Source organism: Cibotium barometz, chromosome 9 (assembly GCF_041138505.1).
Source record: "Cibotium barometz isolate CiBa-2024 chromosome 9, ASM4113850v1, whole genome shotgun sequence".
Classification (NCBI taxonomy): Eukaryota; Viridiplantae; Streptophyta; class Polypodiopsida; order Cyatheales; family Cibotiaceae; genus Cibotium; species Cibotium barometz.
The window spans coordinates 22,752,281-22,824,369 of NC_141054.1; the positions used below are offsets into that span (position 1 = coordinate 22,752,281).

At 42.8% G+C, this 72,089-nt stretch overlaps 1 protein-coding gene and 1 pseudogene across 10 annotated transcripts in view; one reads left to right on the top strand and one right to left on the bottom strand.

Moving 5' to 3' along the window:
* The first annotated feature begins 1,873 nt into the window (after positions 1-1,873).
* On the top strand, positions 1,874-11,068 carry LOC147635338 (uncharacterized; annotated as a pseudogene).
* Positions 11,069-30,746: 19,678 nt separating this feature from the next.
* Positions 30,747-72,089, bottom strand: part of LOC147635339 (uncharacterized) — a 90,784-nt gene continuing 49,441 nt past the window's right edge. Inside the window, exons 5-10 of one of the 10 annotated variants that reach the window (XR_015266636.1) lie at positions 67,237-67,354; positions 37,848-37,983; positions 37,533-37,711; positions 37,157-37,440; positions 31,240-31,252; positions 30,747-31,110 (exon numbers count right to left, since the gene is read on the bottom strand). Coding sequence is in view for 4 of the 10 variants with exons in the window: in XM_086802576.1 (XP_086658702.1) it covers positions 31,028-31,110; positions 31,240-31,252; positions 37,533-37,711; positions 37,848-37,983; positions 67,237-67,354 (529 nt within the window). In the remaining 6 variants the exon portion in view is untranslated. Of the gene's footprint in view, positions 31,122-31,199; positions 31,260-37,156; positions 37,441-37,532; positions 37,712-37,847; positions 37,984-67,236; positions 67,355-72,089 lie in introns of all 10 variants that reach the window. The other 9 variants (XR_015266631.1, XR_015266633.1, XR_015266635.1 and 6 more) reach the window with 9 other exon arrangements.

A 72,089-nucleotide genomic window follows, 5' to 3' on the forward strand; every position in this document is an offset into this window, starting at 1 on the left:
CCAGTTTCACCTAGCGGCCCTCTCTGCCTCTACACTTTTGCAGCTCCTTGCCAGCTGCTCTGCACCAACCACCACTGCCCTTCATGCCCAACACCAAGACGACTTCCTCACTAGTCGCCACCCTTCAGTCTTCACACCAACCAAGAAACCCCCAGCCTCTACACAGCCACACCACACCAGCTCGTCCCACTGGCTCCCACACGGCCTAGAACTCTTCGCTTCACACGGGAGGCTCCACTAGAGCACCTTTGGCTGCGCCCAGCCTGTCATCATCCTCTTCACGGTGATTTTGCCCTGCTGCTACAGTCGATGCAGTTCCTCGTTCTTTGGCACTCTCAGCGCTACCCACCTCAAAGCTTTCCCTTCAGCTCTCTCTGTCATCTTCACCTACGCTGCTCTTCACATGGGAGGTCTCCAGCTTCTACACGACGGCCACCATTCTGCTGCTCTCTCTTCCCTTGGCTCTGTCCTGTGGCTACTCCAGAGAGCCCCCACCTTCTCTGCACGACGGCCACCTTAGCTTGCTCTGCGGTTGCTTTAGCTCACCAGCCCGTCGCCCTTACATCCCCACTGCATCGGCTTTGTCCTGCGGGCGGCTGGTTGCACTTCACAAGGGGGGACCCCTAGCTGCTACACGACAGCCACCATTCTGCTGCTCCTTCCTCTGCAACACCTGCAGTTGCGCCCAAGACCCCCGTCAAAACAAGGCGACCTCTTCACGTCAGCTGTCTTCGCTTCTTCACCAGCCCCACGTCTTGACGCCAGCCACTTGCTGCTCACTGTCACCCGTCCTCTGCAAACCACTGTACTCGCACCACCACACGCCAGCCCATCGACGTCTCCAGTCCCCGCCCCTCTCAATCACGTCGGCTGCTCCAGTCAGCTACACGAGCAGCAGCCATGCTCTGCGCCCCAGCGCCTCTTTTGCTCTGTCTTGCAGCCGCGCCAGAGAGCCTCTACCTTCTCTGCCGGCGCTCCTTTTCAAACCGCCTACTCTCCACGCTCCGCAGCTTCGCCATCTTTCCAGAAGATGCGCTGGCAGCAACATCAACTTCCACGTGGTCATTCTTATTAATGGCCACGTTTACTATTATTTTTTATTTTTTCTTGTAAGGCCTACAAAATGGCCACACTCTCCTTTTCACACCAATCTAAAGGCCACCTTGGCCCATTAATCCTTTTCACCTCTAACTGCTTCACTTGCTTTCCATACCTTCTTTCGAATGCAGCTTACGGGTGCCCACTTATCCTTTGGATGCGCACACACTTCAAACGATCGAGTAGCTAAAACCACCTCCATCGAACTACATTCCGGACAGGCCTGCCATCAGGCCAAAAACAAATCCGTCCACCCTGTACACCTGGCTACGCCCTCAAAAGCAAAACCTTCACACACGCCACACATCCATATATACACAAGCCCAGAATACCTCTCAGAAAAATGCCTCACACATGGCAAGAGCATAATTGAGCAAAGGTAGCTATGGGCAAGGAGATAAAAGCGAAGAGAGCAAAACCTTGGATGATCAGCACCTCAACTACACAAAACTAACAAAGAAGAAGAATAATCCGTAACGCCAGCAATTTTTTTCAGGTAGGTTTACTTGTAGTAAGTTTTCAACAATAAATCCATATATCAACTCGACACTCTAGCCTTAGTTATTCATTATTACTAATTTCTCTAACGGGTGACCTAGTTGATGCTCATCACCATGTAATCACTCAATCTCTAAAGTATGCCTTTTGGGACCAGCATGGTTGGGTGGAAGTCTTTGCTTGGCTATTGCAAAATACATAGGAATTTGGCTTTGGCCAAGCAATGTTTCGGTCACCTTGTAACTATTGATTGTGAACATGAAATGGTTATGTTTAAATGTCAAATGTCTATGTTGATGTTGGCAAGTGGGAGGATGCAGTAGACTGCAAGAGTTTAAAAGGTGTGTAGATGCATGGTGAGGATTCTCATGTACAACTTGTGGGAGCATAATTTACACACACGCACACATGATACTGATCTTTCCTTGCTTCCTTATGATGATTATGATGATGATATACATCTTGTGGGAACATAATGTACACACACACACACACACACACGATAATTGTCGTTGACTAAGCCAAACTGTAGTAATCCACATGTGGTACTTATGTCAAGTGTTGTGGCCTTCAAAAGGCATGATGTGTGTTATGGGTGCTGCTTCAATAGGAAATCTTTAATACAAAAGTAAAAGAACTACCTAACATGAGGGAATTGTCTATTAAGATGGTGATTTTAATACTATTGTTGATGATGATAATTATGAAATGGCCACAATTGTGTGTGTGTGTGTGTGTGTGTGTGTGTGTGTGTGTGTGTGTGTGTGAGAGAGAGAGAGAGAGAGAGAGAGAGAGAGAAGAAATGTCTATGTTGGTGCTATGTCTGGAATGGTAATTTTTGAAAACTTAAGTTTAATGTTCAAATTTTTAGCCTATCTAACACGGTTTTAACATGGCATATTGTCATGTTTCTCTTTGTTATTGTATCCCTTCTACCCATGGGAGAGGCAAGCGTGGAAGGGGCTCTTGCGGCGGTCGAGGATCTACCTTGGTTGAGAATATTGACCAAGTACATGTTGTCCGGAGATAGATATGCAAGAAGACTATGATACACAGGCAGATGAGGCTCAAAGTCAAGATATGAACATAGGAGTAGTTCATGAGGTGGATAATACTCTGGGCCCTCAGAAGGCTTGCTTACAGATTGTCCCTTTTATTTTTTAGCTAGGGATACCTTTTCGAGAGTTGATGCCGAGGATGAAAACAAGATTTACATGGATAGGGGAGAAGACATATTGCATCAAACTTTTAGCTGTTTTCAATGTCCTCCCATCCCGTTGTGTAGGCTCATCCCGTATGCTAAAGTTCGGGGATTGCATCATGATGTCTTAGGATTGAAGACAACTTTTAGAAAAGAGGGTTATGTTCAAGAGAAAGGAGCATTTATTGTTTCTGTGTGGACCTACCACATAGAGAGGAGACTTTCGTCGAGTATGAGGTATTGGCAGGATGGGACCCTATTTGGCAAGAGATAAACACGGAGTTTGAGCAGAGATAGAGGAAAGGCCAAAACTCCATGCATTTTCAAATAGGATGCTCTATGTGTGGGAGGGAAACCATAGGATAGTTGCATGGCAATCCACAATAAGAGAAAGGTTCTCTCAAAAAAAAGAGAAGCATTACAGATTTTTGTGTACCGTGATCAACCCAACAAGAGTACCCAAGATTGCCTTGCTACTATCGAGTCTACAACGAATGAACTTGTGAGTGCTTTTTTTTTAAATTATTAAGTCTACACATTGCGTATGTATATCTAGTTGAAAATTGAAAACCAATGCACTTGTTTTTTTTTCTTTCGTTTTCAAGTTTGAACACCCATGCACTAGTGGCCACTAGCCTAAGAGATGAGATTATAAATTGCGCCAACATTTGTGCCGCAAGCTATAGTGACTACATGGATGGTTTGCTAGAGAGGGATAGGACGTTGATTGCTCAAATTAGAAAGAAGTATACAAAAGGTTCAGAGCCATGGTATCCTCTTACAAGGAGGTATTTGGGCAAACTAGTTTATAATGTAAGTTTATGTGGTACGAACATCGATGAACAACAATGTTTTCTCTTGTTTCCATGACAAAAGTAATGGATTGTTGCCAATTTTTGACTTGGACTTTTTATGCCAGGTTCAAATGACTCAAGCTCTTAAGCAAGCAAGGCAAAGTATGTCAGAGGAGGAGTTGAAAAGGTTGGAGGAGAAGGAGCTCGGCAAGCTTGCTATCTGGGTTTAGTGATTGTATTGGGAAGGTATGTAAGTGTTAGCTCTTGCAAACTAGAAGCATGACCATGTGATATGAGAATGTGTCATATTTATGTAGACATGGTTTGTAGATACTCAACGTTATTGGTCCTAATCTTGGTGATGAATGACTATGTGATATGAGAATGTTTCATAATTATGTAGACATGGTTTGTATATACTCAACATTATTGATCCTAAGCTTGGTAATGAATGGCGGACGAAAGTTTGGGCTCTGAAATGGGGATACAATAGCTTTGCGACTTTGGAGAAGCTGGCCTTGTGTGATGCTTCAAATGAAACAAAGATGTTGTGGTTGTCTCTCTTAGAGGAGGCTAATAAGGTAACAAAGGTAGCTTATGGCCTTACTCGTTGGGGATCATGTATTTAGAAAGTAAGTATCTTAATCATTAAATTGTGTTTGAAAATCATTGCTTCACTTATACATTGCCAATTTCTCAATGAGTTTCTACAATTGATGTAGTTGGTTTACGAGAGAGGACTTGCTTGATAAAGTGTATTTTTGGAAGTTTTGATAGAGAACTGTTTTTGCTTGAAATCTGGTTATTACAGTGCAGCAGTGCATTTTGGAAGTGCAAACAGGGTTTGCACATGTATTGTTGATACTGGGTGTATGTACATGTAGTCTGGTCACATTTGGTGACACATAGGCTATGCTGAAGTATGCTGCAGCAGTTATAGGAGATACTGTTGTATTACAGATTGCATACAGAAGTTGTCTGTTTTTAGGTTATTTGATTATTACTGCAAGAAAACATGTATGATGAAATTAATCAAATTGTTAGTGAGAAGATGGATAAGAATAACTTCCATGCCTGGAAGTTCAGAATGACCAATTTCCTAATGGGGGTAAAGGATTTTGGGATTATGTAGAAGGAGACAATGAGGAGCCTCCAGAGTTATCTGAGGAGAATGCCACTTCTGCAGATATAAAGGCATTCAAGGATTAGAATCAGGGTGCAAGAAAATTCATGTACTGGCTTTCAATTAGTGTCACAGACACTATGATAGGACACATACAAGATGTAAACACTCCAGCAAGCAGGCTGCATGGCAGAATTTGGTTCAGATGTTCCAGACTAACACAAAGGCAAGGAAGTTGCAGTTAAAGCAAGAGTTGCATACTGTGGAAAATAAAAGCATGTCAATCAATGAATATTCCTTAAAGAACAAGGGCATTGTTGAATCCCTTGGGTCTATCAATGTATCAGTGGAAGATGATGATTTGGTGAGTGCTTGTCTGAATGGACTTGGCAAAGAGTACAAGCCATTCAAGACCTCCATTGCAGTTAGGGAGAATATTCCCAACTTTTAGGACTTGATATCTATGTTGATCATAGAAGAAAAGGCTTTAGATGAGGATTCTTCTTCACAAAGCAAGAACACATCAGAACACGCCTTCTACTCTAATTCAGGCAGAGGCAGAGGTAGAGAGGCCATGGTCAACGAGGCCAAGGTGGTGGCCGACAAGGAAATTAGAATTCTGGACAACAACAGTCTAATGATTCACAATAGCAATCATACACAGGTGGAAGAGGCTAGTCTAGAGAGGCAAGGGGAGCCAAAGAGGCCGAGGTGGTTGGCAAAGAAATCAAAATGCAAATAGCATAGAGTGCTATTATTGTGGCAAACTAGGACACATGGAAAAGGACTGCTACAAAAACCAGAATGACATTAAAAGTGGGAAGTTACAATAAGGCAACTATGCATCATCTAGCAAACATGCAGGTGATGATGACAGAAGTGAGCAGTTGTTTGTGATGCAGCACATACTTAGTTCCATAATAGGGGATGTGTCAAGATCTCAAGATATATGGTATGTGGATTCTGGCGCCTCTTACCACATGACCAGTCATGCTGAGTGGTTTAGAGATATGCAGAAAATGAAAAAACCAGGTTATGTAGAAACAAGTGATGATACTGCGCATCCCATTACCCATGTTGGTAAAGTGCCATTGTCTATGCAGGATGGCAAAATGAAGTACTTGGCTAATGTACTTCATGTTCTGAATATTACAAAGAGCCTGGTTTCTGTTGGATAGATGGTTGAGCAGGGTCTGCAAGTGAGATTTAATCCTTAAGGATGTTTTGTGGAAGACTTCAAAATAAGTGTCGCTTGGTTGCAAGGGTAACAGAAATGGCAGGATGTTTACTTTGGATTGAACATGCCTAAGATAAAGGTAGCCATGTTTGCGCACGGAATAGGTGTCATTGCAAATATTGACATATGGCACAAGTGCATTGGTCATGTGAATGTACAGGACTGAAGTCTATGTAGGCCCAAAATATTGTTGCAAGTTTGTTAAATTTTAAGGTTGACGGTATGTATAATGTATGTGAAGCATGCCAACTTGGTAAGCAGGCCAAACATGCTTTCCCACATGAAAATCATGTCAGTGCAAGGCCATTGGATGTCATACATTCAGATGTATGGGGACCGACCAAGATTGCAACAATTGCAGGTTGCAAGTACTATGTTACATTCCATGACCACACTACGAAAGTGTGGGTTTATTTCGTGAAGGAGAAAAGTGAGGTGTTTTCTCACTTTCAGAGATTTAAAGCCTTGGTCAAGAAGGAAAAAGGCATGCAAATAAAATGCCTAAGATCAAATGGTGGGGGAGAATATTTCTCCAATGAGTTCAGCGATTTCTTGAGAAAGCAGGGAATCAAGAGGCAATTTACGTGCAGGTACACTCTACAACAGAATAGTGTTGTAGAAAGCAAAAACAGGCACATTGCAGAAGTGGCACGTGCCTTGATGAGACTAAAAAGAATATGCCACATTACTTTTGGGCAGAAGCAATAGCAATTGTTGTATACAATATTGTCAAAATTATGGGGAGTATGCACAACGGAAGCAATAGTTGATAGCAAGATAGAGCAACATATATGAGAGAGAGCAAGAACACAAGATGTATAGAAAGCTTCTATATTACCTTCTATTTCAGCCACTCCAAAGTTGGCTTAACCTTCACTCTCAAGTGTTGTGTCACTTGTGTTACAAAAAGTGAGTCCTCATACCCTTTATATAGGGTTCACCAAGGGCTAGGGTTGGGCCAACCCTAGATCCCTTTTCCAACCACATGCCCACTTTATTTGGGGTGTGTTCACACCTACATGACCTCTTTCTCTCACCCTTTATCACTTGTACATCATATATTTCAACACCCCCTCTCAATGCCACCATGGGATAATGCCAAACATGGAGCAAGGTGAGCATTGGACATACAAGAACAAAATGACCCCCTCTCAACCATAGAATAGATGACAAGGAGGTAGCCTTTATAGATTAGGCTTTTTACAAAAGTGATGAGTTATAGAGAAATGTGGTTCACTCCCAATTCTAGTATACATGCTTCACTCCTCAACTAGAAGAGTTGCTTATCATGTGAGGAACTTCCAAAATTACCCTCAACCTTAATAGCGTCTTTGGTAGCATCTCTTCTATAGTGGTTTCGTGCACCACCCTTGTTGCTCCTTTGCTTTGATGAAACCATCTTCTTGCAAAAGACAGTCTTCAAGTGGGATTTGGCTGTACAATTCTTCATTACATTGGCTTCATTGGTTGTTGCATCTTCGTTCTTCTCCAATCCTTTCTTGTGGTAGACATGCTTCATGCATACATGTCTCCTTCCTCCAAACATGCTAGCTTCCTTAGTCCAACTGCCACATAGACTAACACATGGCTGTCACCCATGTTTTAATAGCTTATGCATGTGATTCTCAATATGCTTTTTGCTTCCACCTTCCACTTCATCATGATGCATAAATACATACACCAATGTGAACATTGATTTAGGAGAGGTCTTACTATTAGTTTATAAACACAAGGGCAGTGTCTAACTCCATTACAATATAGTAGATGGCTTTCATGCATATGAGTTCATAAAAAAATTAGGGTCGGATTTCATGCTTGATGCGTCGAATTTGCTTTGATACCATGTCGAAATTATGGGGAGTATGCAAAACAGAAGCAATAGTTGATAGCAAGATAGAGCAACATATATGAGAGAGAGAAAGAACACAAGATGTATAGATAGCTTCTATATTACCTTCTATTTCAGCCACTCCAAAGTTGGCTTAACCTTCAGCCTTAAGTGTTGTGTTACTTGTGTTACAAAAAGTGAGGCCTCCTGCCCTTTATATAGGGTTCACCAAGGGCTAGGGTTGGGCCAACCCTAGATCCCTTTTCCACACACGACCACTTTATTTGGGGTGTGTTCACACCTACATGACCTCTTTATCTCACCCTTTATCACTTGTACGTCATATATTTCAACAATTATGAATAGGACACTCACTACAACTATTCATGGTATGAACAGAAGTTTACAGGCATAAGACCGGATGTGTCTCACTTGAAAGTGTTTGGGTGTATTGCATATGTACATGTTCCTAATGAAGTGAGAACAAAGATGGATCCAAAGGAAGAGAAATGCATCTTCATTGGATATGCTATGGAGCAAAAAGGTTATAGATGCTATAACCCTACCACTCGTGAGATGCGAGTAAGCATAGATGTTGTCTTCAATGAGATGAGTAGCTGGTATGCACCCGTAATGAAGGCAACAAAAGATACAGATGTAAGAAGTGCTAATGTTGCACCACATGTAGAGCAACAATCACAGGTGCTAAGTGGACTTGGGGAGTCCTTGAGCAGTGGATCCAATGTTAGCCCATGGTCAGGCAAGTTAAGGAATGATGCAGGTACACATGTATCACGGAAAGGGAAGGAAAAGGTAGATCAAACTTTTGTGCCTGATCTGTCACAACAAGTCACTCATATGTCATCGATGGTGAGTCTTGTGGCTCAGAGCAGAGCCTTAATGAGGAGCTTGGAATTCCGTCTGTGGTTACTCCTGGCGTAAGGAGAACCATGGCTGTTTTGAGGATGCCTGGCAGTGATCCAGGTGTACGTATGTCTACGAAGGTTAGATACCCTGTTGTTGACATGTTGAGATATGATGGATATACAGTGCCCATCATTATTCTTACATGGTAAAAGCAATACAGGAGGTTGAGCCCACTTGCTTTGAGCAAGCAATTAGAAATAAGAAATGGGAAGATGCCATGGATGAAGAGATGGCAGCATTGGATGCAAATGCAACATGGAAGTTAGTGCCTTTGCCTAAGGAAAAGAAGGCAATTGGATGTAAGTGGGTGTATAAAGTCAAGCACAATGCTAATGGTTTAGTGAGCAGGTACAAGGTAAGATTGGTTAACAAGGGCTATGTGCAGACTTATGGCATAGACTATGAGGAGACATTCAGTCTGGTTGCAAGAATGGCAACTGTGAGAGATGTCACTATTATGGTTGTAGAGCGAAGGATTGGTCTTTACATCAAATGGATGCAAATAATGCTTTCTTGCATGGTGATTTGCAACAAGAAGAAGTGTACATGATGCAACTGCCAGGTTATGAGAGTGATGCACATCCGGATTTTGTGTGCAGGTTATGCAAAGCCTTGTATGGCTTGAAGCAGGCACCCAGAGCATGGTCAAACAAGATCGGGGAGTATCTTGTTATCATTGGACTTCAAATATCCAATGTAGATTTTTCAATATATGTGAAAAAGACAGATAGAGGGATCATGCTATTAGTCATCTATGTGGATGACTTTATTATCACTAGTGATAGTGATGCAGACATACATGATGTCAGGATGCTTTTGAAGTAGAAGTTTGAGATGAAGGATTTGGGTGAGTTGCGGTATTTCTTGGGCATAGAGGTGGTGAGATCACCTCATGACATTTTGCTATTATAGAGGTAGTATGGCCTGGACATGTTGTCCAAGTATGGTATGACAGGATGTAAGCCTATTTTAATTCCATTGGAGCAGAACACAAAGCTTTCCACAGATACATGTGAGCTTTTGGAGGACCCCACTACATACAAGCGCATAGTGGATAGTTTGATCTACATGACCATTACAAGGCCAGACTTGAGCTATGTTGTTGGACTTGTGAGTCAGTTTATGCAGGCCCCTAGGAAGCCACACTTGGATGTGGCTAGATGGATCCTTAGGTACATAAAGTCCATAGTTGACTATGGACTTTACTGTGAGGCTGGTACAGAGATACAATTGCATGGGTACACAGATGCTGATTGGGCTAGTAGTATTGCAGACAGGAGATCTACCAATGGTTTTATGTTCTCATTTGAGAAGTGTTGCTGTGAGTTGGAGAAATAAGAAGTAGCCAATAGTTGCCTTGTTAAGTACAGAGGCAGAGTACAGGGGTGCTGCTATGGTAGCTTTTGAGGTAGCTTGGTTTCATAAGCTACTTGGTGACATGGAAGAGCCCGTGAATAGGGCAGTTGTCATATATTGTGAGACAACATGAGTAGCATACAGTTGGCCAGTAACCTAGTATATCATGCTAGAATGAAGCACATTGAGGTGTATTATCACTTTGTGAGGGAGAAGGTTCTAGTAGAAGATGTAGATATGGTATATGTCACCACAGAGGTTCAGCTGGCTGATATCTCCATGAAGGCGTTGGGCAAAGAGAAGCTCCATAGGTTTAGGAGCTTACTTGGAGTGCAGTGTGTGGAGTTGAGCTCGAGGGGGAGTGTTGAGATATCGAGCTCAACTAGTGCTATGGCAGACATTGATGACCCGCTTGGGTGATAGCTTCCGCATCTACACCACTGGTATGGTTGGTGAGATTATGGGTGATATGCGGCCACTGGGATGACAGGCTATGTGATAGCCATTTTGGATTACTAGAGACTGGCATAGTTATAGCGCCATCTCATTTAGTCGGGTTCACATTATGGACCGGCCCTTGTATGTTGTTGTAGTTGAGTACTAACCCATCATATAGTGTGTACTCTTATCTTTATGTTATGTTGGTTGAGTAGAGAAGAAGAAGATGGAGAGGATGATGGAGCTCCTCCAGTATGAGAGAGCTCCATCATATAGTGTGTACTCTTATCTCATATAGTGTTTTGTAGAGGATGATGAAGCTCCTCCATTATGGGAGTCAAGTAAATAGGCTGAATGTGTAGAGGGTTTTGGTGCTGAAGACATCTCTGAGAAGCCCGCTGTCACCAACGTTGAAGTAGAGTCTGATGAAGCTTCAGCAGTACAAGAGTCTACAGAGGAGTCTAAGAAACATGCTGAATGTGCAGAGGCTGTTGTTGGTGTTGAAGACATCTCACAGAAGCCTGCTGGTACTATTGAAGTAGAGGATGATGAAAATTCTCTAGTATAGGAGTCTGTTCCAGTAGACCTTGATTCTGGAAATGATGAAGTTCCTCTAGGATAGTTGTTTGGTGGGAGGGGACTGAAGTGTCGTGGTTCCAAGGTGGCTGGCATTGGTGAGTGTGTGAATTGTATATGTTTTCGTGGTCTTGTTACTACATGGTATGTTACTAAAGAGTATGTTTCTTTACAGCACGTACCTCTGAAAAATTAAAAAAGTCAAAGAAGGCTGGTGAGACAGAGATGCATGAAAACCAGGAAGCTGAGAGCAAGAAAGAAGAAGACTAGGAAGATGAGAGTAGGAAAAAAGAAGCTGAGAGCAGGAAAGAAGAAGCTGAACAAGGAAACGAGGAGTATGAGAAGACGCCTGAAGAAGCACATGAAGGTGCTACAAAACCAAAGGCCTAAGCCCCATGCTTGCAAAAAAATATGAACCCTGTCCTGTTTATTTTATGTGTGTTGAAGTCACACACTGTATTGTAACACTCTTCCTAACCAAACTTGGGTTTTGATGAATAGACTTGGTGATTGTATTGTATCACAATTCACTTTTGCTATTTATAATTTTGTCTCTTCTACTTCTTATTTAATTTAAACATGTTTCATCCCTTTGTTGCTAGTATGATTCCAATGTGTCTTGCAGTTAAAGTGCCTTGGTGGGTGGAAGAAGATAATTTGAAGAAACAATCTTATACGAGCGTAATCAGTGAATTGCTAGCAACTACAGGTAGGCTTGTGGTCCTTGATGTGAATGGGGTTCTTCTTAAAAGCTTTCAATATACATATCGTCTCATGAAATTTCTTATAGTGACCGTTACAACATAGTTGAGGTCAATCAGTTTCATTATTGTGCTGTGCGGAGAGATGTAGAAGACTTCCTTCTTAAACTTAAAAGGATGTGTGACATTATCATTTGGAGCAGCTGCACAACGAAAAACCTGGCTGACATGCTTGACGCCTACTTTCCGGGTCATGTGTCAGTTTGGTTTTTTTATAGGTATTGTATTGAAGCTGAATAAGATGTTGGTATCATTACAAGTCATTGATATTGCCAAACTATCATCCTAATTACCATCTTATGTTTGCTTTCCCATGTGAAGACATATTTGGTCATGAGGAATGTGAGATGTGGTGGGAAACACTTGCTGAGATTCCTTATGCGCCCACAGAGGTCTATAAGAAGCCAATTTTTTTGAAGATTCTAAAGAATGTGTGGGCAAAGCACTCGGAGTTTGATTCCACGAACACAATCCTAGTTGACAATAAGTGCTATAAGTCCCTGAAGAATGACTATGAAAACTGTTTGGTCATTCATGGTTTTGATCCACAACTAACAAATCAAGATACTCCTTTGGCTAGAAGGATGGGTGAAAGACCCTTGTCCAAGGGCTTATTCTCGAGGACATCCGATATTTGACATAGAGGATGATATCTCGGGTTTGGTATCTAATTACTTTGTAGAACAAGAAGGATATGCATACCGAATGGACAAGCCGGATTATGATTGATACCCTACAAAATTACTATTGTTACTATTTGTTTACAAAATTACTATTGTAACCACTATTGGTATTGTTGAGATATGATGACAAGTTACTGTTTGTTTACAAAATCCTGTTACAATATGATGACTTTCTGCTTTTAAAATATAATATGATGTTTTATCATCGTGTTTAATTTCAGATGTTTAATTGGTGTTCTAACATAATGTCTAATTTTAGATGTTTTATCAGATGTGTAATTGGTGTTCTAACATAATGTCTAATTTTAGATGTGTGCCTTACAAGGTATTGTGCTACCTAACAATGTACTACCTTACAAGGTACTGTAGTACCAAACAAAGTACCTAATATAGTACCTAACCACGTACTGTAGTACTTAGCAAAGCACTATAGTACTTAGCAAAGTACTGCAGTACTGAACAAAGTACTATAGTACTGTGCTATCTAACAATGTACTACCTTATAAGGTACTGTAGTACCTAGCAAAGTACCTAACAAGATATTGTAGTACCTAGAAAATTCCTTTAGTACCTAACAAAGTACCTAATATAGTACCTAACAAGGTTCTGTGTAGTACTAGCAAAGTACTGTAGTACCTACCAAAGTACCTAACAAGATACTATAGTACCTAATAAGGTACTTTACTACTACCTAACAAGATAGTGTATCTACCAAAGTAATTAACAAAATATTGTACTACCTAACAAGGTACTGTATTGTACTGTACTTTACTACCTTACATCCACTATTAAACTTAGGACCTAATAGGGCACTGTTATACTTAGTACTTTATAGGGCACTGTTATAATGAGTACTTTAGAAGGTACTATATGTGATTTGTTACTTTAAACAAGGTACTTTACTACCTAACAAGATATTGTACCTACCAAAGTGTTGTAGTACCTACCAAAGTACCTAACAAGGTATTGTACTACCTAACAAGATATTGTACCTACCAAAGTACTGTAGTACCTACTAAAGTACCTAACAAGGTACTGTACTACCTAACAAGGTATTTTACTACCTAACAGGGTACTGTACTGTGCTGTACTTTAGTTTACTACCTTACATCCACTGTTATGCTTAGCACCTAACAAGGCACAACTATACTTAGTACTTTACAGGGCACTGTTATAATGAGTACTTTACAAGGTACTGTATGTGATCTGTTACTTTAAACAATACAATGGTACTCTGGTTTATGGCAAAAAACTCTAACACAAGACACCGTAGAATACCAAAAACTAACCGGTCAATCGCTTACATGCACACAGCATTATGTCTTTACCAAAACTTTATGACTTCACTACAAGGAGTAGTCTACCACAATCTATCGGGAGCAGTGTACAAAACAGGTAATCCATAACACCATTACTACGGCATCATAGTTGCATCATCTTCACTAGCCTCATCATATGGCATACTATTGTATATGTTTTCGTAGACCTGAGTGGATAGATTGAATAGGTTTTGGCATCCTAGTATAGCCTCCAACGAAAACTTTATGGCTCTTACAAGGTGTGAGTAGATCATAACAAGGGGTTGACCATCTAGAAGTGTGTAGGTATCAATCTTACCTTGAAATTGGGCATAGTAAAAGCCTTCAACTACAAAGGCACCTCTTACAATTTTGTTGTGCCATGCATCCTTCTGTGCCTTCACTATCTGGTACACCACTTTGGTGCATTTTAGTAGATAGAAATCCTCTCCCTGTTCTGTTGCTTTGATTGCAAAGTTGTCTCCAATGGACAATGCATCAGACAAAAGTTGGGGGTCACCTTCATACATTGGCATGTTGAAACAATAATTCATTGGTTGATTGAAGACCTGATCATCAACATCTTCATCATCATCATCATCGTTGCATATTGTGCCTAAATCTGGTAATGGCTCAATGCTGAGATATAGGCATGCATCTACATATTTTTTGTTTGTACATCTTCTCCATTGTCCATGCATACATGGGTCACAAAAGCATGAGAGTTGACGAACTCGAAGAGCACAACCATATTCCTTTGAATACCCATCAACATACATGGGTCACAAAAGCATGAGAGTTGACGAACTCGAAGAGCACAACCATATTCCTTTGAATACCCATCAACATAATGAAATGAGCATGAGCCTGTAATACACTCATAGTCCCATTGATGCTCCCATGGCACATCCTCCGGCCTCACCAACCAAAAAACCCTCTCTGTACTGCAACGGTGGTCATTTTCTTTGAGAGTAAATGTGTGCCTTAAATAATTGACTACATCAAATGCACACTTCATAGACCAAGCATCTGGTTTCAACTCCTCATGCATGAGAGTTCTCTTTATAACAGTGCTTGTGCCATCATGCTCTCCTTTTCCATGTCCCGATGCAAAAAAAGTTATGCGTCATTTGCAAACCTATGAGCTGATAATACCTAACAACAAAATAGAAGGGCCTTTGTGCTTTAAATTGAGAGGTTGCACCATTAGACCACACCCAGTGACGTTGCACAGAGAGTTCTCTTTATAATAGTGCTTGTGCCATCATGCTCTCCTTTTCCATGACCCGATGCAAAAAAGTTATGCGTCATTTGCAAACCTGTGAGCTGATAATACCTAGCAACAAAATAGAAGGGCCTTCATGCTTTAAACTGAGAGGCTGCACCATTAGACCACACCCAATGACGTTGCAGAGAGAAGCCTTTTTGTTTCAGCCAGCTGTCATGAAGCAGAAAACAGTGTTGGACAAAAAGTGTGCCATGCATCTTATTGTCAGATATGTAGAAATGGATGGTTTTTTCAGTTGAACCACTACATTTTCTCACATACGTTATGTGAACAAGTATTGTGACGACCTGAGTCGAGTACCAATGCAGGGACTGTATCTCATTTTGAATTTTAAATGAGAATTCTCTGCAAAGTCAATGACTGAAACCACAACGTCTGATGGAAAGTTAAGCAAGCATTCTTTAAACTATCTTGACTGGCACCTGAACATGAAGTTATGTTTTGTGAATCTTGTGTGCTGAGAAGAAAATAGGTTAACAAAGTCTTTACTTCTCATCTGCTGCACTACCAAGTCCTTTCTTTTCTTCTCAAAACCACTTTCATCAATTTGGCCTATGCCAACATCTGAAAATCTCTTCATAGTTACTTCCCTACTGTCCTTTGAGATCTCACCTGGGCACATCAACAATCTTCTCAACAATCTACTAACACCACATTCAGTACACTTCCCCAATAGATATTTTTTTGCATGAAACTGTGAATCAGGAGCCTTAGCACATAAAATAGATTCCCATATATCATTGTTGCTCTGATACATTGATTGGTTTGCAAGACACTTACATGTTTCTTGTCCTCTGCAGCAACAAACTAAACATTTGCAAGTACATGATATTCCATGATGCCCAAATTTGTTTTGGTGCATATGATTGTCTCCTTAAAAAACATTTTCTGGACATGATATACACAGCAACAAGTATACCGCTCCTTCAATTTTCGGATGTAGTAAGGCTTTATGCTCTTGAAGCATCTAAGCGATATGGTGACTGCTAGATGGGTCTTTTGGAATCTTCTATACAACTCCACCTATGATCTCATGAACATGTACATGGCAATGAGTACTTTAGCCAACACAGTACCTAAATAACCTTACACGGTACTTTTGGTACTTAGTTTCCTACACACCTTGGACTATAGAAGGGTGACCCAAAGGTACTTCAATAAAAAATAAATCTACGTAGGGAGTACCTAAACTACCTTACATGGTAGTAAACTTACTACAAAGTACCCTAGGCTAACTAACAATGTTCAGCCAACAAGAAATGTACTTATAGAGTACCTTACAGGGTAGATTTTGGTACTTAGTTTACTACAAAGTACCTTGGACTCTAGAAGGATGTACCCATGGGTACTTCAGTCAACAAGAAATCTACCTATGGGGTACCTAGACTATCTGACAAGGTAGTTTTGGGTACCAAATTTATTAAAAAGTACCTGGACTAAATAACAATGTACACAAGGGTACTTTTGCCAACAAGAAATGTACTTATGGAGTTGAGAAACTACCTTACAGGGTAGGTTTTGGTACTTAGTTATACTTCAGTTAAAAATAAATCTACATATAGAGTACCTAAACTTCCTTACAGGGTAGTTCTAGGGTAACCAACTTACTACAAAGTACCCTTGGCTAAATAACAATGTACCCAAGGGTACTTCAACCAACAAGAAATGTACTAAACTACCTTATAGGGCAGATTTTGGTACTTAGTTTACTACAAAGTACCTTGGACTCTAGAAGGGTGTACCCATGGGTACTTCAGTCAATGAGAAATCTATCTATGGAGTTCCTAGACTATCTTACAGGGTAGTCTTGGGTACCAAATTTACTAAAAAGTACCTGGACTAAATAACAATGTACCCGAGGGTACTTTTGCCAACAAGAAATGTACTTATGAAGTTGAAGAACTACCTTAAAGGGTAGGTTTTGGTACTTAGTTGTACTTAGTTATACTTAGTTGTACTTCAGTAAAAAATAAATCTACCTATGGAGTACCTAAACTACCTTACAGGGGAGTTCTGGGTAACAAACTTACTACAAAGTTACCCTGGGCTAACTCAAAATGTACGCAAGGGTACTTTAGCCAACAAGAAATGTCCTTATAAAGTACCTAAACTACCTTACAGGGAAGATTCAAGTACTTAGTTTACTACAAAGTACCTTGGACTCCAGAAGGGTGTACCCATGGGTAGAAATCTACCTGTGGAGTTACTAGACTATCTTACAGTGTAGTTTTGAGTACCAAATTTACTAAAAAGTACCTAGACTAAATAACAATGTACCCAAAGGTAATTTTGCCAACAAGAAATGTACTTATGGAGTTGAGGAACTACCTTATAGGGTAGGTTTTGGCACTTAGTTGTACTTAAGTCATAAAGAAATCTACCTATGGAGTACCTAAACTACCTTACAGGGTAGTTTCTGGGGGTAACAAACTTACTACAAAGTACCCTGGGAAAAAGTACCCTAGGCTAAATAACAATGTACCCAAGGGTACTTCAGCCAACCTGAAATGTACTTATAGAGTACCTAAACTACCTTACAGGGCAGATTTTGGTACTTAGTTTACTACAAAGTACCTTGGACTCTAGAAGGGTGTACCCATGGGTACTTCAATCAACAAGAAATCTACCTATGGAGTACCTAGAATATCTTACAAGGTAGTTTTGGGTACCAAATTTACTAGAAATTACCTGGACTAAATAACAATGTACCCAAGGGTACTTTTGCCAACAAGAAATGTACTTATGGAGATGAGGAACTACATTACAGGGTAGGTTTTGGTACTTAGTTGTACTTTAGTCAAAAATAAATCTACCTATGGAGTACTTAAACTACCTTATAGGGTAGTTCTGGGTAACAAACTTACTACAAAGTAAATAACAATGTACTTTAGTCAAAAATAAATCTACCTATGGAGTGCTTAAACTACCTTATAGGGTAGTTCTGGGTAACAAACTTACTACAAAGTAAATAACAATGTACCCAAGGGTACTTCAGCCCCAACAAGAAATGTAGTTTACTACAAAGTACCTTGGACTCCAAAAGGGTGTACCCATGGGTACTTCAGTCAACAAGAAATCTACCTATTAAGTACCTAGACTATCTTACAGGGTAGTTTTGGGTAGCAAATTTAATAAAACATACCTAGACTAAATGACAATGTACCCTTGGGTACATTTGCCAACAAGAAATGTACTTATGGAGTTGAGGAAATACCTTACAGGGTAGGTTTTTTTACTTAGTTTACTACAAAGTACCTTGGATGACAGAACACTGAACTGTAGGGTACCCTGGAGTACATAACACTGAACTGTAGGGTACTTCAGTCAAGTAGAAATGTGCTTCTGGAGTACCCAGACTACCTTTAAGGGTATTGTGGAGTACTTAAAAGGTACTGTAGTAAACATAGATTAGGAACTATGGAGTAATTACAAGTGTAGGTACAAGGTACTGTAGTACTGTGCCATGCACTACAAAGTAAGTACTATGTGTGTGACTACAAAATATTACAAACTACATCACATGTTATACACAAGTTAATACACCTCACCCCATATCTCCTAATATAGAAAACAAGTTAGATAATTGAAAAAGATGGATTGTACCTGAGACTCATCATCAAGAAGATGGACCGGATGTCAGACCACACTTTTTCTTCCTATTCTCTTCCGATAGACATCCTTTTTGTTGGGTGAAACTCAGAGTTTCAGAGCTCCAGAAGGCATACACAAGATCTCTAATTTCACAGGTTATGATGGTACTTCGAGAGAGTTGTCTTTCACATGTACTAAATGGCAGTACTTCGTCATCATCTTTAGTTTTCATACGAGAATGAGCTGAAATAACATTTCTCTTGTGTATACCCAGCACTTTTGCTACTTTAGAATGATTCATGTGATTTGTGCCATCGGAATTTTTCATGAGCATTGTCAAAGAAGCTCATTTCACAAACAGCTCGTTTCTTGAGTGGGGCACCTTAATTTGGCTCAGGGTATTACAAATGTTACTGAGAAGAGTGGTTTCTACATTATGACTTGATGTCTGTAGATGACAGAATGCTGGATGAAGGAGGAGTTGCTGAAATATTTACCTTTGATAAGCTAAGCTTAGACTTGTTGTCTTTGTGTTCCAGCACTTGGCCATAGCTGAACAAATCTTTTTTCTTCTTTTGTCTTCCTCCTCTGTAGATGGGTCTTCCAACAATATGTATTTTTCTCTTGCTCTCCTTCTTTGCTCTCTTTTCCGTGAAGCCTAGTACTCCCGCATAGAAGATGTGTTGCTGATTTGATTATTGCTATCAATATTTTCCTTTTCAGGAACTATGGTGGAATAGAATGTGCTGTTACTAGAGCTAATGTCCACCCTGACACCTATTGATGGATAGTTGTTTCCAACATTTTCCATACTAGGATTACTGTCCAAATCGCTAAACCAGCCTTCCATACCACGAACAGAAAGACAAAGCTCAGAGAGAAGGGAGAGCTTCAGATGGGTGACAATAGCAAGATTAGAGAGGAGAAGAGAGAAACAGAGAGACGGGTCACATAACAGCTCAAAGAGAAGAGAGACCTTCAGATGGGTGACAATGGTGGGATCAGAGAGGAGAAGAGAGAGAGGATTGTAGCCATGAGTGCAGAGAGAGAATCGAGTGTAGTCGCGATGATGCAACCGCAATAAAGTCTTAAATGTTTTTATTATACATAGCATATCTACAATATCACTAAAACTAGGTGTGGTGCAACTTTTTTGTATTTAAATTCTCTTCTTCTTCTCACACTACTTTCACCTAAAAAAAGGAGTGTCCATGACACTCCTTTTGTTACCACCTAAGCATGCTTTCACCCGTAACAAAGGAGGATTGATATAGCAAAGAATATAGTTAATTATTAAATAAGACAATATAATAGGTTAAATACTTACATAGAGGCTTTTGGACAACACGAGTGTATCTAACATCCATAATATTCCATAATCCATATTTTTTAAGATGAGTTTTTCTTTAAAACCAATATATTGACACTATGTTACTACACTTTTAGAAAGCTTACCCCAATGTTTTTACTTTCATTTAGAGTAATGAGGACTTCTTAATATTTACCTTGATATTTATGTTTTCTTAGCATTGGGCATATTGATAATCTTAGATACTATAGTAGGTTACACTTCATGGCATATAAGTTTATTGTTAATAACTGATATGGGTAACTTGGTGGTTTCAATCAGTAACGTCCACTTCAAGCAACACATGCCCATACTTTGAACTATAAAGAATATCTTCACTATATTGTATTGACATCCTTAATGGGTTCTGAGCTCTCAACAAATTCTTCCACACCTTAAAACATCAATGTTGTATCATGAGGAACACGACTTATAAACACATGTAAAAGATCCAAAACTAGTCACGGTATTCTTGGATGGCCTAGTGAAGGAGGAAAGGCTTACAAAGTATACAAGCTTATTTTATTGGAAATCAATGCTCCACTCTTATTACTCAAACTGTGCAGGTGACATATTGCTCTATTTTGTAAGGCATATTGCTCTATTTTGTAAGGCTCCATGTATGAGGAGTAGCCATTGTGTTGAGCCCCCGATTGCCCACTTTGGGACATGTGTGGCCAAATGGTTAGGATACAAATTATGTAGACTTGGCACCATCTCAAGTAGGATGCATGTTAGTGCAGGCTGATTCGCCGCACTCTCAAAAGAGGATTGAGACATTTAATGATAAGTTGGGAAGCAAGGATCTGAAGAGGGGAATGTTGGTTTTGACGTACAATAATGCTCTTGATACATCATTTCAGACCAAATTCAGAGTCAAATGGAAAGGACCATTTATTTTGTACATGAAGTTTTTCCTAATGTAACTTATTAGTTACAAGACCTAGGAGGTCAGATGCATGCTAGTACAGTTAATGGCCTAAGGTTGAGGCCATATCATATCAAAGTCATGTGAAGCAGAAAACACATAGTGAAATACTTTAAAGTGTTTCACCAAGAGGTTGGGGACAATATGTGAGAGGAGTCTAGAACTGAAATCAAACATGGCGTATGGGAACATGTAATGTATGTAGAGTGGTGTGAAATGAATCCTAGGTGGCAGAGATAGCGTGGCGACCAAAGTGGATAAGTGCAGGTGCAAAAAAAAAGGAGGTGTATGGGAGAACAAGGGAACCGAGCAACACTACATTCTAGAAGGAGTCAAGGAAGGTGACGGGCTTGAGGGGGGGGATTATGAAGATATTCGGGGGCAAAAAAGAGGACAGAAGAGAGAAGCAAGAGAGTGAAGAGTGAGTGAAGAGAGTGTGTGAAGTTCCTACAGTGAAGAGACTACCTACAGACAAAGGTCTTATAGTTTTCGAAGGTTAAAGAAGTGAAATTCAGTGTAGCATAGGTGAAATTGGATAAGCCAGAGCAAAGGATGCGATGTGGACCAAAGAAAAAGATAGGAGTTGGCTTCTCGATGATTTTTGTGTGGTGACTCTGTTAGAGAAATGACTTACTCCAATTTTGTTTAATTATAGCTATGCTATCAATCAGCTGAGTGCTAATTTGCATTTGTTTGGAAAGACCTACAGCTTGTCGCTATTAATTCATTGTAGTGTGAATTTGTGGGTGAAGATGATGCTTTTGGAGAGTAGTGATTGGGTCTTCTTGTGAAGGATCCTCAAGTTTTTTAGTGTTTTCTTCTATCATGTTTGAACCCATTTCTTAGGGGTGTTGATACTACAAAGTTTGTCTTTGTTTTCGTGAAGAGAAATGAGTTCAAAGCTTGAATATGTGTGGTGTTTGATGGGAATTTGTGATATGGAGCTTGGTTTGAGTTATTTTGATTGACTTTGTTGAAATAAAATAGCTATGAATGTATGCCTGATGTTTTGAGAGTCAGAGCTAACTAATAGCTAAATGAGTCATGACTAAGAGAGGAGTTGATTCAGCTTCTTTTGAGAGTGATGACTACTCTACTGGTTCCTCTAATGGGATTGATGGGGAATCAAAAATGGATCAGAGTTTGTCAGAGATATTTATGGTGTGCAGATGATTTAACCGTACAATACAATCAGTTTGTACTCAAGCGATGAAGCCCAATGTTCCAAAGGATGAGCTTATGCAGATGATTTGACTAATGAGGAAAAACAGCAATATGGTGAACTACATGATAGGTACCCCAAGCTGTTTGCTAAGGACTATACTCAAATGAGGGGTACATCTAGTTTGTTCATGATATCAAATTCAAGGAGGGGGCTAAGCCAATAGCCCAAAAATTAAGGAGATTAGCGATAATACAGAGGCAGATTTTGGAGACAGAGGTCACTAAGTTGCTACAAGCTGGATTCATATATCCAGCTGATGCTGAGTAGGTGTCTCCTATAGTTATTTACCTAAGAAATGGAATAAATGGAGGGTATGTGTGGATTACAAGCCACCAAATGTTGCTATACAAAGAGACATCATTACCCTCTTTCCTTTTAAGAGATGAAATTTTGGATCAGGTGGCAGGGCATGAGAGGTATTCAGTTTGTGATGGTTTTAGTGGATATTATCATATTAGAATAGCTCCTACGGATAAGAAGAAGACTAATTTTATTACTCCATGGGGAGTGTTTTGCTACAAAGTGATCTTGTGGTTCATCTTTCTAATGAACTTGTTTCGATTATTAGAGTGCAAAGTTGTAGATAAGCTTTCATCATCAATGTGCCTATCATCATAGTCAAACCTATCTTTTACTCTATCATATGGGAAGTAAACATCATAATACTTTAGAGTAGCATCATCAATAGTTTAGGGAAATACTTTAAAGTAGCATCACTAACACTTTAGGGAAATGGGTGGATGAGACCTCTCTTATCTTAACACAAAGTAGAGATCCCGTTTGGCAATATTATTAATCAACATAAAGTAAATGGATTAATGCTAAGCATGTATAAATACAAGTGAAACAAGCATAAATGAGGCTTGACACAAGTATTCCACAAAGTAAGCTCAAAGCTCTATTATCGGCAAGATATCTTACACATAGAAGGGTTGAATATCCCTTTATATATACTCATGAGAAACTCAATTTCCTCCCATGAATCTCTCCCATCGCCCACTATTGTCTCCATCTCCCTAAGTGGCCTAAACATGGGGGGTGGTGCCACCTAGGAAGATTGGCGCTAAACCAACAAACTAGGCAGTAAAGATAGCCTTAGTCCTTCTACCAATGTAAGGTATTAATACCACTTGATGATGTGCCCCAACACGAGGATACACACCTATGTATGGATGTTAGATCACACAAAAATTCCAACCTCTCTTGATCTAAGTATACATAACTTGTAGGACTCATTGTTTTCTATAAAAAGATTACATCATTTTCACACAGTATCACAAAGTTACAAAAGGAGCTTAAAAGGCTTTTCTTGCTTCATGTTTGTTTCCACCCTTGTCTTTAGATTTGGGGAGCCCTTGTCCTTCTTCCTCTTCTAACATGCCTTGTTTGCTTACGCTAATAGCAAGAAGTTGTAGAGAGATTTTTATCTTCAATCTTCATAGTCACAAAGGCCTCTCTTCTTGTAATAATAGAAAGTTCTAGGAGCTTGTTACCTTCCTTCTTCACAGTCACAAAAGGTCTTCACACAATCCTTAATAACATGGCCTCTCTTCTTATTATAATAATAGAAACTTCTAGGAATTTTGTTACCTTTCTTCTTCAGTCAGAAAGGCCTTCTCACCCACATAGGATGATGATGGGGAAGCCTTTATTGGTTTTATCATAGTATCCTTAAAATGAGAGGGGAAGACACTTAGGTGAGAGTGAGATTTAGTTGGTTTACAATCACTAAAACACATTTCTCATAACATGGAGGAATACTTGAAAGAAATACAAAAAACTACTTCCTCTTCATCAAGTTTAACACCAATACCACTTTAGTTTATCTATAAATCACCTTATGTAACATGTAACACTAGTAGGGTCACCTATATCCACACTACAATTTTTTTTTCCTGATGTAGAAAAATTAGTTTGGCCAAATATAGATTTAAGCCTCCACCATGCTTCATTTGAGGTCTTGGCGGCTCAAAGGAAGCATGGTGGCGGATCAAATATATATTTGGCTAAATAAAGATTTGAGTTCTTGCCCAAGCTCACATGGTGGATTTTGTTATCACTAAGATAGAAATGATGGGTGATAGCCCACATGTCTCTATCCACTAGAGCCATTTGCATCTTGAAGCATCAAGTGTGATACTTGGTACCCATCAATTTTTTTAGATTTGTCAAAGAAAGAGGTCATGGTAGCCCATCGCACATAGCCCATAACATATACACGCAAAGTGAAATAAAGAAGAAAAGTTCTTTATAGATGATGAATTATACAAAAGGATTTCTCACAATAATGTTCCACAAGAATCAAAAATCACAAAATATTAGTGGTTTTAAAATATTAGTAAAGTCTTAATGGAGGTACATTCACATTACAAAAAAAGTGAAATTCGATTCTTATAATCACAGAAAGTCAAATGATCTTCACTTGTTAAGGAGAGAAGTAGGGAAAAGTTTTATAGAATTTGCATCAAGGTTCTTTACTTTAGAAAAAGTGTGAATTGTTTCTAGAGATAATGCATGCAAGAGTGCCTTTTTAGATCCTTCATTGTTTCTACTATACTGAAAGAATATCTTTGTTACGGCTCATTAATAGCTTCTCCAAAAGTCTCACATTCTAAGAGAAGAGAAACAAACAACAACTTTCTTAGGGGACTCACCTTACTTTTGGCTCAATATTCATAACCTCGAAGCTTCACCAGCCATGCTCCACCAGTGGTGGCTAGTCACCAAGGTGGTCCTCAAAGACATAGGGGCAGTATAGTAGGAGGAATCAAGTTACAACCTCAGCATGATTTAGTATGGTGTTATTTAATGCAATGGTTATCACATGGTCAATGAGTGTCCCTATTTTAAAGTAAGAAGATATTATTATCTAATTTTTGAAAGAGTGGAACCATAATACTGTGAAGTTTTCTTGCATCTAGCAAAGGAGGCCACCAGGAACAATAATTTCAAGGTCCATGTCCACACGGTGCAATTCCAAGAACCATTAACTTTTGCCAAAGAAGATTATCCAAAGGGCATGTTTACAAACCCATAGAGGACACCTATCCTATTGCCTATTTCTCAACACCCCAACATAGCTCTAGATAGTATGGTATTCTTTAATGCAATGATTATCACATGATCAATGAGTTTCCCTATTCCAGAGCGAGAAGATATTATTATCTAATTTTTGAAAGAGTGGGAAACCATGATAGTGTGAATTTTTGCTTATATGTAGCAAAGATGCCCATCAGACGACAAGAATTTCAAGGTCCGTAATGCCCATAAGGTGCAATACCAAGAACCATTTTCTTGCACTAAAGAAGCTTATCTAAGGGGCATGTTTGCAAACCCATAGAGGACACATATTCGACGATGCATAGTACAAGTCATATGCCATCATCTTATAAACATTGAGCAAAAATTTAGCCTCTTGGATTTTAGACCAATAGGAGTCTTCCATAGTCTTGTGTTTAAGTCTTTGGCATCAAGATGCACATACCTTAGGCCAAGTGTGTGGGGATTGGCACTTGGTTATCATGGTGGTGAGATTGGGACTTTTCATGTTGCGAGGCTAGTGTGGTTTTTATGAAAGAAAGGGCTTCTCAAGCACACTATTGGACTTAGTTTTGGCTTTTGAACTTTCCCTCTTTGGAGGCTTGGCAGAGTCTTGGTTATGATGGTAGAGGCTTCCCAGTAGCAATTGTGCCCCTCTTCACTTCTCCATGTTATTTGTTATGGGATCCAGATACGTGTCTCTCATTTCTAATACCCTTGGCTCCTTAAGAGCCCCATTGTTTTTGTTTTGGAATAGTCAAAAACCCACCTATTGAGTGGATTTTGCTTTTGGCTTCTTCTCTTCTCTTGGTCTCGTACTCTCCCTTCATTTTCCTGAGGGGGGCAGTGTACTGGTGGTGACCCTTTTTGGTTAATTTTGTCATTTTTGCCGTGTAGGATATCCCTCCATGTTGAAGTTGTGCAGTTTTCGCAAGCAGCTTCATACAAAATTGGATTGCGGTTGGCTCCCGTGCTGCCAATTAATTAATTGTAACGCAAGGTGCACAATTTCCTGAAATAGACACACTTACCCTTAACCTCGTAGGTTTAATTTTCATATCCTTCCATTTTTTTCCCAGGTTTCATACAAGAGCAGATTGTGGTTGGCTCTAGTTTTTCCATGTTTCATACAAATTGTATATTTACTCGAATGTATTAATTAATTTTTTTTTTTGTGTATATTCACTCGAATGTATTAATTAATTTTTTTTGGTGGAGTATATTCATTTTCACATTATAATTTGTAAGGTTTAAAAATCTTAGAATGTAAGGTAAAAAATATTAGAATGTAAGGTTAAAAAACTAAAATTTTAATTTTGAACATTACAATTTGTAAGGTTAAAAACTATACCCAAAAAAAGACCGGAAACGAAGGAAATTTTATTGATAGAACGAAGAAAATAGACATGCACCCAAAAAAACTATTTATATTGTTGAAAACCAAACATAAGGTGATTACATGTGAATTTGAAAATCAAGGCCATGGAGCACTATATGCTTCTTGGCGAATACCAAGCATGAGGTAATTACATTCCAAATTGAAAATCAAGGACATGAAGCACTACACAAAAGATAGACTGTGATTAAATAGGGCATGAGACCATAACTTGCTCTGAAATACAAAAGTCCAGTATTTTCCATACGCCTCAAGAAACCCAGATAGCAGGTAGATATTACGACCAAAAAAAGCATTACGAACAGCCACGAACACGACTGTGCTAGAACCATCGTCGAAAGACGTACAGGAAGCATATCGAACAACCACGAACACACGACTGTGCTAGAACCATCGTCTCGGAAGACAGCCACAAAGCATATCGAATAGCCACAAACGCGAGCACCGGTTCCAAAAGACCGGAAAGAAAGACGACCACGACCATGGTTCCACGACTGTGCTAGAACCATCCTCGAAAGACAGCTAGGAAGCATATCGAACAGCCCCACAAACACACAACTGTGCTAGAACCATCGTCGAAAGATGGTCACAAAGCATATCGGGATGCGAGCACAAGTTCCAGAAGACGAGAAAGACAGACGACCATGACCAAAATCGAAAAAAACAAGAGAGGACATGCAAAACGAAGGGCTTACACGTGTCCACGTTTGCATGCATGCAAATAGTTTCCAACACGTGTATCACGGCCCCTTTCGCTTCCTCTTGTTGATTAAGCTTAGCAATTTTAATAAATCCTTTGCCTTATTAATTAATGCACCCCACAGGGGTGCATATTAAGGTTGACAACCTTAGGTGAAGCAGGTGAAGGCGGATGAAGCTAGGGGGGTACAGCAGACGAAGGCGGGTGAGATGAAGGCGGGCGAAGGCAAACGAAGAAGGGCGAAGGCAGATGAAGGCAGGTAGCTGAAACCGTGCGAAGGGGGTGAAGGCAATCGACTGTGGAAAAAAGGAAAGGAGGAGGAAATGAGTGGAAAGGTCGCAGAGGACAGCATGGAGAAGAGAGAATAGAGATGGGCTCTGCACCATCCTGGACCCGCAGGAAAAGCAAACGAATGGAGATTGCCGTTTTTTCAGTACTAAATAAGAACATTGCTTTTTGCGACTCATGTGCTGTTTTTAATTTATCAAATGTATAAAAAAAACATTTGACGTGCATTAATTAATTAATACACAACTACAAAATGTTGGTGGTGCATATTGTGGTTGTCTCTTGTTCGCTCTAATTCAAGTTGTCCCATTTTTTCCAAGGTTTCATACGAGCAGATTATGGTTGGCTCTTGTTAGCTCCAGTTCATGTTATCCTCTTTTTTTCCGAGTTTCATACAAGAGCAGATTATGGTTCGGTCAATTAATTGTAATACTTACCCTTAACCTCGTAGGTGTAATTTTGACATCCTCCTCCTCTATCGGTGGGGTAAAAGTAACCCTGTTTATTTATAGTGTTTGATGTTTCACTTTTTGTTTGCCCCTGCCTTGGCTTCATCTTGAGCCTCTTTTTTCATGCTTTCCTTGTCTATTTTTTCTTGTTTCTTTAATGTTGCTCAGCTAGCATATCTAGATTTAAAGGGCAGTTAAAAACCCTCCTCAACGAACATTCAAAAAGTATTTGATTCGAAATGTAGTGCAAATCACCTTATTACTTGTACTCTCTTCTTGAGGACACCACCTTAACACTTGTACTCTGTTCTTGAGGGCACCACCTTCCTTAGCAAGAGACTCCATGGTCAATAATCTTCCTTTTTTCGATATGTAATGGGGTTGACTTTAAACACTCAATTGTATCCATAAGTTGCATTCTTTTTGTTCTTAGATTGTTTCTCCTTTTGTCCAAAGCTTTTAAGAGTGACTAAATCAATTGTTGCACCCTTCTTGGGCTTCTTGAGGATATTTCATATTCCTCTCGAGCACGATTATGTACGTCAACTTTCCTTTTTGTAGCATAAGTGATGTCTTATAAGAAAGCCATTAAAAATGCTAGGATTACATTGTTCGATGAGAAAATTCAAAAGAGAGAAAATAAAAGCTTATCTTTAAAAGGAAAGATAATTGATTAAGATAGAACTTTAGAATGGAGTTTCAAAAGAATTATGGGACACAATGAAAAGGAGAAAAATGAAAAGAGGAATCAAAATTTGAAATAGTTTTGACCATTTTTAAATAGCTTTGACCATGAGTTATCCATGTAGCAAATGGTAGGTCATGCTCAAAGACAGGCTATCTAGGAAGGGTAATAAAGTTATGCTCTCTCCCCTTTGGAAGGTGAGACGTCCAAAAATAAGAGGATGGGTAGAATTTAGCCCTCAAAGGAACCCAAAAAAATGGACCGTTCTGATTTTGTGTAGGTTCACCATGAGCCCCACTTCTCCACTTGCTCAAACTCTTTAATCATGATTAGTAGACATCTGTATCTTGCTTTTGTGTTAGGCTCTTTTTGAGTCCAAAACTCTCCTAGTTAGCCTCTATGGGGTTAGAGCTCTTCCAAAGCCACATTCAACTTTACCGTTACACTATGCCCACCTTGCCCTTCAAAATCATGTGGGCTCCTGATCCTCGCCAATGATTGCCCCCAAATGGGTTTCCATACATTGAACTCTCATGAAAATATCTTAATATCCTCACCCCAACATCAACCATGCCACAATATCAAAGACACCACATACTAGCCTCTAGCCTAAAATGCAACAATAACAGAAGCTTTAGGAACACATTTAAAGCCTCCACTTCTTCTTTCTATCATTTGCTTTGTATTTCAACTCCAATTGAAGCCAGAATGAATTGCTTTGTATTTAAGCTCCAATTTAAGCCAGAATGAATTGCTTACACGCTTAAAAGTTATGCATAATAAATATGGGACATCCATGAGAACCCTACGTCATACGTCTTTTACATCTTCACCATGTATAGTTAGGAAATGGGACACTTGTACACATAGCTTGAAGTGAATCGATTTACTAGAGCACATGATGCATTTGTACATATTTCCGTATGTACATGTGTAAAAGAAAGGAAATAATCAGCCTGAAGTGAGAATAGCACATGTATTTTACACATATGTATGCACATACGCGTGGGCATACAAGACCTAGCATCTCCACCATGAGATGTCTTGTCTCTTTCTCTGATAGACACTGCTGGTCTCTGTGATTCATGAAACATTTCATAGCACATTCAATAATGTCTTTCATACTCTCAAGTACACACTTCTCAACACCTTCTTTCGACAGCAAAAGAGGGACGAATGGCTACGTGCACCTCTCTTTTACCCTCTCACTTGACCAAAAATCATATATCTTAAGCCCTATCCTCCTTGTGCTCAATGTCCACTCAAGCTATCTCCCACTCAATCCTTTCAACTCTTGATGGACCCTTAGCTCCCTACTCAACCCAAGTACACAGCCAACTGCAAATAACATTACATCCACCTAAATACCCCGTTCCGTTGCTCCAATCTCATGTATAAACTGCATCCCGAATGCTACACATTGCTCTAGCAGCAGAGACGTACTTCGAACATCAATTATTTCCATAAAATTTGATGCAGATCTAACTTGTATTTACCTTCAGCATTTGCAAGCTTGGAGCTGCTGCCTCTCCAACGCAGCATGAAAATCTACAACCACGCTCCCGCTCAACAAGGTAGACAAATGGTTCCTCACTACATCAACCACCCCAGCGTGCCATAGGGTGTCATTAGAAGAATGTGTTATGTTAGATTGGACTATTTACATGTCTAAGGGAACCCCATCTAAAAGTAGGCTTAATCCTAAAGTCAATTGTTTACGATGCATCCTTGAGAGAAGCTGAATGTCTTCTCCCTGCATAAGAAAATCCATAGCCACAGAAGTGCCTCAATCTATTCTTGTAAAAAGTGAATTTACTATTACTTTCTTGTAAAACCTCCTCTTTTCAAAAAAAGAACACAATACCATCCTCCCACATGATGTGTCCATGAAAAAAAAAATTTGATGAAAAGCATCCAAATCCATGGTCATACCTGCATAAGCACCTTCTGGTGTACACATGAAAACATATACCCTAAAAGAAACATGACAAGCATAGAAAGGATGCTTGATGCATATATTACAACAGGTAGAAGATACCTCCTCTCAGGTGGATCTCAACTCTACCCGACCAATAGAACATATAAGATAACAATAAATATACTTAAATAGATGTAATGACGTTCCAAAGTGGCAGCAAGTAAATATACTTAAATAGATAACAATAAATATACTTAAATAGATGTAATGATGTTCCAAAGTGGCAGCAAGTACTTGCACTGACCTAAATAGATGTAATGACTTTCCATAGGAAGATCTCAAACTGTCTCTCGATTAAGCTATGGCAATAAATGAAGCTCTGAAAGATATCATCAGATGCTCGCACAACGGATCAAACTTGCCTATGATTCCGCCACCTGCAACGCCACTAGAGTTCAGGCAAGAGGTATTATTCATAGAAATGCCTAGCACTGTTAAAGAGATCGAAATCAGAGTACAAGGTCACCTTATTCTCTCAGAGCTAGATCAGCTGATTAAAGACGTACCAGAACTCAAAACCTGAAGACTTGAAAAAAAAAAGAGTGAAATTCAAGTAAATTTCTTCATTGACTCCAAAGTAACTTGAGAAGGTCAAGTGAGTCACAATTTGATTATTGTATATGTAAACATATATCTACATGTGAGCATGCATAGGCATGCCTGTGTATGTGCACACACACGCGTGTACGAGTGCATGTGCGTGCATGCTTGTGTGTGTGTTTGTGTATGTGTGTGTGTGTGTGTGTGTGTGTGTGTGTGTGTGTGAGACGGCGAGGCCCTGGGCGAACTGTTGGGGGCCTGTTCCGGTGGGAGAAGGCGGCAGCGGGGGCAGCAGATAGCAGCGCAGGCAGGGCAGGGCGGCGGCAGCATCAGCAAGCTTCCACAGTCCACACACGCACACACGCACACGTCTCCCTCCTACCTGCGCAGTCTTTCTGCCCTCTGCCGCTGCACAGCCTGCAGGCTGCGCTTCAGATTCCAGCACCCAGGATTAGCCGCCTTCATCTCCAGCTTCCTTCCCCTGTTCTCTTTTCTGCCTTGTACCTCCCCCTTTTGCTGTCGTCTACCTCAGGCCGTTTTCTGATTTCTGTATATTTACCCCTTCGCACATCTGCCCTCCTGTTTCAGCCTAAATATCAACATGGCTACTGCTGCAGATATCTGTACATATGCTCGTAAGGAAAGACAAGCAGAGACCAAACGCCGTCAGTCAGAGCCTGCAATACAAGATGATGCGCTTACTGTTGAAGCTCAGTATGTATTTGATACACTTAAAGATGACTTCTTGCAGTCCCGTCAGGAATGGGGCAAACCTGTCCCGGAGGTTACTTATAAATTGAAATTGCCGTCCCTAGTGAATCCTCTCAGAAGGTTGTCACAAACGGCAGTGATAATTTTCTTTCCAGGGAAAATCCCAGCTGCAAGTGATGTTGCGCAATGGATAAAGTCTATCCTTGGAGGATGTTTTGTAGAGGGAGTGTACTTTGCATCAAGAGGGTTTTATGAGGTGCACTTGTCGGATGCTGCGTGCAAGCAAAGGTTGCTTGAATTTTCACCCTTGTTTTACGGGAAACAGATGGTACATGCCATGCCATGGTCCCCCAACAAGGACTATCAAAGTCTTGTCAGGCATCATTGCCCTGTATGGGTGGAGGTTGTTAATTTTCCAGATTATATGCGTGAAGAATTGCCCGGCCTGGCTGCTGCTTTGGGACAAGTAATTTGTCCTCCACGTCCCATGGGCAACCGTAACAGGTTTTGTATCCTATGGGATACCGACATACCTACCCCTCCTTCTATTGCGGTGGAAGTGGAGGGAGTGCAGCTGGGCAAGAAGTATTTCGAATTGAAGTGGGGTGTATTTGCAGGTGCATGTTTTGCATGTCATAAGTATGGACATTTGGCATCTGAATGCCCAACGGTATTACATAAGCCTCCCCCTAATGCATTGCCGCCTCAGACACGAGAAAAGAATGAAAAGCTCCAAGTTAAGACACCCACTGCAAATGCAGCAAAGAATGCCAAGTCCATCAATCAGATACAATCACCTGTTGCCAAAGCAAAAGACAAAGGAAAAGAGAAAATGCAGGAATCTACAGTGATTGATCATGATGGGTTTCAACAACCCAAGAAGGTGATTGCATTAAAGCAACGTCCCCTTCAATCTCGACAATGGGATGCTTCTTCTCCTTCACCAGGACAGGCTTCTACTTCAGCTCCTGTCCTACAAAACTGGGTCGGGGTTTTGAAAAAGGGCATCCCTATATGTGATTCAGATGAAGAAGAGAATGCCATCTCATTTATGGGCCATGATGGAATGCAACCCATGCAGGCCGATCCTTTGCCTTGTTGATGTTGTACATTCTGATGTCACCTTGTATATATCTTTTACATGCTACAAACACTTAAGTGCTTTACATACAATGTACAGAGTCTTTGCAATGCTTCAAAATGGAGACTTTTGTGGCACTATGTACATAAAATGCAGCCTGATATTGTCTGTTTACAAGAGCACAATCAACATTCCATGGCAGGTCAGCATGGATATTTTAGTGGCTATGACATATTTTATGCTGGCACCTCCACTTATTCAGGGGTATGTATTCTGGCTAGACATGAGTTGCAGCCTCAGTTAGCTTTTAATGACAGTAGTGGCAGATGGTTGGTTATACAATGCAATGTCAATGGGGATATACTTGAGTTTGCCTCTGTATATGCTTCGCAGACCTCTGCCATGAGGGCTTCTTTATGGGACTCCTTATCCAGATATCCATGGAGGTCCAATGCATTCATCTGTGGAGATTTTAACAATTCCCCTCTGCCAAGAGATAACACTACTTCTAAATCTCACATGTTATCTTTGGAAAGGCAGCAATGGGAGAGTATGCTTCTTGCGGTGCAGGCTGAAGACTTATGGCTGCTCCTCCAGGAAACCTTGCCCGGATACACTTTTCATCACAATGCATTCACCACATACTGGGCAAGGTTAGACAGATGGTACCTCTTTTATCCTCATCAATTTGCAGATTTCAGTCCTCATCTCTCCATTGACTTTTCCCTGGGATTATCAGATCATGCTCCGCTTTGGATGGATTTACACATTGGCCTGCCTTTGGATGATTTGCCTTCCCATTCTAGCAGGCTACTGCATGTAAATCAGGCCTATTTAAGGCACCAACATTTCCAGCAAATGATTAAACTTGCAATACAGCCTTTGTTTCAGCATGCCCAGGAGGATATCAATTATGCATGGGACAGCCTGGTTACCAGACTGCAGAATATCATTTGCAGCTATGGCAAGTGGTATATGTCTGAATGGAGAAATAAGATCAAAGAAGCAAAAAGGACAGCACAACAACTGACTGAATTTTCTCAGTCAAGACCTCTCTCTGAGGATGAACAGGAAGCTCTTTCACATGCTCATTTTCAATTGAATGCCAATGATCAGAGAAAATTGCATAAATGGCAGATCAGGGCGAGAACGAAGCCCCTCATGGATAAGGGCCTTTCATCCAAAGCTTTCTATCAGGGCCTGCATGCTACTCGTAAGAAAAATTCATGCCTACGAGTTAGAAAGCTGGATGGCTCATGGACGCACTCTTTCTCTGATCTCCAAGATGAATGCCATAATTATTTTCAGAACATGTTCTCCCCTCCTGGCTCCCCATCAAATCAAATGATTGATGCTAGGACTGAATTCCTTCGACATGTCTCTGAAATAGTGGATAAGGATGCTGCTCTTACCATGGAGGGATCTTTCACTGCCACAGAGCTTGAGAATGCATTGTTTCACCTTAGCAGACATAAGTCTCCTGGTTGGGATGGCCTTACGGTGGAATTCTATATTGTCTTTTGGGATGACTTGAAAGAAGTCCTATTACAGATGATCAATGCAGCCTGGCAGGCAAACCAGATGCCACACTCATGGAAACATGGCATAGTAAAACTAGTGCCTAAAAAACATCTCTGTGATCATCTGTCGGATTGGAGGCCCATTACTTTGATGCCAGTAGTTTATAAGCTTATTGCAAAGATGATGGTGCACCGGCTGCATACGATATTGGATGTGGGTCTTCATCCTTATCAATATGGATTTATCCCGCGTAGACAAATCCATGATAACATTTCCAATGCCTTGACAGCAATTGAATATGCTAAGTACTCCCATCAAGATGTACTTATTTTGCAAGTGGATATTGCTAAGGCATTTGATACTGTTCACTGGGACTTCATCTCTCAAATTATGTTCAAACTTGGTTTTGGTCCCAAGATGGCAAATGCAGTATTTTGGCTCTACTCTGGATCTACCTCTCAGTGTATTTTGGGAAACCATCTCTCCCGCTCATGGACATTGGGTAGATCAGTACGACAGGGCTGCCCCCTTAGTGCTTTGCTATATGCCATTGTCACCCATCCCCTTCTAAAGTATCTTGATCATCTGACACATACAGGGCAGATGAAAGGGCTCACAATCCCTGGGCCATCATCTTTTTTGGCTCAAGCATATGCTGATGATTCCTTTTTCATGCCACAGAATTCACCCCAGGAAGTACATATGCTAATGACCACGCTTTCATTGTTTGGCTTGGCAGCTGGTCTGAATATTAATTTTGACAAATCTAAATTACTTCCTCTCAAACAATGTGATTGGCATTCTCTCCTTTGGCCTGGGCAAGTGGTGAATTCAAAAGATGCAGTCAGGCATTTGGGATATCCAATAGGATGGCATATTACTAGGAAGCAGCAGCTCAAATGGGTCTTACAAAGACTGCAACATAAATTGGATTTCTGGAAGATATCTACCTGGCCGCTTCATGTCAGGCTCAGAATAGTGCAGTCTATTGTAATGTCATATGTGCAATTTTATTTGCCATTGTTACATTGGTCCTCTCGGGATATTTCAGCCTTTATGTCACAAGCCATGGAAATACTCTGGAGAACAAAAGCGGCAGTGAAAGCATTAAGACTGATGAAGATGGAATTGTTGTGCTCCCCAAGGATGCATGGTGGTCTACATATTCTAAATGTGCAGTATCATGTCCTTGCAAGGAAAATCACTATGCTGCATACTTTTTTCCGCCAACAACAGCCATGGACATGTATGCTTGCATCTATGTGTGTTAATATGAGGACTTCTGCTTATGGCGAATGGACTACTGATCCCTGGGAGGTTGTCATTGGGAGATTTGCAGGAAAGATACCAGGCTGCCCTTTCTCTACTGCTTTGATTTTGGACTAGAAACAGCTACTTTCAAAAGTTAAATGGGCTCCTAATAATTGCTCGGGGACAAATTCCATGAGACAGGAAAGTATTCATTGGAGTGCCATCTTTGACACTCCACTTGCCTTACAGGAACCGATCCGAGCATACAACCTCTCTAAATTGGGAATTCGGTATATACAAGATGTGGTGGATGATCAGGGATATGTTTTATCTTTTCCCCAGGCTATGGCTTCCTATCCTTTGGGAATGCATCACAGGACCATATGGAAGAAAATTGCTGATTTATTATTTCCTTTTCTACCAGTTCCTCCTATGGCTCCTATGGATCGGCTTATGGATTGGCAGCTGCTTTCCTCCACTACAGGCACTCATCCTGTTCCTCTCCCCGCTCTAACCTCCATTAAAGCCTATCATTTACTTCAGCCTGCTCCATGGATCCAGCAATATGGCAATTCTTTATGGCATATAAGGAAACCCCTTTCATGGTGGAGGAAGAATATTCGAATGATATGGAAAAGTAAAATGCCTTTGAAACAAAGACTTTTCCTCTGGAGATGTTTGACAGGTACATTGTCAGTGGGGGTTACACTTGCAAGACGCCATATTGCATCATCCACCTGTCTAAGATGTATGGCTCTTTCAGAGACAATTCCTCATTTGCTTTGGCATTGTCCTTGTTCTAGGATCCTCCTCAGGCGTATTTCTGATTATCTTTGCCTTCGCTTCCCAACTCATAGATTTGGGAAACATTTCTGGCTCTTTGGCAGACATCTCAGAACTTTGTCCCAATACTCACTTTTTCTATTTTGGGTGAGATATTGGGCCCTATGGACCATCTGGAGTGAACACAATTTTGCATATTTGGGAAGGCACAATCTCCAATCATATGAATCTTTCCGAGCCTCATTGCGACAGTCTGTATATGCTGCTTGCCTTGAGGGTGACATGGATGCATCTTGTATTCAGCTTTTCTTCGAGTGCTTTTGATCTTTGGATATTCTCCACTCTGGAGAATATGATTATGTAAACTTTCTTGTGTGCTTCCATTAGGCTCTCCTTTGGAGTCTAATGTCTTGTATATTGACTTTATGAAAATATAACAATTACTGGTTTTACTAAAAAAAAAAAAAAAAGTGTGTGTGAGAGAGAGAGAGAGAGAGAGAGAGAGAGAGAGGCAGTTGAGAGGCCCAAATACTCACTGTGCATCCTTGTAAAGGAGGAACCACTGACTAGGGTAATAGACCCACTACATGAATGTGGGATCCCTGTATTGAGTGAAAATTTCGTTGATCTCGGACATTATTTCAGCTGAAATAGACCTTTCCAATGTATATGCAGACAGGTTTTCTTTAAGCTGCTCCATTGTAGTTGCACCGATAATGGAGCTTGTAACAAAGGGCTGATCCCTCACAAAAGCTAAAGAAAGCTGTGCTGGAGTCAAGCCATGACGCTGGGCCAAATCCATATACTTCTTCACAGCTTCCTGAATTAAGTGTTGAAAAGACCAAATAAGGCAGTTTTCTGATGATTGCAACACTCAAAGATGCAGAAAGGTCTTACGGGTTGAAATCTTACACTTGCAAGAGATTTCAAGTATCGGCTCATATACCCTGGAAACAAGTTTAGTCTCCCCTTCTTGGCCTCTGGACTGTCCACAACATAGTACTTTCCACTGAGTACACCTCCAGCTAGTGGAGAATAGGCCAAAAGTCCAACATTGCAATGTCGAGGATCACAGACCTCCACCAAGCCGACTACACAAAACACAAAAAACAAAGTACTAAGCCATCAGAAGTTTTTCATGCAAGGTGTAAAAAGTTCAGTTCTCATGCCTCATCCTAATCCTTGGACAGGTTAAAGCATAAGAAAGTCTTTTTCCCCCAGTAGTACCTTCAAATGCACAGCGTACTAGAAGACTGTAGCTGTTTTGTATGCTAACAATTTTGGGTAATCCCATCGTTTTTGCCAAATGCACAAACTCCATAACGCCGTATGAGGTCTCGTTTGAAACACCAACATAACGGACCTGATTAAGTTGTCACAATCATTCAATAATAAAGAGATGAGACATCAGCTTCAAAAAAATTGCCCTTGTCACAAAAACATAACATAAGATTCGTATGTAAATTTTACAAACATTTAGATAAGTGCATTCAGGGCAGACACCATCCATATTTTATGTGGCCCTGTTAGCACCTTAGGGTGCTCCAAGAATAGGAGGAACGGAGGGCAGCTTCCTATCTGGAGCCAAGGATGGGAACACTTGGCATACCAGGCCCTAGTATGGCTATTTCAACCAACCCTTCAAACATAACCTCCCTCCGAGACTGGCCGGCCGTGGAGAGAGTCGCCATTCTCTAGAAGTTTGCTTCATCATAGAGATGCTGTATATTTTCGCAAATAATGTAGTAACTCATGGAAGATTCTTTGTCACATGCATCCAGCATCAAATGCATGTGCCAAGGCTATATGAGGCCATGTACAAGGTGGATGTTACAAGTCTTGTATTGACTAGGGATGGGTACATAGTAAGGGAGTCTTGAGAGCTTGACCAATGTTTGAGGTGGCTCCCATAGATCACCTAACCACACGACAAGCATGATTAGCAACCAAATTGAAGGAGGTTACCACTCAACCGTAGGTCTGCATCGGCAGACCACCCCTGAGCACAAGGGCTGGGGCTCGGATTGGACCATATCCCAAGCCTATCCACATGCTCAATAGCTATAACTTATGAAATAACACTAATTAACACCTTAGCCCATGTAATGAGCCTGCTCCACAAGATTAGACTGGCTAACCCTACAATTAGCATCAGGTACGTAACATACTTCCCCTACTCAGACATTTCCACTCTCAAGAATGAATTCGGGAAAGTCTAGCCACATTGGACAAGTTACTCCGAAGTCAGGCTCATATACATCTAACCTTTCCACACAGATAAATGTACAAGAACAAGCTTAGCCACAAGCCACTATTCCTACATAGCTATCTCGACCATACATAAGACAAAATCAGAACCAATCAAGGGCGTGAGGAACACCACAACTACTCAATCCAACTCGCAAGGAATCAGACAACCTGAAATGCTGGAGACCAGTGTCAAAGCTAGACAAGTATACATGCATGTGCATCAAAATCCAATGGCTAACCAAATCAAAGTGCCTATCGATTTTCCAAACTATCACTCATTTTTACCCGCAAAACATAACAGTGAGGGAGTGGATCCAAAAATCCCTATATGGATGGAATAAGAAACCATTCCAAATATCTCAACACCTCCCAAGAGCCCTCTCTTGCAAGTAGTGCTCTTTCAACCCTTACACAAACCAAGTAATAACTATCACACCCATGATGACATTAAGCTAAAATATGTAGAAGCTAAGACTTAACTTTCAAAAGGGAAGACAGCACACCTATACCCTTGATTATTTAGGGTAAAACAGAACTATACAAGGGCTCTACCCCACAAGGTGGAAAAGTACGGTAATGTACGGTATGGTAAGGTACGCATTCAGATACGGGTTGAGATTTTGAGGTACATTAAATACGTAAGGTCCATAAAAACATAAAAAATATACTATATAGTGTACATATATATACAGAAAAATGAATGAAAAAACAATTCATTTCTGAACATTCAACAACAACACAATTACCAAAATGAGAGCTCCATCTGTCAATAGGTGTCCTTCGCTATCATACTCTTAGCTCTCGCTCTGCAATGGCGGTGACCACAGTGGCTGGCACCGCATCATCATCATCTCTCGCTACAATGTTTGTATCAATGAGAGAAATGGCTATGTTCGCACTTGGCATAAGTCGGCTAAAATCAGTAACGGTGGCCGGCCTAGGGTTTTTTTTTGGCCCAAAATGTTTTTAAAAACTGCCACGTTGTTAAAACCCTAAGATCTCTCTAGATAATTGTCATGCATAAACATGCATAAACCAGGCATTTACTCATCCACCCGACCACCCCCGAGCCCAAGGGTGCACACATGAATACAATGAAGTACCTCATACCTTAACCTTGATGTCCCATACCATCAAGAGATATGACATCATTCCAGCAGCATTAGTGTGAAATGGTAGGTGAGTAGATACAATCCTCTACACCAGAGAACATCCCTTGAGTGTGTCCCATGCCCCTATTTTATAGGAGGGTCCTTAAGTGACTCTTGACTCTCCATTTCCCATGTGTGACCCTTGGATGCCTGACCCTAACCTCAACCCTTAAGGTTAGCCCTAACCCATGCTCCACTAGAGCTTGTTCCCATGCTCCCATGCTCACAAGCCTAATGTGGGTTAGCCTCCTAGTATAACATACTTCCCCTCTCTCAAAACATTGTACTCTTGAAATGAAAAGAAGAAAATCTGCACTAAACATTCTCAACCGACTCCCAAGTCGAATCCTCTATTTCCCTATCTTTCCACATAATTTTAACCTCAGGGATTAGTCGACTACGAAGTTTCCTTTCCCTGAATTCAAGTACCTTTTGAAGTTCATGTGGAACATAGGATAAATCCTCGACTTCAACGAGTTCTTGAGGAGAAACTGTGTTATCCTCACCTCCCAATTTCTCTTTCAATCTACTAACATGAAAGACTGAACGAACTCTAACATGTGGAAACAGTTTTAGTTCATACGCGACCGTGCCAATCTGATGTATAACTCGAAATGGACCACAATATCTAGGAGATAATTTCGAGTACTTTCCTGTTGACAAAGTCTGAGAATCTTTAGGAACTTTCAAATAAACCAACGCTCCTGGCTCAAAAGACCAAGGTGAGCGTCCCCTATCGACATAAAACCGTGCTCTATCCTAAGCACTCCTAATAGAATCCTGAGCTTGGGTCAACATTTCCTGCATATCACACAAGAAATCCCTCGATGCATCAAGCTCAATGTCCTTAAGACCGACATCAATAGGTGCCTTGGGTTGATACCCATGCATAAGCATGAACGAACTAAAACCAGTAGCCATATGTTTAGAACTGTTATAGGCAAATTCCATCATTGAAGATATTTTTCCCAATTTGATGGTTTTCCAGAGACATATGCACGAAGCATATCCTCTACAATCTGATTCACACACTCTGTTTGTCCATCAGACTGCGGATGATCAGAGAAACTCATACTCAAGGTAGTTTCCTCGTTGTAAACCGTTCGGAATAAAGTAAGAAGACATGGCATTATAACGGCAGGAACCAGGGATCCATCGGCGGCGCGACGTACCTACATCTCCACAGGAAATTATCGGCGTTCCGAGCTACCCATATCAACATAGGGAGTTATCAACGTCTGGATGAGTCACATATGTACATCCATAAACCATTAGGTGGACTGTATAAACCACCTAAAGGACGGAACTAGAGCAAGAAATGCCAACAAAGGAAGAATCCAAATTTTCGTATTTCGAACACAACAAGATAAACTTGTTGAACTCTAAAGAAAGAGATTTCAACAAGAGAAAATGCCGACGAGATTACACCCATCAAAACATACAGGCTATAGATATAAGAAGTTTATCTAGAGAATGCCTACACTACAACTTCAAGTGAAGTCAAAAAAATGAGATTGTCTTTGAATGTTGAGGTCAACATGACAACAATCCTAAGCCCAAATTATCCGATAAGATAGTATATGTGAGGGATCACTAGCGTCCCATACCACCTATACATACCTTACCAATTTGGAACTCTCTAGTATGCCGTCTAGGAAATATGAATAAAATCCTGCATAAAAGGAATGAGATGGCCTTATCCCAATCTTTCACATACTAAAACCTATCTCTATATACCTAAGATCACATCAAGGAATAACTCTTTCCAAGTACATCATTAGAAAACAATTTGAACTATTGGCACCTTTCTAATGATAATTATCCAATAAACACAATAAGTTGGGGTAGAAAAATAACAATTCACCTAGATTCATAAGCAACTAGGTATCTAAGTTGGAATATGTACAAGAGTACAAGGAACATAGTCCAAAATTATGTGCAAAAACGAAGGCAAATGCTGCCTTCAAAGCACATGATATTATCCAAAAGATCCTCATCAAACCATGGATAGAAGCATAGAAGCACCTCGAATCCATGAAAACCATAGTTGATCAAAAAAATCAATGCATGCCATCTAATGGTCATTAATCATGCCAAAAGAAGCATTAAAATTGGTGGCCTGAAACTCGCGGCGCTTCTAATATGGCTGGAAAAAAAAAATCCATGTCCCAAAAAAATGGACGAGACAAATCAGTCCCATACGTCCAAATATCATAATCCATGTTTCAAGTAAATGGGCGAGACAAAATAAGTCTCCTGCCAACAAGGCATCGGTCCACATGACCCTTGGCATAGACATAAGTCTCATGCCAACCAGGCGTGATGTCCACTTTACCACTTGCACTCCGTGTTGGTACTCTGACCACACACCTTGGATGAGAGGTGGACTCAAGTAACAAGATAAAACAATCACTCGTAGGAATAGATAGCTTGGTGTTCCATAAACATTTTTGCTACCAATAGTTTGTAGGCATTTCGGCCACCAACTCACACTACTACCCTCTTAAGTGCCCATGTTTCCTTCCATCTGCTCTCTATTGTTCCACCCATACATGGTAAAAACAATCTTCAAGAGAGCATGTAGGACAAGAGAACACTACACAGGGTATGTTGTGCTTGACACTACCCTCTGAAATGCCCATGTTCCCTTCCATCTGCTCTCTATTTCGAACTAGATGCAATAGAACCCATTGTAATTTAAACTCTTAAGAGTCTTAAGAGTTCATTTTGAGTTTTTTTTTTTTCAGTTTTATGCCTCTTTGGCATCGATACCCAGAGTGAAATGTAAATGGATGTACCTGATCTGTCCCATAGGTCGGATTCGGCCTCCCGTGGACGTTAATATAACTTTCTTTCTTTCTTTCTTTCTTTCTATTGCTCCACCCACACATGGTAGAAATAATCTTCGAGAGAGCACGTAGGACAAGAGAACACTACACAGGGTATGTGAACAATGAGTTTCATAAGTCCAATGCATCCCAAATAAAGGGAGCCAAAAAGAATAATCCACAAACCTGAGGATGGATCCAAATCCCTAGAAAAGAAGTCCAGGAATCCATAGACCTGTATACCATAACTCTTACCACATGCTCCGTGCTGACGACACACCTTGGAGTAGAGGTGGACTTTTATCCATAAAAGCATCATATCCATGAGATATCCAAATATTTCTTCTCTACAAACTAGGACAGATTCGTCCATAGAAATTGCTTGTGAAGCCCAATATCTATATAAATCTCATCCAAGAAAGAAATCTCCATATATATAATCCATCTAATAAAGGGAGCCATAAACAATGTTTCCCTGAAACCATCTCAAGGCAAACAACACCACCTTTTTCCTTACATGGCTATACAAGGATTAGTGAACATAAAAAACACTTCATAGTAAATAGCAAAAGCACCAACTTTGCAAACTCAAAGTATACTTAGCTTTTCTTTGCCAGGTTGGTCATGAAGCCAAAAGAAACATCTCGTCACCATATCCTGAAGATATATCTCCATATAGCTTGCTTGTAAGCTTGATAATATAATCCACAATATATATGGAAAGAGTACTAAACGTGTGCACATAAAGCCAACTCCATACTTCCAAGATAAATTTTGTGAATTTATAAATCCTTAGACCAAGCTGTCTATTGCTCATGCTCTTGCTTCATAGGCTCTGAAGTGATTGGCCATGCTTCATAGCAATGATGGTAAGTGTAGTCCCCACTTGAGATCTTTTCTCTTCCTTATTAATAAAAGGAAGCCTCCGCTTCCAAGAAAGCCTATGCTTCCAAGAAAGCCTATGCTCTGATACCAATGAAACTCGCGGCGCCCTGGGGACTAGGGTCTTTGGCACACTTGTTGATACTATCAATGCAAAATGAGCCGACCCCCCCCCCCCTCCCCTTGGAGTATTTTATTACCCAAGGAGAATAATATCATGTACAATTTGCGGGCCTTACTCTCCCCATGGGAGATGCCGGATTATCCATATACAAATGCCATAACAAAGCCCAACACGAGGCTACCGCCGGAACACAGGCTATACAAATGCCAAGCCAACATTATAGTCCATATACCATCGTGTGGGTTCTGATTCTTTCCCAAAAACCACGGGTCTTCATGCAATAGAGCTGGTACAGCAAGTACAACTCTCCATTCAACCGGTACAAGTACAGTGGTTGGTACAACCGGTACAATGGCTGGTACAACAGGTGCAATGGCTAGTACAGCAACTACAAAAGCTGGTACAATAAGTACAAGGGTTGGTACAGCAAGTACAAGGACTGGTACAACAAGTACAATGGCTAGAAATCATAATAAATGATTAAATACCCTTGCTTTCAATATTTCTTCGCGATGGAAGCCTCCAAAACAGTCCCCAACAGCCAGTATTCTTCATGGGCAGCCTTCAAGAGAGAGTGAAAGAGAGTAGCCATCATTAGGGCAGCCTGTAACGGTGGTAGAGGCTAGTGTGCAGCAACAAGAGAGCCTCTATTAATGAAGAGAGAGGACTCCAATTTATAGATTTGGGCCTCCCATGAGAGAAAATGGAAAGAGAAGGCTATGATGACAAGTGGAGAGCCACACAATAGCTGGAGTGACAAGTGTGAGGCCACTTGTCTCACTTTGATCCACTTTCTTGCCATATGTCCCAATCTAAGAGATGGGTTCTCCCATAAAAAATATCCCAACTAAGACATTCTGTCATAGACACTTTGCCAACTCTTGGTTTTTGCTCAATTCTAGATGTAATGACGCGAACTGAATCTCCATCGGAGTCGGGCCAAAAATAGCAGCTCTCCTAAATTTTAGGAGTGTGGTCCTTTGATTTCTAGGATAATCCCCAATTCCCAAAGCTTGTACTTTCCAAATATTTAGACATCCTGGAGTCCACCAAACCCCTTTTATACTGGGAAATGTCCAGGCTAGTGACATGGCCAACTCATCAATCCAGAGTATATGAACGTGGTGTTGTTCAAACAAAACTCTAAAGTAAGAAAGTGAAACACATGTGTGTAGCACTCATTAAAAACCCCTAGACACAAGTGATCTAGGCGCAGAACCTGATGAGCTCATATAAAAGTTGGATGTGGGTTAGCCTCCTAGTATAACACACGTACTTGCCAATGAGATGATAGCTCAAGCGGTGAACGTGTTTGCCTAGGACCAAGAGGTCTTGGGTTCAGAACCCCCCTTGGTGCTTCCTTGGCGGGCATCGCCTATAGGTGGATAAATAAGCGGCTACAGGCAGACACCTATGGGCGGTGAAAAATCGATAACTACAGGAGGATCTTGGACCAAAGGTTAGTCGGGCAGTGGGGGGGGGGGGGGGGGGGGGGGGGGGGGGAAACTTGCCACGTACAGATCCGTACAGTATGGTAGAGTACCGTACTGTACACTAAAACGTACCTTATAATAAGGTACGTCGTACTTATGCAACCTTGCTGCCCCACTCTCACATCTAGAGAAGAGAACTAAAAAAATGGCTAGAGATAAGAGCTACTAGCATAGGAGCTTCACTAAGGAAGGATTTGGTTTATATCAATACAAAGAAGTGGCCCTCCTTATACAACAAATGAAGGCATCATAACCTAAAGGAAATTTTGGAAGCTAGAGCTCCCCCCTATGCACGACTGCAATTGTTTCGCCATCGAATCTGGTGTGTACAGCCTCACGCCTAGTTACCCTCCACCTCCACAATGATGCTTCCCGCCTGAGCCCTTAGTGCCACCCTGCCCCCCACCTCCCCCTGTGGCATCTCCCGCCGCCTTCTCCCTTAGCGCCGCCTTGCCCTCTGTCCCTCCTGTGGCCTCCTTATATAGCAAATGGAGGCATCATAAGCTAAAGGAAATTTTGGAAGCTGGAGCTCCCCCCTATGCGCAACTGCACCTGTTTCGCCATCGAACGTGCGCACCCCCTGTTCTGTGTGGAGCCTCCTAACTAGCTGCCCTCCACCTCCCCCGTGATGCTTCCCGCCTGAGCCCTCTACCTTCTCCCTTAGTGCCACCCTGCCCTCCACTCTGGCACCTCCTGCCAGTGCTCTCCTCCTCTACCATCTACCTTTGTGCCGCCCTACCACCTATCCGCCTCCTCCCCTTTCTCAGTGCCGCCGCCTCCTCCAATCCCAATCCCGCACTTCTGCATCTCTAGCCCCTTCTCTCCCCCTTTCTATCCACCCCTGCCCATCCTCTTCCTCGTCTCCCTCGACAGGTGCTTTCAGCTTCCACGTAGTTTTCTCTTTTAGGCAAGTTTCAGCAACTTCCGGTCTTTGAACCTCCAGGTACTCCATGGCAACATCCCCAACCAAGGTCGTCGTCCCTTGCCTCTCCTTCTTAGAAGCGGAACTCCAACTCCTCGCTTCGACAACCACATCTTTGGAGGCCTCCACCTTGGTCTACAAGATTGTGGATAGCCACATGGCACGTGGACAGCTCAAGCATCAGTTACAAGCAAGCCTGGAAAGATCACTGATATTCATCCCTTGGGACATGGTTACTACCAAGTTGAGTTTGATTCACCTGCAGCATCGAGCAGAGTCATGCGGTTGAGCCCCATCACGTTGCATACGGCTCCAGCCTTCTTTGCGAGGTGGTAGCACAGCTTCATCCCAGTGTCCAACCCTCTGGCTAGCGTCTCAAACTTTCTCGTGACAATTCGCTTTCATGTTCTCAAGAAGGAATACCTTCCTCTCCTCCCGATGATAGGTGATTGTTGCATGCGCGGAAGCCTTGCTATACTTATCCACAGCCCTAAGCTTGATTAAGAACAAAAAGCTGATTAAAACATGATTTAGACAAAGGACAGAGAAGAGAGAGAGATTGGTGTCAGGGTTTTTTGTATTTCATATGGTACAAAAAGGTGACTTTAATGATGTACATGGTTGAGGCCTTGGTCAGCCCCAAAGGGGTGACCTCTGGCTGCTACATAACAGCTATTGACTTCTACTTCTGATGAGAATGATGCTTGACTGAATATGTGAATGAAAATGCTGATTTATGCTTTTATATATGCATGAGGTGCTGGTCGGCCAGAAGATGCTACTGTCGACCAGCTCTGGACAAGGAATATTCACTTTATGCTACATTTAATGCTGTGCTTCTCTTCACTGCTTTGCCCACTTGTTGTCCTTCGACCTGTTGCTTGGCCGCCTACTACCTGGGTACCTTGCTAGCTGCCAACAGGATGCCTACAGCAGGCTCCCATGCCTTCCAATGGCTTATGATGCTACTGCTGATAATGATGTTGGTGATGATGATGCTGATTCTGAATCTCTTATGCTAACGATGATGGCGCTAATTCTGATGCCATTGATGCTAAGGATGATGATATTGAATAATTGATGTCCTACCTACTATCTAACTGATGGATTAATCAAGGATTAGGCTGTTCAAGCTGGAGATTAGTCATGGATGATGGCACGGGCGTGCACGTGACATTCCCTCCTACTAAACTTGATGATGGGAAGGACATTGTCATCCTTCCTTCCTGCACTACTAACTTCAACCTTGACCTGCTATTTTAACTGACTTTGACTTTAATTGATATTTTTGTCTCAACACCTTCACTCCTAATTTTCACTTCCAAGTTTTGCTGAAGAACGGAGAATCTGTTCCACAGTTGTCCCATGCCTGCTTTCCCTTACCCTTTAACACAACGGTGGGTCACCTGCCAGAACTAATCATGCATGTTGCCAGGCCTTTGGAACTGATTTTAGAGCTTAATGATGTACTGGTTTGGTTTTGTGTACATACCCACAAGGAATGGTTCCTCTAGATTCGCCTATTGCGCATACCACTCCATTTGCTACATTCTCTACTAGAACTCTGCACCTTCCTTGGGACTATGCTTAGTGGGCTGAGCTTGAATGCTTTGAAAGCAATATTGCATGCGCAGAAGCCTTGTTGTATTGATCGACAGCCCTAAGCTTGATTAAGAACAAGATGTTGTTAAAACATGATTAAGACACATGAGAGAGAGAGAGAGAGAGAGAGAGAGAGAGAGATTGGTGTCAAGGTTTTCTATATTTCATATGGTACAAAAAGGTGACTTTAATGCTGTACATGGTTGAGGTCTTGGTCAGTGACCTCTGGCCCCTACATAACTGCTATTGACTTCTACTTCTGATGAGAATTATGCTTGACTGAATATGTGAATGAAAATGATGATTTATGCTTTTATATATGCATGAGGTGCTGGTCGGCAGATCTGGACAAGGAATATTCACTTTATGCTACTTTTAATGCTGCGCTTCTCTTCAATGCTTTGCCCACTTGCCGTCCTTCAACCTGTAGCTTGGCTGCCTGCTGCCTGCGTACCTTGCTGGCTGCCAACAGGCTCCCATGCCCTCCAATGGCTTATGATGCTGCTGATGATGATGATGTTGGTGATGATGATGCTGATTCTGATCCTGATGCTGATGCTAATGATGATGGTGCTAATTCTGATGCCACTGATGCTAAGGATGATGATACTGATGCCCCCCCCCCCGCGCCCCCCCCCTCACTGAAGCACTCTGGCCCCCCTCCAGCTGCGCATGACCCGGAGCGGAGACAACACACTAGTTCAATCCGCCGGTTTGATCCACCATTTCACAAAGCCAGTAGAGATGACCATCGCTGCCCAGCCGAGTGCTGGGGAAGCCAGTCGACTACAGCTTCTTCCAGTGCCTTCCCGTCGAAGAAGCCAATATTTTCGAGGAGACAGTGGCTCCCATTCGTATACGTAGGGTTTTACATCACTCCAAGACTCCCGGCCTTCCACCCCAAAGAGTGGCGCGATGATCTCCTTCTTCCCCGTGTGAGTGGGACGGAATGGAGCACAGAGTCAATGTCTGCCGTTATTCACAGGCAAGCCATAGAGTTCTCACACAATTTGCACGATCTATGTATCACCAACGTGCTCACTCACTTCTGGCCATTGGCATGGATGGTGTTGGGTGGCTCTGGCCACAAAGATCTGAAGGGGTGATCGTGTCCTCTAGCCTGGAGGTCGTTCTTTTTGTGTTTCTTCATCTGTCAATGGCACTACCCCTTCCTCCCTCCTATAGATACCTGTACTGTGACAAGCGGAGCTAGAGTATGCATATTCCAGGGTTCGGACAGAGTGGCTCCACATGGAGGGCGGGAATCGTGCCCATCTGGCACGCCTTCGCCCCAAGACAGACAAGTACTACTCTCTGTCTAAACCCATGCCCAAGACTCTTCGAGTGGAGGGCAATTCCAACAGGGCCACCTCCTACAGATCTTAGTTATGTCGATTGTCTCATGGAACATTCCGGGTTTGGGAGGACTGCAATGCTTTCAAAGGCACGGGGTCCTTAGAGAGAAGCTTCACAAAGCATTAATCAATGGGCCCATTGACATTCTCTTATTTCAGGAGCATCATCTTTTAGAGGGGCGTACCTGCCACGGCGAGAGGCTCCTGTTTTTGGTCCCTTCGGGACACAGGGTGGAGCATGCATTTCTGTCAATGAGCAGCTTTTGCTTGCAATGATCACTATGAGAGCTCAATGGTTGATCATCAAGATTGGAGAGGACAGAGTGGGCTTTTAGAACCTACATGCACCCAATGCCTCAACATGCAGAGCCACTTTCTGGATTACAGTTCGCCAATCCCTCCTACAGGCAGATTTCTGGTGTATGGGTGGGGATTTCAACATGTTAGTCTCGCCAAAGGATAGACTCTGAGGTGGAATGGATATAGTTTCTAGCACAGAGTACTCGGCTTGGGAGGAGTTGATTTTGGCTTTGAGGGGACAAGACCCTTGGAATTTACAAGAGTATGGACGCAACCACGAGAGTCTGTGCTTCTTGAGATCTAACAAGAGGAGTACAAGCCCTAACCTATCTAGATTAGACCGGTTCTGTAACATGCGGAAGCTCTGGGGGTCTTCTTTCAGCCCTAAACACTATTGGAAACATGCTGATGCAAAACGTAGACATGAAGAGAGTATAGAGAAAGAGAAAAGCTGGAAAATTCAGTATATTCATATAGTACAAAAAGGTACTCAGTCCACAGCCCTAGGCTGCCTTGTAAAAAGGGTGAACATCACCAAAATCTGCCCTACTCTAAGGGCCCTAAGGATCCAACTCATAAAGAGTTGAATGAATACAATGATGAGCATCTATGCTATTTATAGGCACCTTGGAATATTGGGCTGCTGGCCGACTGCTGGTCGGCCAGCCGACTGGCCTCTTTTTGTCCATAATCAGCGCCGTCTAGTCCTCATGCAGCCGACAGCAATCCTCTGCTCCCAACAGCCTCCAACGCACCTGACAGTCCATGCTTTTGCTCCAATCCTTACGCTGCCAAGCAGCACTCTATGCTCCATGTCCTAGTTCTAATGCTCTTTTTCTTGGCTGCCCCTTCTGGATTAGCCCTGAGAATGTCCATTGCATTTTTCATGCACACGACAGGTTCTATGTAGATGTGTGGGCTTGTTGATGTGGTGGCATGATTGGTATTATGGCAGGAGGTTATTCTATCCCTGGAACGGTTATTCTATCCCTGGAACGGTTATTCTATCCCTGGAGGACCCATGGCGGTAGGACAAGCATTTGAGCACTCAGATCCCTGACAGCCTCATTTAGGACTTCGAGATATGCAGTAGGATAGAGGAGATTTGGGAGACGTTGGATTTTCACTCAAGATCAGCCGCATGCACTTTGGATGCAAGACTTGCAGAGATCAATAGTTTGTTACAAGAAGTAGCCTTGAGCAGATTGGTAGCTTCCGAGAGCAGGAGAGAAGCATCCGTCGGAGCCTAGCTTCCTTGCAATGGCATCAAGAGAGCTCACCAGATAGCCATGGAACGAGACTCACTTGGCTGCTGCCCATATAGAGCTCAGTTCCATCGAGAAGCAGTGGTGGGTGGAGTACAAATACCATAATAGAGCCTCCTTTTGGACCCAAGCAAGAGATAGGGTCACCGGGGACTTCTTTGAGATAGCAAGCCCACACAGGCGGAAGGATGGTATCCGCACATTGCGAGGCCAGGATGGATCCATGGTTGTGGATCCCCCCACGTGAGAGCCATTGCCACAAATTTCTTCCGCTCTCCTCACGAGTGCCCCCCTATCTTCACAGGTGTTCGCTGCGCATGAGCGGGTTCGACAACGTACGAGAGAGGTAGTTTCCTCCTGCTCTGCGGACTTTCCTATTGACTCCCTTCACTGCAGAGGAGCTCGCAGAGGCTACGACGGCACTACCTAGAGGAAAATGCCCGGGAGAGGATGGGATTCCATGTCTCCTTATTTCTCTGACCCTGGGATATCATGGAAGGCGGCTCCAAAGATGCCTTCAATGAGATTATGTCCCCGGGAGCCATGCCGAAGAGGCTGTCAGAGGGATTAATCCATTTGATTCCCAAGGAGGGTGGTGACAGATTGGAGATTCGACAATGAAGACCCATCACCCTTCTAGGGACCGCCTACAAACTTCTAGCCAAGGCCATTAGCCGGCGACTACAACCATTCCTCCCCAATTTGATCCATGGCATACAATGGGTTTCGTCCAGGATCGGAGTATTCTAGACAACATCTTCACTTTTTGGGAGGCGACCGCTTCGGCCGAGTTGCGGCAGCAGGATCCTATCATTCTCCTTCTTGATTTTGAGGAAGCCTATGACACAGTGGCTAGAGGGGACGATGTGTCGGATAGAGTTTCTGGAGGAGTGGGTCTAAGGTGTTTCTCGACTTTACTCGGCCTCACAACCGCAGGTTCTCATTCAGGGAGCCAAACAGATTTCTGCTTTCTCACTCGGTCCAGCAGGGCTCCTGCTGTACCCTCAGTACCTTCTGTACCTCAGTACCGGCTGTACCAGCTGTACCTGCTGTGGGCACCTGCTGTACCGCATGTACCAGCCACCGTACCTGCTGAAACCCTAGCTATACCAGCTGTACTTTCTGAAAATCAGAACTGTACTCCCTGTTCTACCAGCTATGCGTGCTGAAAATCAGAACTGTACTCACAATTGTACCTACTAAAACCCAAATAGTACCAGCTTGTGTACCGGATCTTCTACAAGTACCTGTTCGTGTACTTGTAGAGTGGCACCTATTTGTGTCCCTACACTTGGGAGGACCAAGCCGGTTGCTCCGTGAGTTGTGTGAGCCAGACTCTAGTACGAGAGGGCCTGTTCGTGCTTGGTTTGGGAACGACAGTTTCGTGTTCACACAACTCCAAATGTATGAGTTGTCGGGGCTGGTTGTATTGACTCTTCGACGAGTCCGACTTCAACATTCTTCACCGGCAAATACTTGTTTGAGTAATATGCCTTTATATTATGCATTGCATGGATTATCTGGCTAGCAAGCCCTTGGAACTTTGTACACAAATAAAATACTCCAATAATATACTTCAGTATTGAGGGGGAGGTCGGCCCGTTCGCCGCCCCAATGGTGGTGTACTGTGCAGTGCTTCTCTTTTGCAGATTGTCTTGAGCAATGATGTATCTTTCAGTGATTATGTGTATTGTGGCTAGTTCATTTTAGTGTTGACGAGCGTATTGTTCACGAGACGGTGTCCAAGGACGTTCACACCTAGTCGGTGTAGTTTCAGAGGATGGTGACAAATTGGAGATCCTGCAGTGGAGACCCATCACCCTCCTTGGGACCGCCTACAAGATTTTGGCCAAGGCCATTAGCATGAGACTTCAGCCTTTCCTCCGCCACAACTTCGGCCAGGATGCGATAACAAGACCTCATTGTGCTTCTTCTAGACTTTGAGAAAGCTTATGATAGAGTTGACAGGAGCTTTCTAGAGGGCACGATGGACCGGATGGGGTTCCCAGAGGAGTGGATCCACGGTGTTTCGGGCCTCTACTCAGCCTCTCAGAGTCAAGTTCTCATTCAGGAAGCCCGAGGTGACTGATTTCCCCTTTCTCCCCGGTCTGGCAAGCAGGGTTGTCCACTGGCACCTTACCTCTTCCTATTTGTCCCAAGGCCATGAGCAGTTTTTTCTCAGCTCAGGAGATGGGGCTCCGAGGATTACGTCTCCCCATCCGTACTCACGAGGAGCTGCTTGACTCATAGTTTGCAGTTGACACAGCAACATACTTACCCAAAGCTGTGGGAAATCTCCAGAGATTCCCAGAGGCGATTGAGATCTTTTGTCCATAGTTGTTTCTCGTACCGGTACGAATGGGTTCGTATGGTACGGTTCGTACGGTACGAGTTTTTTTTTCCCCCCAAAATTTTTTTCCCTTGAAAAAAAAATTCCAAATGCTAAAAAAAATATAGAAACCCTACTTTACGAAGATCCCAAATGCTCACAATACTTCGCAACTTTCGTGTCCACTCAGTATTCCATATGGGGTTGTTGAGAGACCTAAAAAATCTGGCGAGGTAGACTGGTAGTGTACACTTGATTGGTAGGATGAGAGAATCTTGCTACATCACTTGGGGATCCCTGGTATAGGTAGGCTAGACAATTAGATTCTCAAGTTATGCACGAGGGAGAAGATTTGGACATGGCCATTTTGATCTAGAGAGGAGTCCCTAAACTTATCACCCTATATGCACTCCTCGTATTTGTGCAAGGACGATCCCTTAGTCATAAACGCTACACTGGGAGACCTTTGGTATTGCATTACCCATCCAGCTTCTTTTTTGGAGACAATCGGGAGATCCAACCGGGAGAGACACATATCCATGTTCTGGTTCCTCAAGCACTGTAGACTCCTCCCCTCCCAACCTTCCCTCACATTCAAGCTTGAAGCTCCATAGGTTGTAAGTGTAAAAAATAAAAACCGTATTTTATCGTATGGTGGTATCCGAAAATTTCATATCCACCAAAAATTCCCGTACGGTATCGTATTTTCGTACCGTGACAACCATGCTTTTGTCGCACATCACGAGCATAGATCAACTAGCACAAGTCATGTGGTTTTTGGGTAGGCTCTACAACCACCCCGACTTGGCCTCCAGTTGAGGCTTTCCATGAGGGGCACTCCAGTCCGCTATCTGGGATGTCAAGGTGGGCATTCGATATCTCCCCCGAAGCAACAGCTCGCCCATCTCCTTCTGAGCATTTGGAAGAAGCTTTTGTACTGGAGTTCTACGAGGTTGTCCTTAGCTGGCCGAGTGGTGGTGGTGAACCAAGTCCTTGCCACCATGTGGTACATCACTTCTTGTTGGGCCTTCTCCCAAGCATGCATTGGTCAAGTAGAGCGGCAGTGATGGGAGGCCTACTTGGTGGCCTAGAGAGTGATGATTCAACCACGACACAAAGGAGGCCTGGGCATCATTGACCCCGCCATTCAGAGCCGCGCCTTGCTGGGCACTTGATTCTTAGAGGACTTCTTCCGGGTGCTGAGCCTTCGAAGGACTTCCTCTGGCCCAAATTTCAGCCCATACTCCAAGCCTAGAGGAGCCCTGGGCGCACAGCACCAAATGGATCTTCACAGAGATGTGGGCCCGCAGCTTAAGCCTAGCTGTTGAGGACAAATTTTCAGCCAACCTACTCTGAGCTTGGGATCACCTCATGCCAACCCTTCAACAGTCAACTCCGATAGCCTCGGAGGAGTGTCTTCAACAGTCCCTAATTTGAAACCCCGTGATCCGTTTACCCAGTCCCAGTGGCCACATGTTGGGGGCCTGACCTCATGTATCATGGGGGGCGTTGAGCATAGGACCTACCAGGTCCCTTGGAGATTGGCTTGTATTCAAACAGATACCCTTCGAGGCTCAGGAGAGAGGCTTGGTTGGGATTCAGGGTAGAGACAGACTCAGTCTCGACATCGACTCTGCTATTCCCCAGGAGTGGCTGACCCCTATCCCAGACCCGACCCCCCGCAATGGCTAGGCATGATATTCTCTTGGTAGTCCATGGAGTGGATGATGAGAGCTAGGCTTTGCTCACTTATTTTGTTGGACCCATGGCAAATTAGAGAGATCAGAGCCCCCTCTGGATGACTTCAGTGGCTGCACCTTACAGAGGGTCAGGGTGATCAGATTTACACCACATGAGTGGCACATTGACTCCCACCAGCCAAGGTGGCGAGGAAGAGACTCTGGCGGTTATGGATTTAGGAGAGTCGGCCCCTCACGCGCCTCCAGTGGGACCCGCGGGAGTGGACTTGGCGTGATCCTGCTGACCGGGAGGAGACACTAGGTACCACGTGGTTGGCCATTGGCAGTCTACCAAAGCTGCTTGTTCGAGGTGCGGCCACCCTCAGGGATTGCCCAAAGGCTCAGAAGGTTTGGAAACGATTTCTCCGCATTTTCACGATGGACAAGACCTCGACCCACATCATTTCATGGGGCAATGTCGCTTGGGCCACTGAGGCTGAGCTAGTCAAGGCCTACGAGGAGGAAGTTGGAGGGCGAACCCTTCACGTCTCTTGCCGAAATGTGGATCTCTCACCTTCGCATGTCGGCAGTATCAGTCCTAGCCTCATCCACTTATCATTGGACTCCGGGCTCGTGCTAGAGATGGGAGAACTGTCGCAGCATTGCAGCTTGGCACATCTGGCGAGCTAGATGCAACGAAGCCATCGAAGGCACCCACACTCCGCCTGCAGAGTCCATCAAGAGCATTTGGGTTGATATCATTCATACCCTTCGAGGCCAGGGGGGGAAGTTGCAGGGTGGCTCTAACCGCATGCAGAAGCGGTAGGAAGCCTTCTTGAATATCTGGCGGCTTGGCCCTTTCCTCACAGATAGAGGTGGTGAGCCCACTTGGCACTATAGACCACCTATGTGGATATTCCCTCCCCCTCCCCTTGCATGAGATAGCCTTCTCCTCATAGAGCAACCAGCTAGAGGAGAAGAGCATCTTTTTCCACCCCTTGAATTCTTGATCCTCACCCCGCTCATGGAGGCGTGTTTGTATCTAGCCCCTTGTGGTTGTATTTATCCCTTCGTGGCTAGTTTCTGTTAGCTAATAGAAGATCTTTTTCCCAAAAAGAAAAAAGCTTGCTATGTGATCCGATAGAAGGTGAAACCGGCCTTCAGAAATCCGATGGGTGGTGAAACAAACACTCGCACACAAAACACTTCATCACCCATGGAAACCTGGAAAACGAAACAAATAGGGGGAGCTAGAGTGCTCCTGCAAATAGTACAAGGACACCGATTGGCCCCAAAACGCAGTGGCGCCCCTTGCGGTATTTCTTTACTTGATTAAATATGAGTACAAAGTACAACTTGTCGAATCCTCTACCAATAGGATCCCTTATAGCGTTTCACCCAGGACTTCCAAATAAAAACCTCGTTATCACAGCAAAGCATTCCATAGAGAAGGCACACCTGTACGACACCTCCCTGCTTGAAAAGTTCTTCTCCATCGATGTCATGGATCCCACAACCCTTTCCCAGACAGCAGTAGGACTGTACCAAACCACATGTCCTCCCTATAGTCACAGCTTGCATGTAACCTCGAGAAAACTAGAACCTGTTCACATGAATCCAAAGACATGCTTGCCACATGAAACCAAAGACCTGTATCTGATAAACCATAGACCTGTATCCATAAACCATAGGCCTGTTTCCTCGTTACCAAAGTCCTATTTCTTCTCCAAAGACCAATTGTTGGAATTAGGGTTGCAGGAAAGCACACAAAGCTTGGAGAAGAAGAAGCAAGAATACACACAATACACAATGTATTAGATTGTGTCAATGTACAAAAGATAAGTAAGCCCTAGAAGGATGGGCGTATATACAAGCTGGGTGAAAAAATCTCCTAAAGAGGGAAAAAGTGCCCCGACGGTCCTAAGTGTGTTCACACACATCACTGCCTATATATATATGGCAACAAATCCCCCTGGGAGTGATGGTGTGAACGAGAGCTGGCACTCATGTATAGGAGAGTGCCATGCCCGAAGTAGATCAGTCCACAAAGGGGAGCAAGCCCAAAGCTTTGCGGAAAGCTTCGAACTTCTCACGAGGAAGCGCCTTTGTGAAAAGATCGGCGAGGTTATCCTGTGTTGGCACATAGGCCAAGCTGATCTCTCCTGCTGAGAGTCTCTCCCTGACATAGTGATAATGCACCTCAATGTGCTTTGTGCGAGCATGAAAAACTGGGTTTCTCGCAACTGCCAATGCACTCTGACTGTCAGTGAAGATAGAGGTGGTGGCAGACTCCTGTCCAACACCCAAGTCAGCCATAAGCCGTCTGAGCCACACACACTCAACCGTAGCTGTGAAAGCTGCCCTGTACTCAGCTTCACAACTAGAAGTGGCCACAGTAGGTTGCTTCTTGCTCAACCAAGATATGCATGAGCTACCGAGCATGAAACAAAAACCACTTGTGGACACTCTTGTGTCATAGCAACCAGCCCAATCTGAGTCCGAAAAAGCATGTAAATCTGGCGGCAACGATCCCCCCTTGGATAAAACAACCCAAGATGTATGGTGCCACTCAAGTAGCGAAAGATGCGTTTAACTGCCTTCCAATGCTGAGACCCTGGGCTATGCATAAACCTGCTCACCTGTGAGACTGCAAACTGAATGTCCGGCCTCGTAATGCATACATAAATGAGGCAACCAATAGCTGTCTGATAGAGTGTGACATCAAAGTGATCTCCAGCATCATGAAGACTCAACTTCAAACCTGTCTCCATTGGAGTAGCGATAGGCTTGCAGTCTTCAAGGCCAAATCTCCGCAACAATGTCTCAATATACTTTGTCTGACACAAAGCAATACCTCCATCACACTGCTTAAATTGTATCCCCAAATAATGATGCAAATGCCCCAAATCTGACATCTCAAAAGAGGCATTCAAATCAGCCTTAAAATCAGCAATATAACTTTCATTTGGTCCTGTGAGCAGCATGTCATCGACATAGGAGCAATGATTAGATGTACATCATCCACACATTTAACATATAAAGTGCTTTCTGTTGGACTATTCTGAAAACCATGTGCAGTCAAATATGCATGTATCTTTTCATACCAAGCTCGTGGAGCTTGCTTTAAACCATATAAAGCCTTTTTCAACCTGCACACTGTTTTCTTGCCCTTTTTGAACAAAACCACAAGGCTGCGATACATACACCTCCTCATGCAAATCTCCATTCAAGAACGCAGTCTTTATGTCCAACTGATGTACATTCCAACCATTATGAGCTGCCAATGCACAAATGCTACGAATGGTAGTCATACGACAAGTGGGAGCAAAGGTCTCATCAAAATCAATGCCCTTTTCTTGAGCATAACCCTTTGCAACAAGTCTAGCCTTATAGCGATCAACACTGCCATCTGGCTTTCGTTTCAACTTAAAAACCCACTTACATCCAATGGCCTTTTTACCAATAGACAAATCACATAAAGACCATGTACCATTCTTCATTATAGCATCATATTCACTTTGCATTGCAGCCAACCAATTTTCTGATTTTTGTGCCTCATCAAATGAAAGAGGTTCTTCCTCTTCACACATACTAGACACAGCCAAAGCATAACAATCTGATGCATAAGAGGCATGCTGAAAACCTGAACAAGTACGACTAGACATAGGTGCATCAATTTTACTATCACGCAAGGTTTGCACCAGCCATTTAGGCATACCTCTAGCCTGCTCATTTTCAGCCCTATCCTCAGAAATTACATCCTGTAAATTTGCATCAGAAATGGGTTGATCTATGATGTCGTTTGATATCTGCATAGGCTGAATATTTGCCTCATTAGGACTTACATTTGAATTCCCACCTGTAAACAGAGGCAACAATGTATCAAATACATCCCGTGAGCTCACACCTGTCTCTTTGGTACATGATAACAAAGGCTGCACAGCATCTTCCACAAAAACAACATCTCGGCTAATCAAGATACGCTTTGACTGCGGATGATACAATCTGTAACCCTTGCTCTCAGCACTGTAACCAACAAAAATGCATTTGACAGCCTTATCATCCAATTTTCTGCGTTGTTGCACAGGCACTAAAGCATAGGCCAAGCAACCAAAGACACGCAAGTGACCAATAGAAGGCTTCCTGCCATGCCAAGCTTCGTATGGAGTAATAGACTGCAAGGCCTTAGTGGGACACCTATTGAGTACATATGCAGCACACATGACAGCCTCAAGCCAAAACGTATGTGGCAAAGCTTGGCTCTTGACCATACATCGTGCCATCTCCATAAGTGACCTGTTTTTCCTCTCAGCAACACCATTTTGCTGAGGGGTATACGACACTGTACATTGGTGTTTTATCCCACGACTAGCCAGAAATGCATCAAACTCTTTAGACAAGTACTCCCCCCCTCGATCAAAACGGAGGGTGTCCACAGTACAATTGGATACATTTTCAACCATAAGAAAAAACTGTTTGAAGCACAAAAACACTTCGGACTTTGCCTTCAGTGGATATACCCATGCATGCCTTGAGTAATCATCAATGAAAGTCACGAAGTACAAGTGTTTACCAAATGACGGAGTTTGCATAGGCCCCCATACATCACTATGTACAAGTTGCAATTTGCGAGTGGCCCGCACAGAACCATCCTTTGGAAACGCAGAACGCTGCATTTTGCCCAAAATACAGCCTTCACAAACATGTTTCAATGGTGCCTCAAGAGGGGGCAATGAAGCAACCATATCAAATTTCTGCAAACGCAGCAAACTAGCAAAGTTCAGATGACCAAAACGAGCATGCCATAGTTTTGCATCTGAAACTGTCTTTTCGTTAGAAACTGCATTTGCTGAATCTTCCACACACTTGTCATAAGAATTGAGCCTATACAGCCCACGAAACAAGTGCCAGATGCAATAATCATATCACCAGAAGTCAAATCATGAACAGTACATCTGTCATCCACAAATTTGACTACAAATCTAAGTCTAGAAGCGCAGAGACAGACAATAGATTCTTCTTTATCCCTAGCACATACAAAGCATCTGAAAGTGTGAAAGCGCTGCCATTTGCAGCAGTAAGCATAATTTTACCAACGCCCTTCACTGGGTAAGAAGCATTATTGGCACATGTGACAGTATTCCCATTAGAGACAGCCTCAAGACAAGTGAACATATCACGATGTGAGGTAATGTGCTTTGTAGCACCACTATCAAAATACCATACATTAGAGTCAACAGAAACTGCCAAACATGCATCATGTACAAATGGGTCATACTGGCAATACACGCTAAACGCCCATTCTGTATCCTGCACAACATTTGCAGAATCTGCATTTGTAGAAGCATCCGCTATTGTGGCTGCATTTGACTCTTTCTTCTTTGCCTCTTTAGCCTTTAGCTTAGGGCAATTCTTAATGACATGATCATTTGCCTTACAATAGTTACACTTGGTCTTTTTCTTGCCTTTATCAAGAGCCTTCTCAGACTTATTGTTGCTACCTGTGAAAGGAGAAGAAGTTACAGACCTACTAATAGGAGAAGAAACAGTGGAAGGGACTGCCTTACCACTTCTTCTCTGCTGCTGGGCAGCAATAAATGCTTGATCAACTGCACGCTGCCTGGTCCTGTTTTGCCTGGACTGCGCTTCTTACAAGAGCTTGTTGACTAAAGTACAGCATCAGGTCTGTCCTCAGTAAGAAGTCTCCACGTGGAAGCAAAAGTCTGATATGTCTCAGGTAAAGCATCAAGAACAGTTTGCACAAGAGAATGATCAGGAATAATCTCACCTGCAGAAATCAACTGTTCTTTAAGATCTTTAATCTCAGCAAGAAAAACATTCATGTCATCATCTTCCTGCATAATCTTCAATTCTAGCTCTTTACGCAGGTAAGAGATTTTTGCCTCGTTACGACCTGCATACAAACCAGCTAGAATATCCCAAGCCTGTTTTGCTGTTTTAGCTGAACGAATATGTGGGGTGATGTTACGTTTGACAGAAAGTGCAATCAAGGCATGAGCCTGCGCATCTTTACCATCCCAACGAGCTTGTTCAGCAGTGGGTAAAACAGCAGCAACAGTAGAGCTGCTAGAACCTGCAACATCCTCAACAGATCCTACATCCACAGAACCTGGACGTACATCCATATCCTGCACAATGTTCCACACTCCTTTTGCAACCAAAACATGCTGCATCATGTATGCCCAAAGTGGGTAGTTGCCGTCTCCATCCAGTTTGTCTTCAGCAGACAACATGCGAAATACATCATTGCTGTTATCAGCCATGGCCACTGACTGAAACTGATGCAAAAGCTACCTATAATGAAGCAAAGACTGAACAGAAAACAACTCGTGCTATGTAGCACGGTCCACAATAGAATACGTATGCTTGTTTTGCAGAAAACTGCACTGTCGAAATTTCTACAGAAAATGACGAAAACACCTGTGTAGAACTTGCAATGCAAAAACGGAGCCTGAAACGACCTCAGATGCGATTTCTGAGAACGCAATGCCTATGGGCTTATTTGCAGAGTATAGGGACCTACAAGCGATCGTGAAAGCTCACCTCAATCGGAGAACGTGAGTCGGAGGGTGCTGGCGGCGTAGCCCTGGGAGCCGATGCCTGCTCTGATACCAATTGTTGGAATTAGGGTTGCAGGAAAGCACACAAAGCTTGGAGAAGAAGAAGCAAGAATACACACAACACACAATGTATTAGATTGTGTCAATGTACAAAAGATAAGTAAGCCCTAGAAGGATGGGCGTATATACAAGCCGGGGGAAAAAACCTCCTAAAGAGGAAAAAAGTGCCCCGGCGGTCCTAAGTGTGTTCACACATATCACTGCCTATATATATATAGCAACACCAATGACCTGTTTCCATGACAGATAAATCCACATATGCACCATCCAATCACGGTGCCAAAAACCTAGAGAGAGAAAGATAGAGGACGTGTCAAGCAATCCCTGAATTCACATAGGTGCACGTCGAAGAGCAACACACATCTCTTCCAAGAACATCATCCTGTGCATATGTAGCTTGATCCTCTGCATCCTAATCTCGTAAACAAAACCTGCTTGCCAAGAGAGAAATGAAATGAAATGAAATGTTATATTAACGTCTTCAAAAGGCCATAATGACCTATGAGACCAAAAAGTTACATCATGGTGGATCTGATACAATGTCGGGATAAAAAACCAGAAAATGAAAAATAAAGATGATACTACTGGCACCTACAAAATGAAACTAGAACTGGAAGGTAAACAGAAACCCTTATAGGGTGTGAATATAGAGGGGGGGGGGGGGACGTACGCTATGGAGGTGAGTGGAGTATAGTGAGGGGATACAATATCATGTGGGACGGGGGGGTACACTATGGAGGTGTCTCCATCTCATAATATGTGCCGCATCGGACGCTGGCGGATCTCCTCAATATCCTCTGTGGTCAGCACCCTGACTGGGTGTCCCGCATGTCTCGCAAGAATAATCCGAATCCGCCGCTGCAACCTCCGTCTATGCTGTTACAGTCTCAGGGTTGCTCGCACGCCTTACACCCATGAATATCCCACAGGACCCACGACTGATGGTACAACATGAGTATATGAAAGCAGTCAATGCATCCAAACTATACATCCACTAAGTACTTCCCACATATGTCTCATGGCTATCCCGCAGGAATCACACCCAATGATGAACATAATAAAGTACTTGATGTATCATACCAACATACATGCATCTCATCCTGACACATCCAGAGTATTACCCATGTATTCCCAAGGGTACCAGGATCCAATGGCACCAGAGTAAAATAATAACTCGGAAAGTGTATAAATACATGCACAAATAGAGTTCGATCCATATATCAATGAACCAAACCAACTCTAGGATTACTCGCAAGACTTATGCCCTTCATAGAGTCTCGAAGTGTTAGCTCAGGTTGCTGCAGCCTTTGAGCTCAACCAAACCATGCCATTCCAAAGGCAAAAACCATCTCTGTTACCCATAGATGTAGACAGAGTTATCCATAGTTGCAGTTATAGTTCATGGTGCGGCCAACTGTGAACCATACCCAACTTTACCATCTCATGTGACTAGTACACAATATCATAGAAGTCCCATAGGAAAATGTTCTGTCAACCTCCAGTACCTTCGGGTGAATACAAAGATGTCACCAAGCGACTCCATAACAACTGAGCATGTCTTGTAACAAGGGAGCAGAGGTGCTACCCCCCTCTTGAGCATCAGGCAATGCTCCATACCCCAGCTCTGCTGAACCTGAATGAGCCATAACAAGAGTCGGCTCCAACTCAAAGGCATCAAGATAAAGCTGCAATACCTGAGGTGAATCAGCTAAGTCACCCTCCTCCATCCACTTCGCATCCATCGGTGAACAGTTCTTGAACTTCACAAGATAGCGACAGGAAACTTTACCTTGTACCTTTCTTTCCTTATGTGCCAGTATCTACTCGGGAATAAGAACCTCATCAAGTTCCTCCACTTCCGGTTGAGCCTCATCTAATACATCCACATGCACCCAAAACCTGCTTGCACTCCACCTAAGTGGTAAGCACAAGTTCCCAATGAAGCATAGTACATCACCACTGCTAAAAGAAGCTGCCTTCTGAAACCATGAAGCCTCCATGAAGATACCACCAGTGACAAAATTTCGAAAGCCATAGCCTTCAACTTGATCAAATATGAGTACAAAGTACAACTCGTCGAATCCTCTACCAATAGGATCCCTTATAGCTTTTCACCCAGGACTTCCAAATAAAAACCTCGTTATCACAACAAAGCATTCCATAGAGAAGGCACACCTGTACGACACCTCCCTGCTTGAAAAGGTCTCCTCCATCGCTATCATGGATCCCACAACCCTTTCCCAAACATTAAAAGGGACTCTACCAAACCACACGTCCTTCCTATAGTCACAGCTTGCATGTAACCTCGAGAAAACTAGAACCTGTTCACATGAATCCAAAGACATGCTTTCCACATGAAACCAAAGACCTATATCTGATAAACCATAGACCTGTATCCATAAACCATAGGCCTATTTCCTCGTTACCAAAGTCCTGTTTCTTCTCGAAAGACCAATGTCCTGTTTCCATGACAGATAAATCCACATATGCACCATCCAATCATGGTGCCAAAAACCTAGAGAGAGAAAGATAGAGGACGTGTCAAGCAATCCCTGAATACACATAGGTCCAGGTCGAAGAGCAACACACATCTCTTCCAAGAACATCATCCTGTGCATATGTAGCTTGATCCTCTGCATCCTAATCTCGTAAACAAAACCTGCTTTTGCGAGAAGAGAGAGAGAGAGAGCCCTTGGCTGTTAGCCCCTCGGCGCCTCCTTCCAAGAGAGATAAAGTCAAGCGTGCTGTTCAGCCCTTGCGCCTCTGTGGCCGCCTGCAGTCCTCCTGGCTGCCTGGCTGCCTGACTGGCCGTAGAGAGTCTCCCGCCTTGCGCCCGTTGCTGGCTGAAGCCCATACGTGCCCATACATGCAACCACCTTGCATAGAGAGCCTCCACCTGATACCTGCATGACTGCCCTGACTGGCTGTAGCCCACCTGGCGCTCGTAGTGGACTGTAGCCCGCCTGTCTGTAGCCCAAATGCGCAGCAACACCCTGTAGCCCATGTGCGCAGCACCCTGTAGTCCATGCGCAGCAGTTGGTAGCCCGTGTGTGCAGCAGCCGCCTGACCCATGTGTGTGCAACAGCCGCCTGGCCTCCCTGTGTGCAGCAGCCTGCAGCCCATGCGCAGCAGCAGCACCCTGGTCACCCTTGTGCGCAGAAACCTGAAGCCTATGTGCGCAGCAGCCCTGACTGAAGCCCATGCGCAGCAGCCCTGCCTGAAGCCCATGCGCACAGCAGCCCTGCTCTTCCACACGTGCAGCCTCCACACGACAACCTGCTCAAAGGATGCGCCCGTCACACTGTAGTCCATGCGCCACCCTTCACCTTATAAACAATAAAATCCCTTTTGTCCCCTTTCACACTTGGGCTGGCCACAATATATGGGTTTCCTTTTCATATCCAACTTGATACCGTTCATACTGTCCATCCCGTGCCCGTGCCCACCTGCTTGTTGTCTAGAGGGAAAAACACTGTGTCGTAACAAAAGGCAGAGCTCTCATGAGCGCCCTGGACGACCAAACGTATGTCATGCCTAGTGAACACTTCCAACCACTGCACGGGGGGAGGGTCCAGGGTTGGGGCCGGCCATTCCCGGGGGATAGAAGAGACGGGAGAATGCCTAGCAAGAGGTGTTGTACCACATGGTGATGAGAGGAACCCGGTTCGCCACCACAACGTAGCCCGCAAAGGAAAGCCTAGCTGAACTCTAGTGTAGCAACTTCCTCCGAATGCTCAGGAGAAGAGGGGCTAGCTAGCCGAAGCGGGTGGCCTCTTAAAAAGTGAAGATGTTGTCCGGAATACTCCGATCTTGGACGAAACCCATCTATGTGCCATGAATCAAATTGGAGAGGAAAGGCTGCCATCACCGGCTAATGACTTTGGCTAGGATTTTGTACGCAATCCCTAGGAGGGTCATGGGCCTCCATTGTCAAACCTCCAATCTATCACCACCCTCCTTGGGAATTGAGTGAATCAATCCCTTTGATAGCCTCCCCGGCATGAAGCCCGTGGACATGATCTCATTGTAGGCAGCTTTGAAGCTGCCTTCCATAAGATCTCAATGTCAAAGAAATAAGGAAACTGGAAAGCCATCTTCTCCCAAGCATTTGCACCTAGAGAGTGCCGTTGGAGCCTCCGCAAGCTCCTTTGAAGTAAAAAGTGTCGATAGGAAAGTCCGAAGAGCAAGGGGGGCCACCTCTCTCGTGTGACCCGCTCATGCGCATCCAGCAGACCATAGGGGGGCACCCGTGAGAAGAGAACAAAAAAAAAAACTATGGAAATGGCTCGCACCTGGGGTGGGGGGGGGGGGTTCAAATTATGGATCCATCATGGCCTCGCAACTTGCGGATACCATCCCTCTGCCTATGGGGGCCTGAAACCTAAAAGAAATCTCCGGTGACCTTGTTGCCCACCTATCATGTACCTAATGCTAATCCTCGAGATTTGTGGCCTGATTCGCTACGGTTAGGGAAGCCTTGGGATTAGGGAAAGCAAGTTGATACAAGCGGCTAAGGCTCATGGTTAATAATACCAACTAATCCCGAAGATTAGCATTAGGTACACATAACACCGCCTAGGTCCAAAAGGAGACTTAGCATGGTATCTGTACTCCACCCTCCACTCCTCGATGGAAACTAAGCTCCATACGGGCTGCAGCTAACTGGGCCTCAATCCATGGCCTGGCCGGGGTACTTTCCTGAAGCCGCTGCAAAGAGGCTAGGCTCCAACAGATGCTCCTCTCTTGCTCTCGGAAGCCAGCCAGTTTGCTCTGTGGCCTCCTATAATAAATTGTTGATCTCTCCAAGGCCTACGTCCAAAGCTCTTGTGGGCTGAACCAATGTGAAAATCCACTCTCTCAAATCTCCTCTATCCTGCTGCAAATCTCGGAATCCTGAATGAGGTTTTGTCTAGGAACCGGGTGGTCAAATGTTTGTCTTACCTCCATGGGTCCTCCAGGGAACAAATGACGGGTGCACCATCACAGAAAGTAGTATCTACCAGAATACCAATCATGCCACCTTGTCCACAAGCCCACTCCTTGTACTCCTCATGTCAAATCACGAGAAGCACAGACTCCCGCGGCTGCGCCCAGACTCTGGTAGATGCCAAGGCACCTGTCCCCTCAAAGCCATAATCAACTCCTCCCAATCTGAGTACTCCATGCCTAAAACTTTAACCATGCCACCTCTGAGTCTATCCTCATCTTGTAATCCCTAAATCCCTTCGAGCTTGTGCTGAATACCTTGTTGGCCATCATCTCTCTCTCTCCGCCCACTAGCTGTGTGTGGGAATGCCACATCAGCAAGAAATCAAAATTGGGTAGAAGAAAGCAGAAGAGGAGAGAGGGGGGTATGCAAGGGAAATGGAAGGAGGGACGGAGGGAGGGAAGGGATTCGGGAAGGGAGTGGAAGCAAAGGCAGCAAGACACAAGAGATATTGAAATTTGGCATAAACATGACCTGCAATGGGAGAAGGGGAATGAGAGAAGTGAAACGGTCAAACACCGGAAATACGCTGCTTCACAAATAGGAAATGGCTGAAACACATTTACGGCCTAGGACCTCGAAACAGATGTTTCATCCTTTAAAACCCACATTTCGGGTGTCAACTGAAACCTTTTTCCTTTCTTGCCAAGACACGAGACTTCGGCCAAAAGTCTAGACTACTTTACTTCTCTTGGCAAACAATAAGTTAGCACTTTCTGTGTTTACTTGCACCTCATAGTAACAACATAGATTTTTGCACATACTCTTGCAATACGCAGGACATAACATCAAGTTGAGATCTACATACTTTGCCTTCCTTAATAACATCTTGCAGAGCTTGTAGCTGTTCAGAAAAAGGGGTGCTTTCTCTCCATTTTGAAACATCATACATGTACTCTCCAAAGAGTGGAACATATCGATCTGGCCTGCCAAAAAAATCAGTTTAAAAAAGGTTTAAGTTTAACTAGAAGTACTGCTCTTTGACATCCACCATATCTCTAGACAAAGCACGGAAACGCAACTGCGTAGAGAGAGAGAGAGAGAGAGAGAGAGAGAGAGAGAGAGAGAGAGAGAATTAAATGAAGATCTTACAAAAGATAACATAGGTCTATGTTTAATAGATCAAAAGCATCTCGATGACATGAAAGGAACAAAAATAAGAAACTAAAACCAAACTAATTAATCTGTGTCTAGAAAGAAACACCAGTCTCCATGGCACATCTTGATGCCTCCAATGGGAACCAAAGGGAAAAGCAAAGAACGGCACCCCTCCATACAGGAAATGGCAATTTCCCACGTGAACGGCCCGGAATGCTTTCCCAAGTCCAGACATTTCCCATTATATGAGTCAGTGATGGGCCAACTCGAAGCACCCAGAGGCCTCTCAGGCGAGGTCAATAGCACTATCGGGGTCAAAACAGGGCTGTACACTCTCTCTGACACTATCTAAACTGTACGTTAACAAGATCTCCGATTTTACTGATAGATACGAAGGCACAGGCTCATGATTAAAATAGACGATGGTACCTATTTTCTTATATACTCACCACAAAGTCCTCAATTTGGATTCAGTCACGGTATTATAGAGACATTTGGATGCTTAATAGCCTTTTGCTCATGGTGAATCTTGGTAACAACCCAGTCTCACATTGTAAGACCCGTCACCCCAGGTTCAACCCTTGTTCCATTTTCCACTAATGTCTGGAAACTCAAAGGCCTTGTTGCATCCATTGACCAATGGCATGTCTTCACAACATCAATAGGCTTCATTTGCACCATTCAACACCATTGCATACGCCCATAGTGTCCAAGTTTGCCAAATACATTGCTTCATGACATTGCCTTATGCACAGCATTCCAATGCAATATGCAAAGATTCCCGCATCATAAGCCTCACTGTTCAAGGCCAACGCATCCACTTACATCCCAAAAGCAATTGACAACATAAAAAACATCATCGCTGTGTATATACATACATATTCCAATCATGTCACAGGCTCACCACGGCCCTATACATCCTTCCTTGAACAAGTTAGCAAGCCTCTATGGCTCAAGATTCACAAAACAATTTGCAATATGAAAATAGCAATTGAAAAAAATGAAAGCTTGAATTGAGATTATGAAAAAAAGATGGATTCAATATCACTCACATGTCCAATAGCTTTCGCAAATCCATGTTTAATATGGCCCGTTTCTGCCCCCTAAAGAACTCTCAACCATTCACTTAGGGTAGGAAAACCGGCTACAGCCGTCATGGGGATACTTACCTTTCTTTCTAGCTCAAGATCCCCATAGCCTTCAAGCTCCATCAGTGGTTGCTAGCTCCACTCTCCCAAGCATCACATCTCGTTGTCAGGCACACATACTAAGAACAACAAGCTAATCTTCTGAACTCTCTCTCTCACACACATGCACAAGAGCAAAGAGCAAGAAGTATACAAGAGCTCAATTAGCACAAAGGCGGATTGTGTTTTTGCATTATGAGAAAATGACTTATAAATAACTCCCTTGGATGCCCAAAACTTAAAAAACTAACTAGGTAGCATGGACATGGCCATCTTTTCTCATAAAGATTACAATGTTGATAATACCGTTTCATGACACTTACTGCTAACTTTCTTAGTGCTGGAGGGCACTTTGTTAATCACAAAATGGGGTTAACATCCTCCCCTACCTAATGCAAGTTCTGTCCTTGGAATCCAATTAAGGCCTTACCTGAAATACGGGTGTACATATCTACCATGTCTTCAAATGTAGTGTGCATGTAGTAAAATAGGCAACGAAGACGATGATAGCAGTACATCATGACATCTTCTTTTGGTCCTGTCTTCATGTCGAAGCATAAAATTTATGGATCGTAATTCTCCAATCCTTTCTTTCTCTAATCGAGAAGTACCACAATCAGCTTCATGAATCTGCAATTGGATCAGGAATTCTTCTCCAAGTTTTGATCTCATAATAAAAGATGTTGCCTCTGTGAGCTTACTGAATTAAATGTTAGGGGCTTGAAGATTAGAAAATTGTAAATATATGTGAATCTATACTCTTCTCTTTTGCTAGCGGCCCTAGAGTGAACCTTCTTTTCATCGGCATGTAGGTTGGGTCCACTCCCAGTTGCACAGGCGCATATCTGTATATATATATACCTAGATGAATCCAAGAACCTAGCTATACTCTGGTATGGTCAAAAATTATTCATCAGTCTGGTTGCACTCCAAAATCCTCCAGCTTTGGGTTATCATCATCAATCTCTATTTTGTAATATGCTCCCCTTGTCTACAGTAGGTTTTGGCATTGCCATCTTCTGTAGCTGTAGACAATCATGTATGTGACCACCTCTATCTCCAGTAGATCTTGCAGTTGGGGGATGGCTATCTTTGTGCTTTTTGCTACATTTTCCCAAAACGTTCTCTCCCTCGCTATTGGCATCACCTCCTCCCACCTTGCCATTAGTGCTCAGAGTAGGTTAACGTACATACTATCGTCTTTGGTGATTTGCGGCATATGCCTCTAGGTAAATCCTTGTCATGGGGTTGCGGCTAACAACCACTTTCACCCCACTCAATTGGATGAACTAAAGGATACCCAATTGGGCCAATAATAGCTAGGTTATTACTATATAAGCTCTTAGCCAATCTAGACCTCTTTTTGCTAGTGCCCTTATCCCATGCGTGAACCCTGGAAGTCTCCACGCTCGAGCTAAGCCTTAACCCAAATCTTGGTTAACCCTAACCCTTATCCTGGGTTATCACGCCCCTAGCCCTAATCCTAGATTGATCAAGACATAACTATACATACATACATATATATTATATATGTATATATTACATACATACATACATACATACATACATACATACATATATATATAAATATATATATATACACACACACACTTTTTTTTTTTTTTTGTAAAGTTTAATGTCATTAATTACAAGTGGGAAACCTCAAAACGAGGAAAACCCACCAAAAAGATCACACTTTTTATTTACAAGTGGGAAACCTGTAAGCGAGGAAAACCCAGAAAAAGAAGAGTAACTATAGGCTCCACCACCTAGAAGCAATCAAAGTAAATCCTATAAGCATCAAGAGTGATGTCCCCAGCATCATAAGCAAAATGAAGCGCGTGACCAAGCGAGAACTTGAAGTAATGGAAGGGAACAATGTCATTGGCTTGGAACATGAGGTTGTTCCGAACATGCCATATGGTCCAAAAGACCCAGAATCGGACCCAGCTGAAAAATACTGCAAACTGAGACTGTGATGCTTGTAACACCCCAAAAAGCCAAAAGCATCTGTGAAAAATGCCCGAAGGGAAACGAAGGCGAAGAGCAGTCGAGACCTGGCGAATGAACGATCTGGAGCATACGCAACCCCATAGTAAATGTGGGACAGTCTCCTCAGTAGCTTTACATCGGACACAACGTGAAGGCGCAATATGACGTGCATGTAACAAGCTACCAACAGGAAGAGGACCAACCAAACAGCGCCACAAGAACAGGCGTTCTTTAAGAGGCAGATGACTTTTCCAAATGCGAAACAATGTACGTTTCCACCACATTGAAGATTTGGAGAGAGACCATAGCTGATTACCATGTCTGACTATCCATGCATCCGATTGCAAGAGGGCATAAACTGTCCCAGCTGAAATACATTCCATAGCAGTGGTTCCAAGATTCCAATCAGATAGACGGGAATCCACATTCAAGCGAGGTAAAGGAGAAATATCAGCAATCATCCGCTGAATTTCTGTCCAAAGATGAGAATAATGGGATCCCAATTGAAAACGATCCGCCGCAACAGAGAAGGAAAGAACCTGACCAGTGTCATCCACCACCTGATGTATCTGACAAATTCCTTTTTGAGATAGAAAATATGCCTGACGAGGTGAACGGTCAACCAAAGTGGAAGAAAATACACGACTCCAATGCAAACTCTCTAGCCGCAGGGAATTGCCCATCAAAGATCGGGAACCATGCCATGTCATATGTGAAGTAACTTCCTTCCAATCAATAATGAGAGAAGAAGTGAAAGGACATCCCGGAATGTGTCCTTCAAGTTTTCCACATATAAGATCCCAGTATGTGGGTTGCCAATGACCATAGAATGGCGTGACAATATGCCGACACAAATGGGACACCATGAGAGTCCAGGGTTGCTGCTGATCCAACAAAACCGGCAAAAGCATAGCTTTCCTAGCCAAAACATGACGTCTCAAATCCAAAATATTCAGGCCTCCAAGGCGCTTAGGAGAGCATAACTTGTCCATGGATAACAATCTGAGGCCCTTTCCACGAGATGAAGTGCGCCAGAAATGCGCCAATATACTTGACATAAGGGACTTCAAGCGGGATTGAGACCAATATAGCAAAGGTAGATAAAACTGCACATAAGCTACAAGAATGCATTGCACAATTCTAAGACGCGCATGAAGCGGCCAAGTGGACAACTTCCAATAATGTAACTTGGAGTGCAAGCGCTCGGCTACCCAATCCAATTTCCGTGTAGCCAATACAGTCCAACCCAGCAGATAACCCAAATGACGAACTATAATGTTCGGAGGAACAAGTTCGCCTGGCCAAAGCAGCTTATGCCAATCATACTCAGTCAGAGCCAATAGTTTGGATTTACGAAAATTCACTTTGAGGCCTGCTGCCAATC